This window comes from Adiantum capillus-veneris, chromosome 12 (assembly GCF_014529385.1).
Source record: "Adiantum capillus-veneris isolate H3 chromosome 12, ASM1452938v2, whole genome shotgun sequence".
In the NCBI taxonomy this organism is placed as follows: Eukaryota; Viridiplantae; Streptophyta; class Polypodiopsida; order Polypodiales; family Pteridaceae; genus Adiantum; species Adiantum capillus-veneris.
In genome coordinates, this window is record NC_140942.1 from 40,635,119 (window position 1) to 40,707,207 (window position 72,089).

At 41.8% G+C, this 72,089-nt stretch overlaps 1 protein-coding gene across 4 annotated transcripts; it reads right to left on the reverse strand.

The window, feature by feature from the left end:
* Positions 1 to 9,299: 9,299 nt before the first annotated feature.
* On the reverse strand, positions 9,300 to 19,330 carry LOC147445627 (protein STICHEL-like 4). Of its 4 annotated transcripts, XM_086525083.1 has the most exons (8): positions 18,463 to 19,330; positions 18,127 to 18,337; positions 14,893 to 17,872; positions 12,358 to 12,577; positions 11,157 to 11,771; positions 10,319 to 11,072; positions 10,173 to 10,236; positions 9,300 to 9,941 (listed from the first exon to the last, which is right to left on the reverse strand). In XM_086525083.1, the coding sequence occupies exons 3-8, from the start codon at positions 16,942 to 16,944 to the stop codon at positions 9,861 to 9,863; spliced, it is 3,786 nt and encodes a 1,261-aa protein (XP_086381209.1). In that variant the 5' UTR covers positions 16,945 to 17,872; positions 18,127 to 18,337; positions 18,463 to 19,330; the 3' UTR covers positions 9,300 to 9,860. The 4 variants fall into 4 exon arrangements, with proteins under 4 accessions (XP_086381209.1, XP_086381208.1, XP_086381207.1 ...); XM_086525082.1 differs by lacking the exon at positions 18,127 to 18,337; XM_086525081.1 differs by having other exon boundaries at positions 18,142 to 19,330.
* Between the last annotated feature and the right edge of the window lie 52,759 nt (positions 19,331 to 72,089).

The following is a 72,089-nucleotide window of genomic DNA, read 5'->3' on the forward strand; positions in this document are numbered from 1 at the left end:
TTGAAGCAACAACCAAAAGTAATAACCAAAATCTCAATTTGACGATCGTGTTTTGAGTCATAAACCAAGCCCTAAAAGTCTTGAAATTGTATAGAGGTTGAAAAGAAGCCAGAGGGAGTATCGAACCCTGGGCCAAGTGTGGGCTCTATTTTTGAATACTTAGGGTAGATTGACAGAATTTCTAATTGGAAGGATCTATTATGATTCTAAGGAGATATTAGTATTCTAAGTATGTGAAAAGAGAGCAAGCTTGTGAAGAGGTCAGCCTTCATATTTAAAAACCATTTATACCCCCTACAGAATCTTCCCTCCCCTCCAAATAGTGCTTTGAATGATGCCATGGGGTTATCTTCCTCCTCATCTTCTAACTTAGAAGACTTTTCTGTCCATACTCAAGATAAAGGCAAACAAAAGATGGAGGATAATCTCTTTGAAACTCAGCTTCAAGAACAAGACTAACAAGTTAAAGCTCAGTTTACCATATGGACCCATACAAATCAATGGATATTCTCATGACACAAGCTAAAGAGGAGAGGCTTCTACTTCCACCCAATTTTTCAACCAAAAGAAAATAAGAAATTTCAAAGGATCCTACAAGGGTAAGAAGAGCAAAAAATGAAGTGCCCAAATATCATAGCTCTATCCTTTAATTGTAAAGGATTGACTGACCCTATCAGGGCCCAAGCCTCCATCAAGAGTTGGATGTTGGAATCTAATGTCAAGATTGATTTTATATGTTTACAAGAGATCAAAGTCTCTAGTTAGATCCTATCCTTTAATATGTAGAAAATACTAGCAGGATATAAATGGTTCACCACCTCTCATATCTCTGGCAGGGGAGGAGCAACATTGGGTATGACAAAGAAATATTCTAATAAAGTTCTTAAGGTTCATTCCTCTTCAAAAGGCCATTGGATAGCTATAACTCTTGACAAACCTTTGATTACACTATTGTTTCTCTTTATGCTTCTAATTCAGCAGGAGAAAGGGTTTCCATTTTGGAAGAATTCACTAGTATGCCTACTCCTTGTTTTTGTGTATGGGACTTTAATATGGTTGAATCAATTCAGAAAGGTGGAAACAGCTTGGAAAATCATCAGTGGTACAAACAATTCAAATGGGAAAATGCAGTTACCAAGTTGAAGCTAGTATATATCAGAAGAAACTAGAATGGCTTGGTCAAACAAACAGTATGGCAGTTGCTATGAAAGTCTGGACAGAGTTTACATGAGCAGAGATATGCTAAATGAATACTGGCAAGTAAGCTACAAAAAGGATAACTCGATTTTGATATCTGATCATTCTCCTATTATTGTTGATCTCTAGAAAGAAGCTTGTATGTATAAAGCTGGATGGCCTCATGGGATCAAACACTGTTGTCCCTAGGAATTATCAAAGAGAAAATCAAAAACATATTTTATGACTCCTTTTATGGTAATACCTCTGCCTTTAAAGCTTGGGATCAAGCTCTTAAGCAAACTCAAATGATGCTTATTGTGTATAAAGACAAGGCTAGAGACATTAGCAATAGCAAAAGAATGATGATAAGGAGTCAGATAGATTTTCTAGAAAATGGACTTTACCTTGGGAGCCCTCATAGCCCCCAATTAGTTGAGTTGAAAGCCAAGCTTAGAGATGAAGAGCTCTTAGCTGCTAAGGCCTCAATCCATTGGACAAGAGATTTTTGGGCTGGCAAAATTGACAGACCTAATAAACACATGTTTAATCTTCTCAAGAAAAAAAGGCAAAGGATTTTATTCCTTTTCTAAGAAATAAAGAGGATCAAGTTGTGAATCGTCATACTAAAAATATAAAGGTTGTTGAAGCTTTCTTTTCTAGAATCGTCTCATCTCCCCCCAAAAGAGGGGTTGACCACACATCTTCCAGAGCTACCATTGCAAGAATAAGAAAGAAATATGTGACATTGCAGGTAGCTCAAAAGATGGAGTAGACCCTAATAGAGGGGGAGATAAAAAGTGCTATAAATGCTCTTAAAGATGGTAAATCACGTGGTATTGATCGTCTTCCAAATGAATTTTTGAAGCTTTATAAAGACTTTCTAGTCCAACATCTCTTGTCCATATGGAATGAGGCGATTAGGATAGGATCTCTCTCCACCTCTATAATATTGGTGTTATTAGACTCGTTCATAAAAGGGGGGCTAAGGAGGACCTAGGGAATTGGAGGACTATCTCTTGTCTCACTTCTGTGTATAAAGTATTCTCATTGTCTCTTTCTAGAAGATTAAGTCCCATCATGCATCAGATAATCCTTCCTGAGCAAATGGGCTTTATAAAGGGGAGATTTATAATGGATGCCATAATTACTTGTGGGAAGCCATTGATTTTATTCAGAGTAGTGACCAGGACTTCAGTTTTTTCAAAATAGATTTTGATAATAAGGCTTATGATAGGATGGAATTGGACTTCATCTTTCAATCTCCTCATGATATTGGTTTTGGCAAATTTTTCATCAAATTCATTCAGAGATTATTTGGAAATGCGTATGCAAGCATATTTGTCAATGGTGATCTCTCATAGGCCTTTTCTCTAAAAAGATCAATCAAGCAGGGCTTCCCAATAGCCCCCCTCCTATATGTCATATGCTATGACTTTCTATTCTAGTTAGTGCAGGATGCTCTTTACAAAGGCCTAATGAAAGGCATCAAGATTCCTAGTGCATTTAAAGGATTGGTTTTATAGCAATTTGCAGATGATACAAATTCTCTAATGTCAAATGATAGAGATATTGTTGAGCACTTTTGGACTTGCTTGGACACTTTCTGCCTGGCCAGTGAATCTGTGATTAATCATTCCAAGACTAGCTTCAAAACCTCCAATTCCAAGTACTACAAGTCATCATAAATGTTGGCTGCATGGAAATCAGAGATGGGTAGGTCTTCAAACTTTTGGGCATCCCAATGGGGTTTAAAATCACCTTTGCTCAGAGATGGGAATAAGTTTCTCAGAGATGGGAATGGGTCCTTGATAAATTCAAACAGAAAATGAGAAAGTGGCAATGCCATCAGAATTTTCTATCATCAAGAGCTTTTGTACTTAACCACTATTTACTTCCCTCTCTTTTTTTTCATGTTGGTGTCCAGCCAAGTACCAACTGAATCAAGTTTTCTCCCTGGCAAGATCATTATGGGTAGGTGGCTTGGATCATCCAAAGAGATCTTAAGTCTCATGGGATATATATGTTGTCTTCCAAAGGAGAAAGGAGGGTTGGGCATTCTCAATCTAGAATATATCTCAATCAATATGGTAGCTAAATGGATATATAGAGTAGCAAACTCAGATGATTATTGGGCACTTCTTTTGAAAAAGAATGTGCATAAATTCAAGCTAAACAATTACAAAGCTTGGACCAACTTGCAATTTAGAGCTGTCCCCTGCCTCATGTATTCCCTATGGATCCAAACTGATGTGCAAAATGTGGAATGTGTGGATTACTGTCAAAGCAAGCTGGAAACCTTCCAAGGATTTCTTAATGAACCATATATCCTTTATGCTAGATTCTTTCTGGTTTGGTTCCTTTGCAGGTAAGGCTAAAGCCGGAGTCAACAGGAAGGCTCATAAATGTTTCAAGGCAGGTATCAAGGCATGGAAGGATGTAATAGAGAATGGGCAACTCAAATCTCCTCAATTTCTACAAAGGGACGTCCCCATTTCAGATGCAGATGCTCTATGGTGTCCCCAAAGAGCCAAACAGTGTATGGGCAAGATAAGGGTTCCAACCAAAGCAGTGAAAACCACTAGCAAAACCTCCTTCTTAGCATCTTAGATTTTCACTCAGTATAAACTCAGAGGATTGGTGGAAAACTCTCTCAAACAAAAGCTAAACAGAATTCGAAAACTAAGTTGGAGTTGTAAGCAATGGACATACCGCCTATGGGCTTACCTAGCTACTAATAAACATAGTACCCTACTAAGGCTCATTATGCATCAAGGTATTTGGACTACTAAAAGAGCACTCCTAAAAGAGCGCTCAAAGCTAGTATTGACAACGGTATGTGCAGCAGATGTAAACTTTGCTTAGAAGATTGTCCCCACTTATGGTTCAACTGCCTGAGGAACAAGGAGATCATCCTTCTCCTTCAAAAAGTTCTCTTCCATTCAGCCCTCAAAACCATGAATTACAGGGATTTGTGTTGGGTAACTGTAAGGGAATGGATATGCCTCTATGGAACATTTGGAGAGGGCATATATTGTGGTATATATGGATCCATAGAAATGCCTCAGTTTTTCAACACCCCTCTTCTCTTCCTCTAAGCCTACTCACCAGAGATTTGTTGCAGGCAGCCAATCCGTTGTGTAATAGGGCTAGAGATGTCTTTATGGAGAATGAATTTGTCTCTTATATCCAAAGAAAACTTAAGTGACAACAATGGCTCAAAGTGGTGCCTTGTTTTTTTTATGCCACTAGATTAAGAATGAAAGAGACAGAGTCTGTCTCTTTGACTTTTGTATTGGGGCTAACCCACCCTCTATCTGTGGGTTCCATGTATTGTTTTATTTTCCTGGTTGATCTAAATTCTACTCTTTCAAAAAAAAGAATCTTGAAAAAAATATTCCACAAATCCCGATTAGTGTGTAATTTATGGAGAGTATCACCCAATTCCACCCACCAATAAAGGCATCATGATCTTGTCACCAAGAGTCTTCATAATGAGGATCTTCTATTTCTTTCATCCAATAGAAAATTGGTGCAATTTTTTAAAAATAATCTTCCCTTTTTCATTAGCAAAAGGGAAGGCATCACTAAGGCCTTACCCTTCGCGATAGGCCAAAGAGAGTCAAACTTCTAAAATTTCCTTGTTGAAAAGCATTAAGAGGAAGTGTATATCATGTGTATGGATTAGGACTCCAAGCGTCAAGAGTCCAGATGCAAGTATGGAATCTAGACCATACACTGTTCAGGAAAATGTGTCTCAGTCTAATATTTTGTAGTTTTTTATTTTTAAAATGCCGGTGGAGGGCAAGTGCAAAAGGAGAAATTTCGCCTCAAAAAAGAGAGAAATAGTGTAAAAAATAGTTTAAAAACTATTTTTTTAAAATTTCCTCGTGGCAATGTCAAGGAAAGGAATTTTGTATGTTTGGGAAAATGGTTTTTCCCGAACACTGGGACCATGGTATAGAAATTTAGGAAAATTATTTTTTCCCGAATCCTAGAAAAGGTGGGCCGTGCAGCGTGTGGCTAGCTAGGCAGAGGACAAAAGCCCGTGAGGCGGGACCCGGCGGGTGGCTATCGCGGCTTGATAAAACAGGCAGTCGAGATTCTGGAACTGCAAGCGTCAAGGGCCCATCCTCCACGGTTTTAGTTTCTGGTTGGCGTTTATATGGCATTGATGCAGTAACGCGCGTCGCGCACGTCAATGAAGGCGGCACAAGCTTGCAGGCTGGCAGGGCCCGCCTGCTCTTTTTGAAAGCAAAGAAGAATGTTCAATATGCTGACAGATGTCCAATAGGCTCCCGCCGGCCGCCAGCCTAAGAGGGGATTCGCACGGGTGGGGGTTCACCCCAGCTCCTCCTGTATTAGTGATCACCGAGGAGGGATCAACGGGGTGAGCTTTATCGACGGGGCACGGGTGATTTGGACCATGGATCTCCTCGCAAAGGTACAATAGACGCGTGCAAGGTGGGTTGGAGAGGTTACTGCTCTATGGAGTGGGACGTCGGGGGTTCAACTGACATCCACGACGGTTACAACCATAAAAATTTTCTTTGATCAATCTCCATCAACTACGGATTAAACCTCCATCGTTGATCCCTTCACTTTTGGGCGTGCCACTTATGGTCGAGGACCCCAACCTGGTTGTAGTGATTTGGATTCGCACATGAGAGAGTACATTAGCGCATCCACACATCGAGCTAGAGGTGGTAAAGCGTGCGTCACCCCATTTGTACACTTCCGTCTGCAAAAAGGCTATCGCAATTTGAAGTGGTGTCATGTAGCTCCGAAATGAAGAATGCTTGGGTTAGGCAAAGTTAGACTTGCAAAGGCTTCATTGAGTAAATCCTTACAGATTAGATGATCGTAGAATTACCCCTCCCCAAGTCCACCACCTCTTGTGTTTTGTAATGAAGGCAAACAGATGGAAAGAGGTGTTGTAGACTCCCTCTCGGTTACGCACAGGCTCTGGGCGGTAGAAGAACTCCCACGTGGAAAGGGTAGTTGGCATGCGAACGCTCTTCGTCTTCTCAGTAGCATTATCAGCGAGGTTGGGCTGGGTTATCGAGGGTTGGGGTTGCACCCTCGTGTGGGGACATGCCCTGAAGCGAAAACGAATGGCAGTTTAGAATTCTCAATCCCCGTCATAAGGCCTCTGTCACACATGGCTGCATCATGACACTCTTTGACACCTCCTTTTTTTCAGGTCTATGAGCCAACATTGTCATTGATCGTGGACCATTCGATCGTTTTCTTTTTTGGCCTACATAAGGCCATAAGGGAAATTGAGGGTTTTCTGCGCAATTCTTGGACCATTGGATTGAATTGTTGGATGTTCTCCACCTAGCAATAAAGGGTCTTTGAACTTAAATGTGTGCAATTAGGACTCCCACTTATGGGGTGCACAGGTTATGGACCTACACGCCTCCTCCTCCCCTCGTTACTAATTGACACCTCCTTTTGGGAGGTGGGATCAATGGCTCACGATCACCAATTGATCGTGACCGGTGGATTGCCTATGGAATGCAAAAGATTCCCACTTTTTCAGATCCGAGGCTTGAACCCACTACCCTCTCCCCCACTAAATTGAATCTAACCACTAGGCTATCGCGCATTCATTGAAAGATGTGTGTGTGTGTGGTAAGTTTATAGATCACGACTTCGCAGAGAAGTTTACACCTAGTTCACACCGAGTTCACACCAAAATTGGTGTGGTGTGCAAACTTTCCTCAGTTCACATCAAGATCACACTTTGTTCATGTTGAGTTCACACCGAGTTGACACCAAATTCGGTGTGGTGCACATTCCTCCGGAGTTCACTCTTAGTTCACACGGCGATCGGACGTCCCAGATTGCACCCGCCTCGCGACGCCTACTGTGGGCCATTGAGCCCACCTCCCTAGAGAGGTGTCAATTAGTGACGAGGTCCTCCTCCTCCTCCTCTCTCTCTCCCTCCCTCCCTCCGTCATATGTAGGTTATGAGTCTTCACTCTTTTTTAAAAAAAGAAAACAAAAGAGGGAGGGAACGACCACTCGGCCTCAAGTATACACACATTGTTGTGGTAGCATTTTGAGTGGCGAAAGCCATTTTGGATGTTCCTCACAAAGGCTGTGAAAGTTGTGAGCGAACCAAGAGAGAGAAGGCAAAATACGAGGAGAGAGAGAGAGAGAGAGAGAGAGGCAAAGTTGAGCCAACTCTGCCACAATTAGAGGGAGTTGGAACTTTGATGGCTTTGTTTTTGCTAGGTGACAAAGGAGGCTAACGACAACTCAAGCCTGCCGTAGCCTTCATATGAATCCTTCCTTACAACTATGATAACACGAGCGATTTTTTATGTAGGGGAAATGGAAGCATGAAATTGAGTAGTTTCATCATGCATGCAATCCTAGTTCACTTCAGGTTTATTTTTTTCACACCATTAGAGGTCATATGCTAGTTCACTTGTGTCCCGTTTCATACCTACTTCACATTTGGCAGAGTGAGCATACACCGTCTTCTTACCTCGCCTTGCTTAACAAATGCGATTTTTATGTACACTGCAATTACCAACATAAGACAAAATTGATGACGGGTGGCGGGGGTTCTGGCGTGGGGTAGAACCCCCGCCACCCGTCTGGGGTTCTACACCAGACCCACGAATCTGCTCTCACCAGACCAAAAGTCTGTGAAACATGTTTGTTGACTTTAAGGCGGTTCACACCAAGCATTTTGAAGTCTCCACCTACAATGTGAGGAATCTCATTATTAGAGACATCCACACCCAAAAGCAAGCGGCAATGGAGCATTGGAGGAACACAAGCAATCCACTTTAATTGACATGGCAGCTGAAAACCTGGCCATGATCAGAGAAGCTACTCAACTTGTCATCATATCCATAAACCTTATGGAAGAGATTCAGGAATCCATTGACAATCAACCCTAGGTTCTCCCTGTATTTCCCCTCAATATCAACTTATGAGTTTGCCCTTTTGTAAACACACCACCCTACCTCAGCCCACTCCCCACTGCTCGGATTTAAAAGCCTTGTAATGTCCCTCTTTGTCGCATCGGTATCTGTTGTACATGTTTGGTTTCTCTGTTATTAGTTTCGATGGAAAGCCCATGACGGTGAGGATCACACCACCAACTTCCTCCCCATCAACGTGCACTGTCCATGCCACCAACTTCCTGAATCCTCATCATCTCATTGAACCCTTCAAATAGAGGCATGTGTCCACCAATTTTGAACCATCCAAAATCCTAGTTTTGTCATCTTATAGTGAGGGAGAAGTTAGAACCTATGAAGAGAGGGGATACGGCCTCCTCAAATTTTGCAGACAACGAAGCCATCCCACCTACTCTGGACCTTTTTAGCCTCGCCACAACAAGATCTTTGGAACTCACCATCCAACCAGCTCGAGGTCGAATTCGGTAGCTTCCTCTGTTCAAGGTGTCGCAAACAACAATCTTCGGAGATGTCTGCAAAATGAACAATGGGGTTTGGAAACATTTAAGGGCACCTTAGGGAATTTCAACAGATTTCAGGGGTATTTTGGTAGACATTCCCTCCTCAAAAAAATATGCTCTCTCTCTCTCTCTCTCTCTCTCTCTCTCTCTCTCTCACACACACACACACACACACAAGAGAGTACATCAATTCAAGTGGATAGCAAGCAGCAAAATCGTAAATTGCATCACCAAGTAATTAGTAGCGTCCACCCCTGGACATTATTAGGAGAGCAACCCATTGCAGCATTCTGAAAGGCCAATTTTTGAAGTATAAACTCCATTAAGACTATCTCAGCCCCTTCCCTCTCAGCAGTATGTGTCTGTGCGCACACAGAACAATCTATCCTTAATATGCTAACCACACACTCTAGAATACCTAAAACCTCAGCTCAATCAGCATGCCTTTTCAAGTCAACTCAGTAACAATCCCGTTAATTTGTTCTCCTGATGGACAAACAATCAAGTAAACAGCTATGTGCACCATGTTTTGTATAGGCTCTTGCAGTTGCAAAGAGCCCACAAGTGTAAGCTAGCAAGCCAAAGATATGTTACTTCATGTACAAACTTTAAGCAACAATCCCTCAAAGACTCTGAGAGTACACACTTCAAAATTCATACCCACAATCACCCAATAGCAAGACACAAACTGTTAACCTTCAATTCTGTGGTTGCAAATTGTTTCTTCTCCATCAAAAGCACTATGGCCCCTTAGTAATGTGGTTAGAATTCCGCAAATCCAAATAGTCGTTCCCTCTCTCTCACTGCTAAACTACACATACATGTACAAGATGAGGGCTCATGACAAGGGAAATTTCCCAAGCAATGCATTCCTCAGCTACCTCTTGCTGGCACCAGGTTATAAATGGGTCAAGCCCTTGAAACACACATCCATTTTTTAAGTACATGAATAAATGATTATTTTTGCTAGCCCCCATTAGATTTTAATGGTTTGTGGGAAGCATTTCAATTTTTGGGCTGTGTGTTGCAAAAGAATTTATATGCTGGCTAGTATGTAACTCTCTATATAGAAGCATCTACATTACCCCTCTAGGGCTAACAAAAATCGTCTCAAGGATTTCTTTTAAGTACGGCTTGCATCGTTCCCTTGCGTCTTCAACGAGTTTGCAAGCAAGAAAGTCCCTCAGCAAAAGAATATGAAACGGAAGGGTCTTCAACATTTGTGCTTCAGGAGATTCTGTTATGACTGCTCTGATTTGCCACAGGGGCATAGATTCATAAGAAAACCTGATTTTTTAGCACTCTCTTCAGATTGCTTACCCTGCATGAAACAGGTAGAGGCATGAGCAAGCATGAAAAGCTTAAGAAGAGATGAACACCGCCCATCAGCAAACATCGACACCAATCATCAGCCCCTACGCTACACTCACAACATTATGCATTCATGACCCACCCCCAAACACAGAACATACATATTCACATGCACATGTGCACATATAGCAGAAGTAAAGAACCATAACAGGGAAAACAACAGACACACAATGGTGACTACCTTCTCGAGGGCTTTGTCATTCAGCTTCCAGCACAAAAGCCCTCCTGATCTGGACTCTAGTCTTCTGCACATCCAGAAAAATACTTCGAATTAATGATACAATTGCAGAATTAAATTATTCATCATCCAGGGTCAATGTGACTTACAGGTTTTCTTCTTCTAGCCTGGCAGCCAATTCGCTTTCACGACCTTCATAGCCAACACTGTGCCTGAGGTGATGACTTGAGCCCTCGTTCATCCGATCAAACTCCACATCTCGGCTATACTCATCCACACTGCCCTCAGCCTGCTGGATCACAAAGCCAAGACTTACACGGTTTTTGCCCACACTATCCTGTCTAAACCCAGCACCCTCCTGATGATTCCTGCCGGCTTTTGAAGAGCTTCTTGTAAAGAAAACTCCATCTCGTGCACCTTGAACCCATGCATTTTCAAGTTTGTCTTCCAAGGGGTGACTTTCCAATGCTGCAGCTGGCAAGGCACGATTTTTCCCACCCTTGGCTGCATTGATTTCAAGAGCATGCTCTATATTCGAAGCATTCTGAGACTTCGAGAAATCTGGTGGTCCCCTAAACACTTCAAGAGATTGGCTTTTCTTACTATGCAGACTTCGAGATCTCATGTCAAGCTGCCCACTCTTCCCTAATGACATGCTGCTAGAGTAAGCTTTGCCATCACCAGAGCTCCAGGCAGGTTGCCACAAGCCACTTGACCCACTTGGCTGATCTCCAGATAGAGTTACTCTTCTTGGTTGCTCCGCTTCATGCAACGCACGCTGCACTTTCACATCTATTGGACACCCAAGTGTTGCTTGGAAAGCATGTGCTATACTTGTCCGTGACCGCTCAGCTCGCGAGCTGTTTTCAGGCTGGCTAAACTCTAGTATTGCAACTGCAAAACCTGGAAAGTTAAAAATAAAAAACCTCTCAAGTCAAAGCTGAAGAATATATGATTAACCCCCCAAGATAAAGAAAGGTCACATGCCTTTGCAAAGTGAAACAGAAAGAAGTTTCCCTTGTGTCTGTAAAAACTTCCTTAGGCTGCTCGAATGCACTGCATCAAGAACTCTTTGCCACAATTCCTCAAGCTCATATTCATTGGTCAGAGTGGTCTGCCAAGATGTCTTCTTGTCCACCTCACCAGACTTTGATGAGGACAATGTCTTGATAAGACCATTTTCAGTCACTAACTGTGACCCCCTTACCCTTAGCTTATGGTTTCTTGTTTTCTTCTGAGAAATGACCGAGAGTCGTTGCAAATCAGAGCTAGTGGCCTTAGGTGAACTCGACATGCCATTGGACAAGCCTTCAGTTGCCGAGCCAGATGCTGTCTGAGAAAGTCGCTGATGTTGGAGTTCTACCTGTCTTGAATACAAAGGATTGAGCTCCACTGTGACCTTTGCATTGTTAACTCCTGCTGGACTCTGGGTAAAACTTGTCTCCGCTGAGGAGCTTGGAAGTAGGTAAGATTGATCCGGAGCGAACTGAAGTAGTGCAGCTGTCAACCACGTTGTTCTATCTGAGGAAACCCTGAGCTGCTTCTCTGCTTCAGAAAGAGTTTTCAATGCTTGCCGCAGCCTCTCCATATCTTCCTTAGCTACTGCAGTAAGGTGAAACATTACTTTTAAATCAGAACAAGCTTGGTTGTTTGTAGTGAAAGCAGAATCTGAATATCTAAAACTTGTTACAATAATATATCTAGAAAAATTGAAGAAACTTCAATTATGAGGAATTGTGCCCATTATACATTCATAGTAGTCATCTGCAAGAGAGTACAACCATAGGTTTTCCATACGTCGGACTCAGCCGGGTACAGAGGAGCACAAAAGAATGCAGTGAAACACCATAGAAATTTTAGAATCTAGATCAATCATCATAGTACACGCCAATGACCATCATGAAGACATCTCATCGTAGACAGTAGATACTAGAGAAATGTAACTAGCACGTAGGCAAAGAGGAAAAAGGAGAGGCCAAAAAATGGAGCCTCAAGGAAATAACGTAGACTCTAACCAAGGGTAGAAGAAAGCCAAAAACCTGGGGGAAGTCCGAAAAATGCAACCATGGGAGTAAAATTCCCCAATCGGACACGTTCAGAAAAACCTATGAGTATAACGAAGAGCTCCAATGACTAGTTACGATTACTATACCCATGCACCCATCCCTGTTGCTATTAAAATACTCACAGTGTTTTCTTCTGAAAAATTTTCTCCTGTACCTCCCTTTTGGGATCTGATAACCGCCCGCAAGTAAACTTGTGATCAGACAAGCTAGTTGAGACATCAGATTTAGCGGCTCAACTCCGCCAACCATCAAATCCTTCAAGCTCCGGACAGTGTTCACGGTGTCTGCAGACAAAGCGAAATCTAGCAAGTCCACCAACTGTTCGTCAGAAACCAGTCCCATCTGCAAATAACAACACAGGACTGAGTCAGCCAAACAATAATTATCTTATAAGCCTGCTCTCTGTTGAGAGAGCTATACAAAAATGGCAAGATATCAAAATTCAAATTCTCATCGATGGTACATCCTAGTCTATAAGCACTTCTGTCCGTCAAAAATTTCCATCATTTTATCAGTACAAATTACCATTGCCACTTCTTGTTCATCTCAGCGGGTAGCCAATTAGTTTCCATATTTAGAACTCTTGACAAGAGCTTCAAGAAGTTTGCTTCTTTACTCTATCGACAATCAACAAGTCTGATATATTACATTTGGACGCCTTCACTTCGCATCGTCAAATAGCAATGGTCAAAATGCATACAAGGCATACAGAGAAAATATGCATGTCAATGAGACATTGACTCAAATGCTGAAATGTGAAGAATGATCATAGATTTTGAGGACATCTGCAGAAGATAAAGATCTCCGACTGGGCCACTTTGTTCCTCCAGTTCCTACGGCTTCCACAGTCATGAGGCCCTGTAGACCAGCCCTCCAGTTCCAGCATCCATGATAGTGCCCCAATTCACCTTTACCTCTTGGCCCCTGAAAGAGGATAGTTCCTTAAGTTTCCAAGTTCCTATAAACGGCCGTCATTGTAAAGCTTCTCTCTGTAAAAACTCACGCCACTATGCAGGAGAAAGAAACGTAAAGTTTACCATTATTAATTTTCCGTACCTCTTACCATGGAGAATGTGGAGTGAAACATCGACAAGCATAATCACTGAAAATTCATCACCAACTCTTACCATTTCAACACATTGAGTATGCACAAAAGGTCCAGCAATCAATCAGCCTTTCTACCACTGTTAGGATTGACAGTTTACATCTTTCTAAAATCCAGTTCGCCGTTTCGAACAAAACCCACAATCTCAAACATCTAGTGAAAGGACATCACATCAAGGGCACGATCGTGTGAACCTACGAGCTCCTTTGTTAATAGGAGATGAGCTTTCAACCAAGATCGTATTCTTGCCTTTGTGGGCAATAAGCTTTTATCACATATGAATTTTGATTTTGATTTAAGCATGAAGCATATGAATTTTGATTTTGACTTAAGGATGAAATGTCATACTACAACAGTCCCAAAGGGCTGAAGGGTCTACCCATCCCAAACAATCATCAAATATGAAACGTATTTGCCATTTGACACCCAGTGCACTTCCTTCTTTATTGCTACAAAGAGTATCTTGCTTTCCTCTTGAAGTGGCAATTCATTCCCACTTTAGGGCCTTGACAAACACCTGTATTGTCTTTTGAGCCATTTCTATCCAAGTTTTTCCATTTCCGGTCTTCAGCAACTACATAAGGCATTCTATTGTCTTAGAGGAAACTAAGTATCTGGAAGAACTTCGTAGAAATGAAAAGTTTCCGAAAACTGGTGCAGACTGATTACAAAACAAGCAAGGATAAGAAAGTCATCACAAATATAAACATTAAAAATGCTAGTAGCTAAGGAAAGATAGGAATGTAGTACTCCTCCCTAATTAACCCAATTCAGCCATTATGCCTCAAAGGCTCAATCATCAAAATATACAGTAGAGTGCAATCATGGTGACTATTACCCATGCGATCTATGCAAAACACATTAGAACTTGGCAAGTCTTTAAGGTAGACATTATTCTGCTATTAAACATCTCTTGACAAGGGTTCAATACTCCTTCTAAAGCGAGTACCTATTTTATCTGACAATGTAAGCGTCGTATCACTACCTTATACGATGTACAGAAGCCATACAAGTGAAAATCCATCATCTTTTTGAATAGGAACCCCATATAATTCTCCATTCCCATAACTTATACTCTCAATGCTCTAGACAGGCCATCGTACAATCATACATAATAACCTAAAATGTAGACTCTGCTAAATGCAATGCTCTCCATTTCTGCATTCTCTGGATGGAATTGCATCATCACAAACTGTGTTGAACTTATACAAATCATAAATACATGCTCTTTGAAGCACATTATGCTTAAGACCCAAAAATTACACCAGACAATTCATGTTGTATGCCTTACTCCTTGGACAACGGTGTTTTATTAAAAGCAAAGCAAATAGCCTTGTTGTCTGAGGCTAATAAATATAAATTCTCACCCAGTTATAGTTTTTTCACCCCATCGTTAAAAACATTGTCAAACGCATGAAAACTTTGTCATCAAAAGTATTGTCACTGCAAAAGCCAAGTACAGAAACTTCATATGTGTGACAAAACCTAAACAAATCCAGACCTCCTATGCTAAGATCAGTCAATTCACTTGGAATCTGTTTAGCGAGCATACCAGTTCTTGAACCATGGAAAGCGATATTTTCTGACCAAGAAGGCTGAGCTGGTCGAGCATCATTTCAGCATCTCGCAACGAACCATCGCATGCTGAAGCAACTAGCTTCAAAGCCTCAGCATCCACTTCCAAACCCTCTTGACGAGCAATTATCTGCAGCCTATTCACAACATCATTCTCCTTGATCTTCGAAAAAATGAATTTCTGACATCTCGAGATAACTGCATGAGGCAACTGCTCCAAGCTGCTAGTGCACAACACAAAGACAACATTTTTGGGAGCTTCTTCCACAGCTTTCATGAACGCATTCCAAGAATGAGTTGAAAGAATATGACATTCATCCACAATAAACACTCTATAACGGAAGGAGACAGCTCTTGTCACTTCATGAATCATCTTTTTCATGCCTTTTGTACTCTGAAGCCCACCTGCTGTGAATTCTTTCAAAATAGAGGTTTTCCCAAACTTATGTGCTAAGCATTCTGAGCACGACCCACATGGCTTCAGTTTGTCAGCTGATGTACAGTTCAATGCTATTGCAAAAATCCTGGCACAAGAGGTTTTCCCTGTACCTTGAGGGCCATGAAAGATGTATAGAGATGCAATCCTTCCCTTCAAAAGGGCATTGGAGAGGGCTTGTGTAATCAGGCCCTGGCCAACAACTTCTTGGAACGATTTTGGTGCAAATTTCTCACTTAGACTGTGATGGCTGTTGTCATTGCTCAATAAGGACGGTCCTAAATGCCTCCTTTCTTTACTTCTAGGAAAAAGCAAAATAGACTCTGTTTGATCTCGTCCAGTGTGGTCACCTTGGCCGACTTCACTTGGACTGCCAATATCAGATTGGACACCATGCTCAAGCAGAGGAAAACTTTCTGAATCTGTATTCAATGAAGTGTCTGAAAACTCTGATGTCATGGGCATCGATTCCTCAGAGGAGCTGAGATGCCCTTTTGACAATACTTTTGCTAGCCTCCTTGTAAGATGATCAGATGGCCCACCCATTGCACTTCTTCCTGCAATATCAAGGAGATTCTTGCCCCGGGTATGGATTCTAGACCAGTTCCAAGGCATACCACATCCATTTTGGGATATTTCAGATATCTCAAGCTCATCAGCTTCTCCAGACATATTTGCACCAGCTCTGTCTATTAAGGTCAGAGTTCTCCAGTTCAGTCCTGCTTGGGAGGACATTGCACAGCCAGTCGCAGGAGTTAAACGCTCATGAACTCTACCTGTAAGAGCAGTATTCCTTCTCATGCTTCTGGTATCAAACTTAGAGTTACCTGTGGAGTCAGAATCAAAGGTTGACCTTTCTTTGTCACTGTCAACGCTGTCATCATCCTTGCTTAAAGAGTCATCTTTGGAACTTCCTTGATTATCACCAGCACTTTGCAACAGCAAGCTGGTAGATGCATTTTGATTTCCAGAATTGCGTTCCTTGATTGCATTTAAGAGTTCTGTAACTCCACTATTGGTATTCCAATTGTGCAAAATTGAGCCTTCATTCCTAAGCTCAGCCATGAACTGCAAATGGTCACCATCGTTTGATACGTGTGAGTCTTGATGTGGATAGGCATGTGTTGCCTGCAAATGTTTACCATCTCCGGGACTGATTTCAACCCAACCTTCTTGTTCACTGGACTCATCACCTTCATCAGGTACATCAGTGACACTATCGAGAGCCGCACTGGCCCCCAACTTGCTTGAAACTGATCCAACTCTCTCCAAAGTTTGAGAATGAGTGCTCTGAACTGAACGCTCATTTTTCCGACGGCCCCTTTCAAACTTTTGCACCAAAGACCCAGATTTCCATGAGGGACTAGTGGATGGATCTCTCAGGGAGCGAGACTTCTTGAGGGTAGATAGCTCTCTGATTAAAGAGACCTCAGAAGAGTTTCCTTGTTCAAGCTTCATTTTGGACTTCTGCATATGTGAGTGGTGTTTCAAGTGGATACAATTTGTCAAATGCAAGTGCTTTTTGAGGTGAATATGTGCCACCCTTTCACTTTTACTCCAAAGCTGAGAAGTCCTCCCAGTTCTTCTTATCATGACAACAGAGCAGCAGTATAGGCATGGGCAAGAGGCGGTCGCTCCAAATAGAGCGGGCAAAGCAACCAATACACACAACTGAGGAAAAGGGCATGCACATTACCACAGAGGGCACATCAGGTTTTCAATGTAGCTGAATGTTGTCCCCTAGTGTAAGGGTTCGCTTTGAGAAAAGCACAGCTGGTTTCATTTTTCCATCAATTGACGCATACATGGCAATAACTGAACTGAAAAAAAACCTGTAGGATTAAGTGGTATGCACACCCAGTGTATGTGATGAGCCATGCAGTGGCCTTGTTTGCATGCAAGCTTTGGGACAGGAATGCTTCCATTCTCATCGTGTTGAAGACTATCAGCAAGCTTCAGCATCCATGTGGTGGAGTTTCACTGTCCAAGAACGAGCCGCTGGAGGGAGAGAGTCCCAGCTCTGGACTCCGTTACAATTGGGAATTGCAGAAGAGCATCAGCTGAAGAGGGGACCTCAAACAGGTTCAAGGAGTACGAGAAGGATTGTTACAAGGGGCCAAGTGCATTGTTGAGGCTGCAAAAGCAAAAATGCTAGCTTATGTAGGGAATCTCTTGCTTTGGATACCGCCCAACAAGCAACAGTGTAAGGACAGTCGGCCACATATACAACATTTTGTTGCTCTGCCAAAGTCTTCCTCTCCTCCAGAAAAAGAAAAGAGGAGACCAAACGGCAGTTAAAGGAGCTTAGTTGATGATGAAGATAGGGAGGGAATAAGTAAAGTACGCACGCAAGCAGTACAATGATGGCGATCATACACAGTTTGCCGAAGAAGGACCTCCCTCCCTTCTTCCTTCTTGTAGGACCCCAAAAGCTAGCGCACTCTGCTTTGCCTTTCCTGTTGATGTCTTTGTGTGTACTCGGCTCAAAAGACGGCAATCCCCTCCCCGATTGAAATTCTGACTGATGCCCACAAGAAAACTCGTTATTGGGTCTCTCTCTCTCTCTCTCTCTCTCTCTCTCTCTCTCAATTACGAGATGACTAGCAATGTAACCTCCACAGGATCTCTCTGCTCTCTCTCTCTCTCTCTCTCTCTCTCTCTCTCTCTCTCTCTCTCTCAATTACGAGATGACTAGCAATGTAACCTCCAAGGATCTCTTTGCTCTCTCTCTCTCTCTCTCTCTCTCTGCCAGCTGCTGCCCACAAGAGTACTCACAAGAGCAATGGGTACCTAGAGCATATTATGGTGGAGGAAAAGCTGATGGACAATTCGGATTCCTCTCAACTCCAGTGAACATTTGGTGGGTGCTTGAATGAGATTCAGAATTGCAAGCGCACATACAACAGTGATTCGCCCAAAGTATTCAGCACTATGTGGGCGCAAATTTGTTGCGCATATTAAATATTACCCGATAAGGAAAGCAGGCCTGCATGCAGGTAATGCGAAGGAATAATGGAGTGCTCGATCATTGAAAGCAGAGAAAGCGAAGCTGAAGGAAAGCAAGACTCCGGATCACCCTATGTAAGCTAGAGGAAGAGATAGAGTACTTACACGCAGAGAGAGCGATGGCGATACTCAGCTTCAGGCACAGCAAGGTGAAGAGGGGAGACAAGAGCTCATTCTTCCAAAAACGAATAAATGCACAAGGACAAGAGGATCCTCTACGGAGAGTGGATTAGAGCACGCAAAGGGAAACAGTAGCAAATCATCACAGTGGCCTGCATGAAAACAAGGAGCCGCAAGCGAGGAGAGAGGAAGACCAAAAAGACCCTAGGCGATACACACACAGAAGAGGGAAGAGGGTAGGTTCCCTAGGGAGGATCCACAAAGGGAGTCACAAATTACAGATTACGAAGAAGAACCCACTACAGGCGAGAAGCCTTTTCTACAGAAAAACAAGGCAATTTGTGTGCTGCCGCTCTGCTGCGTTTGTGGGCGTTTTGTGCTTTTTGCAAAACCCCAAAACCCTTTAGGCTGGGCCATGTGTATGTGTGTGTATTTTGTGTGTGTGTTGTAGAGTAGGAAGGACACAGACAGAGCGTGTGTGTAGGCGTGTGTGTGTGTATATACATCTTGCACAATGCATGAGTGTGTGTGAGCTGTGTGTTCGTTTACCATGTGTGTGTGTGTGTACATGTGTGCATTTGATACGTGTGTGTGTGTGTGTGTGTGTGTTTCCTTGCACGTCGGAACTCGTGCAGCTACAGTAGTGAAGAGCACTTGAAACCCACAACCCTGCACGCTTCAAAGTTTAATTAAAAGCGAGAGCCAAAACAGTTAAAAAGGCGTCGAAGCTCCGACTCTTTCTCCGCGAGGCACACGGCGGCGCTTCCTTATCTTGGGTGGCGTCTTCTTGGCTCAGCCGGCAGTTCTGCCTGCGTGACTCTCATGCCCAACGTGCCCCGTTCATTCCTAGGAAAACGTTCTCACAGGGAGGACACGGTTCCACAACATACAAAGCAAAACTTTTTAATGAGGTTTCCATTTTCTACTTAGGCTGGTGTCACACTGGGACGGAGGAGGGATGGTCGTGCTGATTTGGCGCGCTCTCATTGGTGCTCCAAAAAGTGAAAGATGGCCGTTGGGGTTTGTCAGAGGGGCGGCCTTCCCACCTCGGCCAACTTTCAACATGGGAGGGGGAGGCCATCTGCCAAAAGCTATGGCACGAGCGCACGGGATTGGGTTTGAACTCTGGTAGGCAGCGAGAAAACCAGTGGTCGTACCACTTGACCAAGGCGGATTCGCTACTGCCTCTACGCAGGTTTTTGGAGAAGGTCCAGTGTGACAGCAGCGATGGGCGACACCCTGCAAAAAGTGAGGGACGCCCGTCCCAGTGTGACACGGGCCTTAGGGTCTTTATTGACTCCCTATTTAAATAAACTAGCGTGCGTCGGTAGCCTCATTTGTATTGGATTGAAGTGAATCTGAGGGTAAGAGAAAACAAGAACCTAGAAAAGGGGCAAAGCAAAGCAACAGTTCTTGGGAGAAAAACTGTGAACGGGAGCGATGGTGGCTGGCGAGGAATAGGAGTATAGGGTTAATCTCTGCGCAGCGATGGTCTAGCCAGCCAACTCCCCCTCTGTACCTGCCCTTGAAGGGCAGGATGTTCTCCTCTTCATTCCCTCTGTGCCCCCCTTTCCCATCTCATGCAACAGCTTCCTCTAATGCCTGGGATGCCGCTAATCCTCTGCCTCACCGCCCGTCCCTTTTACTCTCCAACGTCCCCTCGGCCCACCTGGCCCCCATCGCCCCCCCCCCTCACGTTTTGTCGAGCATTGACCCTCTTATTACTAAGGTATTACCAGCAGAGCTCGCTGAGAAATTGGTGCAGGCCCTTTCTGCGCATCATCAACTTCTTCAAAGTAAAGCCCCTCCCACGGATGGCTCGGATCCCCACATACTCCCAGTAGGAGGACATCAAGAAGTTCCTGGAACTTCTCCCAGAGGAAGCGTATATATGCCCCCTCCGGATGTTCAACGTGGAGAAACCCAAGGAGATCCTCAATCAGGAGAAAGACAAACTCTTGAAGGTAAGCCTTCGATCCTTTTACCATCTTCTCAAGTCAGAAAGGTTGAAAGGGAGTTGGAAAGCAAGGCATTGGTAGGGCTCCTGGCTGGCCCGCGACCCCCTGTTGACCTACTCAAAGCCTGGGTCAAACAGCAATGGACATCTAGAGGATTGGAAGTCGAATCTATCCAATGTTTGCCAACGAACCATTTTCTCTTCGTGTTTAGGGAACCAAAAATGGCCTTCCAAGCCTTAAGTTATGGCTAGTGGGTCATCCGCAACTCCCCTTTGTGTTTGTTCAAGTGGAACAAGTCCTTTAACCCGGAGGTTTCTGGAGCTCGAAATTACCCGGTATGGGTGGAGTTCACTAATCTCCCCTTGCATCTGTATAGCCACCTTGGTCCCATCGCAAGCCAGCTAGGGAAAGTGATGGGAGGTCGCCCAAGGAATGATTTCTACAATCCTGCTTGGCATCCCCAGGTTCTGGTGGAGATGGATATCTCCAATCCCGATAAGCTCCCTCTTTCCATTGAAATCCGAATTGACGATGGGGAAGTGTTTGACCAACCCATCGAATACAAGTACCTTCCTGACACATGCTTCATGTGTGGCAAGAGGGGTCATTTTGTGAGGGCATGCCCCCTCAAATCCCCCCCTGCTGCCCCCCCGACCAGTCCTCAAGCACCGTCTAACCTAGCTCCCCAAAACCCTGAGCCTGCGCAGCCAGTCAACATTCAGAACCCAACCAAATCTCGAGCAAATCATGCTTCCAACAAGGCCAGCACATCCAAGAGGCAAGATCCCAAAGGCAAGGCTCCCAATCGATTTGCCATCTTGGCTAGACTCCATGAGTTCGTGTACTCTGACTCAAATGACTCAGGTGAGTTCATTCCCCTTACTCAAGCACAGGATCCTCCAACAACAACTCGACTTGAAGAAGAAGTCCATGCACTTGATAACCAGGCTCTTCTTGACCTCAACAAGGAGAATGTGCCAGCTGGAGAGACCGCCCTAGTTATTGTCTCAAATGAGCCAACCCCCATGAAAGTACTCAAGGATAATAAGCGTAGCCATGCCAGTGTGGCCCAGACCCCACCAAGGCATGCCAATAACAACAAAAACAAGAGGGTTACTAAATGAAGGTTTTATCTTGGAACGTAAAGGGCCTCTCAGACCCTAACAAAGTGAAAAGGATAGCTTCATGGGTTAGAAGTAATCCCTCAGACTTCCTGGTTCTTCAGAGGTCAAGACTACTGGTCAAAATCTGGCTTCAGCGTTGGAGGCCATTTCAAGTAAGCACTACTGGCTCCAGGACGTTCACTCTCATGGTTCAGGAGGCTATGTCCTAGAAGTCCCTGAAGAATACAGAACTTTCAACCTGGTGTTACCATATACATGTGGTAGTGATGTGTGTGAACACACTAGGACCGTCGGGGCATTTTTTCCTCTTTAGGAGGTTTTTTCCCCCGTGCATTGTATATACGCCCATCACTCTAGGGCTATCTATCTTCCCATTGCACACTAAGTAACACACTCTCTATTGTGTGCCTTGAGCTTCCTTCGTCTTCTCCAAGCTATGTGTGTTTCTCTGCAACCCTAATTCCAACAATTGGTATCAGAGCAGGTCACGTCCTCCCGGGCTTAGTCGCCAGCTGCTCCAGCACACGCTTGCTCACTTTCTCCAATTTCAGTGAACTTTGGCGAGCGTTCGCAGGTCGACAAAAATTGGGGCTCATTTCGGCCTCCCTTTCCACTACAGGCAGTACTGCACAGGCTATTTCGTCATTTTGTGCAGAATTTCTGTCAGTGTCGTTTTCTGCATAACAGGTGCCTTATAGTCTTCTACGGTTTGTGCTATATAGAACAGGTTGTTCCCGCTCCTTTTCTCCTATTTTCAGACAGTTTTCACATCAGGTGCAGCATTTACCATGGCTGACAACAACAACACAGATGTGTTCAAGATGTTTGCTGTTGAGGACAGGTTGGATGGGGACAACTACCCTATGTGGGCTTATATGATGCAACATGTTCTTGTGTCAAAGGGTGTCTGGAACATTGTGCAGGGCATTGATGTACGTCCTGGTTCTGAGGATGTAGGCGATGTTCAGGATGTTGCAGGTCTTGCTGCAAGGATTGCAGCTGTTAGAGTTGTTTTGCCTATGGCAGAACAAGCTCGTTGGGATGTTAAGGATGCGCAGGCTCATGCATTGATTGCGTTGTCTGTGAAGCGCACCATTGTTCCTCACATCCGTTCAGCAAAATCTGCAAAACAGGCTTGGGATATTCTAGCAGGTCTTTATGCAAGCCGCAGCTAAAATTGCTTTGATGCGTAAAGAGCTGGAGTCGAAGATTATGCATGAGGAAGATGATATGGACACTTTCCTTGCTAGTGTCAAGGATATCAATGAGCAACTTATTTCTGCAGGAGGTGAAGTTATTTCAGACAGCTCCCTTGTGCAAACTGTTCTTGATGCCTTACCAAATTCCTACCAGACTTTTGCTAGTACTTGGAGACTGATGACCCAAGGACATCCTGAAGTTGTCAAGTTTGATGCATTATGCACATTGCTGTTGCAAGAGTCACTTTCTAGAAAAAACAGGACTAGGCAGCGTGCAGTTGAACAGGCTTTTATTGCTTCTCAAAGAAAGGGTGGTAACAGTAATGCAGCCACTTCTTATGGTTCTGCTACGAGTGGCAAAAATTCTGTTCCTAATGCTTCTGCTGGCAGTACTTCGTTTGGAAATTCTGGTGATAAGGGCAAAAAGAAGATGCGTTGCCATTATTGTAAAGCTAATGATCACTTGATCAAGTCGTGTCCTAAGTTGAAGGCCAAAGAGGCTAAGAAGAAAGAGGGTGGTTCCACTGCAAATGCTGGTTCCACTACAAATGCAGCCATTGTTGAGTCTTCTGTGAAAAGAGACTGTGTTGCTGACGTTGATGCAGAATGGGCTTTTAGCGTAGAGTGCACTTACAATCCTGCTGTCCATGATGCATGCTTGTCAATTGCTGCAAATTCACATGTGTGGTATTTCGGCAGTGGTGCTACAAAGCACATTACCTCACATCGTGAATTGTTTACCTCTCTCGAGTCTGTCCCTCATGGGAATTCAGTCACTTGTGCCAACAACGCCTCTTATCCAGTTTAGGGAGTTGGAAAGATTGTGCTCACTGCTGCTAATGGCAGTTCCTTCACACTTGTTGATGCACTTTATGTACCTGGGATCAAGAAGAATCTCTTGTCTATATCCGCACTTGCTAGACTTGGACTTGTAGTCAAATTTGTGGATGACAGATGTACAGTTCATGATGTCAGTTTTGGTGATGAAATTGTTGCATCTGGCCTTTTGTGCCGTGGGCTGTATAAGCTCACTTTGTATGACAAGTGTGGACAAAACTTTGCAAATGCTGTTGCAGATTCAAGGGCTATTTCAGATGCAAAACTTTGACATGCACGTTTTGGTCATCTAAATTTTGCCAGTTTGCTGCGTTTGCAGAAATCTAATATGGTTGCTTCTTTGCCGCCTCTTGAAGCACCTGTCAAACATGTTTGTGAAGGCTGTATTTTGGGTAAGATGCAGCGTTCTAAATTTCCAAAGGATGGTTCAGTTCGGGCCACATGCAAGTTGCAGCTTGTGCATAGTGATGTTTGTGGGCCCATGCAAATTCCGTCCTTGGGCAATTACCTGTACTTCGTGACTTTCATTGATGACCACTCCAGGCATGCATGGGTATTTCCGCTTACAGCGAAGTCCGAAGTTTTTATGTGCTTCAAACAATTTCTGGCTATGGCTGAAAATGTCTCGAAATGTACTATGGGCACCCTCCGTTCCGATCGAGATGGGGAGTATATGTCTCATGAATTTAATGCATTTCTGGCTAGTCGTGGGATAAAACACCTACAATGCCTTATACACCTCAACAAAATGGTGTTGCTGAGAGGAAAAACAGGTCACTGACGGAAATGGCACGATGTATGGTCAAAAGTCAAGCTTTTCCGCATTCTTTTTGGCTTGAGGCCATCATGTGTGCCACTTATGTACTTAACAGGTGTCCTACGAAAGCTTTGCAGTCTATTACTCCATATGAAGCATGGCATGATAGAAAGCCTTCTATTGAGCACATGCGTGTTTTTGGCTGTTTGGCATATGCTTTGGTGCCACAATTGCAGCGCAGAAAATTGGATGATAAGGCTGTCAAATGTATTTTTGTTGGTTATAGTGCTAAAAGCAAAGGTTACAGGTTGTATCATCCACAAACAAAACGTATTCTGGTTTCTCAGGATGTAGTGTTTGTGGAAGATTCTGTTCAGCCCTTGCTGTCATGTACTAGAGATAGTAATGTAAGCTCACAGGACATTTATGACACTTTGTTGCCTCTTTTTCAGTGGTGGAAATACGAATGTAAGTTCCAATGAGGCAAATGTATAGCCTATGGGGGTTTTTGAAAATGTTTTAGATCAGCCTATTACTGATGCAGATGTACATGATGTACTTGATGAGGAAAGGGCTGAAAATGAGCAGGCTAGAGGTATGCCAAAATGGCTCGTGCACACTTTTCGTGACAGTAAATTGGATGCACCTTTGACTAGTCGTACTCGTTCAGGCTCTCGCCCTACATCTTATGCATCAGATTGTTATGCTTTGGCTGTGTCTAGCTTACATGATGTTGAGGAGCCTCTGTCTTTTGATGAAGCACAAAATTCAAAAAATTGGATGGCTGCCATGCAATCAGAATATGATGCACTTATAGAGAATGACACATGGACTTTATGTGATTTGCCTCCTGGCAAAAAGGCCATTGGTACGAAGTGGGTTTACAAGTTGAAACGCAAACTGGATGGTGAGATCGATCACCATAAGGCTCGACTTGTTGCAAAGGGTTATGCACAGCAAAAAGGGAATAGATTATGAAGAGACTTTTGCTCCCACTTGTCGTATGACTACTGTACGTTTTCTATGTGCATTGGCAGCTCATTTTGGTTGGGATGTACATCAATCAGACATTGTTACTGCTTTCTTGAATGGTGACATATTTGAGAAAGTTTATGTAACGCAACCTCGCGGTTTTGTCATAAAAGGACAAGAGGACAAAGTGTGCAGATGTAAGAAGGCTTTGTATGGGTTGAAGCAATCTCCTCGTGCTTGGTATGAGAAAGCTGACACTCATTTGGTTAAACGAGGCTTTCGTAACAGTCCAACAGAAAGCACATTGTATGTAAAGCGTGAGGGTGATGTACTTCTCATTGTGGTTCTTTATGTTGATGATTTGTTGATCAGTGGACCAAATGAGAGACATATTGTTGACTTTAAGGCTGATTTGAATGCTACTTTCAAGATGAAAGATTTGGGGCTGTTGCATCATTACTTGGGTATACAGTTTAAGCAGTGTGATGGTGGTATTGCCTTGTGTCAGAAAAGTTACATAGAGACATTGCTATGTAAGTTTGGACTTGAGGATTGCAAACCTATTGCCACTCCCATGGAAATAGGTTTGAAGTTGAGTCTACATGATGCTAGCGATCCTGCTGATGTCACTCTTTACCAAATTGCTGTTGGCTGCCTCATTTATGTATGCAACACGAGGCTGGATATTCAGTTTGCAGTCTCACAGGTCAGCAGATTTATGCATAGCCCAGGGTCTAAGCATTGGCAGGCTGTAAAGAGGATTTTTCGCTACCTTAGTGGCACTTTACATCTTGGCTTGTTTTATCCCAAGGGGGGACCATTGCCGCCAGACTTACATGCTTTTTCGAACTCAAATTGGGCTGGTGGTTTTGACACGCGAGTGTCCACAAGTGGTTTTTGTTTCATGCTTGGCAGTTCATGTATATCATGGTTGAGCAAGAAGCAACCTACTGTGGACATTTCGAGTTGTGAGGCTGAGTACAGGGCAGTCTTCACAGCTACGGTTGAGTGTGTATGGCTCAGACGCCTTATGGCTGATTTGGGTGTTGGACAAGACACTGCCAACACTATCTACACTGACAGTCAGAGTGCATTGGCAGTTGCGAGGAACCCAATTTTTCATGCTTGCACAAAGCACATTGAGGTGCATTACCACTATGTCAAGGAGAGGCTCTCAGCAGGAGAGATCAGCTTGGCTTATGTGCCAACACAGGACAACCTTGCAGATCTTTTCACAAAGGCATTGTCTCGTGAGAAGCTTGAAGCTTTCCGCAACGCTTTGGGCTTACTCCCCTTTGTGGACTGATCCTGTCCTTAGGGCATGGCACTTCCCTTTACTCATGTGCCAGCTCTTGTTCACCGCATCACTCCAGGGGGGATTTGTTACCACATACATGTGGTAGTGATGTGTGTGAACACACTAGGACCGCCGGGGCATTTTTTCCCTCTTTAGGAGGTTTTTTCCCCCGTGCATTGTATATACGCCCATCACTCTAGGGCTATCTATCTTTCCATTGCACACTAAGTAACACACTCTCTATTGTGTGCCTTGAGCTTCCTTCGTCTTCTCCAAGCTGTGTGTGTTTCTCTGCAACCCTAATTCCAACACCTGGATCTTCTTGCTAGACATAATTGGTGTTCTACCTTCATTCCTCATCCGTCAATGCTAGACTGGTAGGGGTCTATGTTGGAGGTTCTGTGGCAGACAGCACTACCATCTGGAAGGCCCTTGCTGCTCTTCAGGAACCCCTGATCCTGGTTGAGGATTTTAACATAATTGAGTCCTTGGAGGATAGATTTCTTGCCAAGGGCATAACGGTTCGAGGTTTAGGACAGGATGTTTGGGAGTCCCTTAAACTTGAGCATCACTTGTGGGATGCTTGTAAAACAGGGGAATTCACCTGGCAAAATTATGGTAAGGGCGATCTAGCAAGAAAAGCCCGCCTGGACAGGTGCTATTTGGATGTCTCAGTCGCCAACTCTTTCTCAAGAGTTAAGGCCAAGCCCAGATACACCACGTGCATTTCAGATCAATACCCCCTTGTCCTTACCTTAGATGACAAAGACTCCAAGATTCGGAACAACTGGTTTCACACTGATCCTTCTTTATTCAACCTACCAGTTGTCCAGGAGGCCATCAACAACATCTGGTCCCAGGCCTTTCTTCTCACCGTTCACCGGCCAGAGCTTGGAGTAAGGCCGTCCATGATACCCAATCTAAGCTTATTCACTTCAGAAAGGAGGTTACCTTAACTCGAAAGAAGCGTAGGGATAAACTATACGAGGACGTGGCCAGCCTTGAAGCCTCCCCCCCCTCCTCTGAAACTCATGACCATATCTCAGCCCTTCGTAGTCAACTCAGACAACAAGAAGAGGTTATCCTCCAACACTCCATTGTCTTCTTCAAGCAATGGTGGGAAGGGAAGGTGGACAGGCCTTCCAAGGAAATGTTCAAATCTCTCCGCAAGAAGCAGGCAAGAGACCGTATTCCTCTTTTTCAAGCCCCAACTCCTGTAGAGTCTGATGAACAAAGCCTTCAGTTTGTTCGAAGTCACTTTGCCTCATTGTTTAGTCCTCCTGAGGCCTTAACTCTAGAAGCAACAGAAGCCCGCATTGAGACCCTATGTTGCAGAACCAAAGTCATCCCTCCTCATTGTTGGGGTATAGGCGCTAGTGCCTTGCCCGGCCGCCCAGAGTCTGGGCGCCCACTGACTTGTATACCTTATAAATAGCATAACTGTATAGGGGTTGCTCACTGATTGAGTCTCCCCACCCATATCCGTGTGTCGTGTGTCTCCTCCCCGATCCCCTTCAATTGGTATCAGAGCGACAGGTTTGAGAGCGTAGATGGACGGCTTCGCGATGAACTCGTCGGCTATGGCGGAGAGGTCACAGATCTGAGCAAAGAAATAGAGGAGGCTTATGGATATCCATTCAGAGGCTTGTAGGAGAGCTCTCAGGAGCTTCCTAGTGCTCACAGATTAGTCCACAGTTCCTCTACAGATCAGCCCACTGTGTACAGCATCTTCCCTCTCCTCGACAAGCTTTGCAATGGCTATATCGACGACAGATTGGAGCTTGGAGCTTCCATAGACATGGAAGCATTGTGAGATTGATACATTCAGCTCACGCATCGAGGTGGGAAGTGAGTTTGAGCCTTTCTATGAGCTCAAAGAAGCACAGAAGAAAGTCCTTCAGTTTTTGGTAGTTTGACAATAGTCTACTGTTTTGCTCATAACTTGAGCTACAAAGCTCTGATTCCAAAACTTTTTGGTTCAAAACGGAGCTGGCTTCAAGCTCTACGACTTTGTAGAAGGAATTGTTTTCTGATTTGGAGTGCAGGTGGTTCTGAAATTAAAAACACAAAGACTATTTTTTGGGACAGTTTTCGACCTTGTTGTTTTCTTTGCTATAAACAGCTTACCCGTGCACACTGCAGGTAGCAGGCACATATGAGGTGGATTGGTTTGATTTGCTCGATTGTGAGCATTTGCAGATGTTAGAAGATCGGGTTTGACTCCCAGGTACAGGTTGAGTCTAGTACTCCCACAGGTGTTGCTAGTTGCAATTGAGTGGTTCTTCCGCAGTGTTGTGGCTTGCATACATGGTCTTTGAGCGGGTAATGTTCTATGTGTGCTTATGTGGTGAGCAATAGATCTTGTGAGCAAGTGTAGAGGTTGGTTGTGGATGACATGTATGGTCACCTGTGGTACTCTTTGTGAGCATTTGTTGGACACAGGTTTGCAGAGCTTATGCATGTATGTTGAGTGTAGTTTGATGCGCATTGATTGCTCATTGTATTGAGCTTACAGGACAATGGTTATTTTGTGTTGATAGCCATTGTGCGTTGAAACTCTGGTGAAAATTTCCCAAGAGTTTTATGCGCATCATTTATGCGATCTAGGTAGAGATTGTGGGTTGCACTCAGCATTTGCATGCGGTGTTCTCTGCAGGTGGGAGATTTGTGTGTGTGTATGCATCGATACCGCACAATGTGGGCTTGGTGATTAGCTCACGGTTTGACAGGCATACATTTATCTTGGTACACTCACAGGAGTGAATATTGTGATGTATGCTTGTGTGGCTACGAGCTAGGTAGATGGATTCGAGCACTAATGGCTTGAGGTTTTTCAGCAGGTTTTAACTACAGGTTTACAAGTTATAGGCAGGTTTGATGACTTATTTGGGCGTTGAATTTTCAACCATTGTTTCCTCTTTGTAGGTGTCCATGTATGGCTCAGTTGTAGGCTGATCTAGGACACGTTTGTGACTTGTTTATGCAGCTGTTTAAGAGCTGAATTTTGGGGCTGATTTACAACCATACATGAGCTTGGTTTACTCTACAGGAGCCTCGAAGCACTTGGCATTTGGGATTTGCATCATTGCCATTTATGGAGCACAGCGTGGTTACACTACTGCGAGAGATTTTATGCGTGGATTCGCATGAGCATTGTAGGTGTTGGTGAGCTCTTTTTTTATAGAGCATTTTCTCATTGCAGGTTGCTTCTTTTGGATCAGTTGAGTGCATTTCATTGCTACCGTACCTAGAGTAGAGTTACAGCTCTTGGTTATTTTTGACATTCACTTATAGTAGTCAATATGTGTGAGACTTTCGAGTCTAGGACAATGACTCATGAGAGACGGCATTCTCGTTCGTGTCGACACTTGAGATGTTGGCATTGTGGTCACACAGTGCACATTAGACGGCGATGCTTTCGTCGTATGAGACAGCACAGAAGACAGGCTAGTCTCAAGGATGCAATAGATGCTATAGGCTCCGTTGACTTGACAATTGCAGGATCAGATACAGAGTATGAGTACCCTAGTGACAGTGAGGTCACATTTGCTTCCTGTATTACTCCTGATTTTTTGACGTCTGAGGATAGTGCACTGCTTTTGCAGTGGGTGCTAGACAGAGACGCTACTTTTCATGTCACTCCGTATCGTGACTGGTTCAGTAGCTATTCTAGCAAAGTGCATGGTAGTGTGCGATTTGCAGATAGGTCACTGCATGAGATTGCTGGTTCAGGAGATGTGAGACTGTCATTACCAGGCGGTGCATCGTACGTGCTCAGAGATGTGCGTCATGTGCCAGATTTGACGATGAGTTTGATCTCCGTTGGTCAGCTGAGGGATAGTGGATGTCAAGTATCGCTGCTTGAGAATTCTTTTGCGTTGCATTTGGGTTCTCTAGTGATTGCGAGAGGTGCTAGAGTTGGCACATGGTACCCATTGCACGTAGTACTGGTGCGAGATGGTCGAGTCTCAATCTTGTTACAGCCATGAAGAGAGTGAGAGACCCGGACAGTCTCTTTTGCTCATGGGTTGTAGGGTGCTTTGCATGGAGTGCAGAGTAGTGAGCTCGTTGTGCACATAGTTGGGGCACGACTTGAGCAGTCACACAGAGAGGTGACAAAGTCAGACATGCATGCTTTGCTAGTGACTGAGCAAAGCAAAGAGTCAGTTGTGCGAGATACTTCTATGCAGGATAGACAGGTAGAGCGGTCTTGCTCTAGTGAGTCACGACAAGAGGAAGTTGTGCAAGAGTCTATGCATAAGGAGTTAGAGCATGAGAGCTCTAGTGAGTCACAACAGATTGAGTGGTCATGTTTGCAGTGGATGATTGCAGGGGAGGCTGAGACGTCAGCGATTATGCAATCATTCCTTTCTATGCTCGACGGTGAGCATTGAGATATAGTTGTGCAGGATATGTCTTGCTGCTCTAGGTTGCACGACAGGTTGATGCATCTTTTGCAGACAGTCACAAGATGAATGTGGCTGACACGCCTTGTCAGTCAGAGATGCCTATTGCCAGGGATATATATGTTGATGCATGCTCCGTAGAGCTAGCAGGGCCCGCTAGCGTTGCATCGGCATTCGGTGGTCTCATGTATGAGATGCTGATCTTGAGACCGGATATCACAGTTGTAGTGGGAGCATTTGTAGTTGGTGTTGTCAGTCGTTTGTTGACTGATGATGGCATAGTGCACGAGGGAGATATGCAGGTATTGCATACATACTTGCAGTACGTGTGCGGTACGTCTAGTGGTGTATGGACTTACACGGGAGCAGGACAACCGGATGCACACGATCACAGCCAGCCAGTGGGCATCGATTGAGAGCGATTTTCTCTCGCCTTTTGTAGTCTTTAGACTAGGTTCCCTTGCTTAAAGGCATAGTCTCCTTTAAGTGGGAGGTTGTTGGGGTATAGGTGCATGTGCCTTGTTCGACCGCCCAGAGTCTGGGCGCCCACTGACTTGTATACCTTATACATAGCATAAGTGTATAGGGGGCTGCTCACTGATTGAGTCTCCCCACCCATATCTGTGTGTCGTGTGTCTCCTTCTCTCTCTCACTCTCTGTTTGTGGTGCTCCCCGATCCCCTTCACTCAGGAGGCTGCTGTTGCTGAATCACCCCTCTCTATAGATAACCTCAAGCCCAATAAAACCCCAGGGATGGATGGTCTTCCATCTGAACTTTTCCAGCAGTTTAAAGACCTTTTGGCACCATTCTTGTTGGTCGTCTAGGAGGAATCCCTAGCACACAAAGCTCTTCCCCGAGCCATCAACACGGGAGTGATAAAATTTCTTCATAAGAGAGGAGTCAAGGACGACTTGTCTAACTGGTGTCCTTTGACAATGCTTAATACAGCTTACAAGATAATGTCTAAGGCGGTGGCTAATCGGATATGCATTTTACTCATGAAATGGATCTCTAAGGAGCAGAAAGGTTTCATAAAAGAAAGGAAGCTTGTTGAGCCTGTGATCTCTTTGTGGGAAGGCTTCGAGCACGCAACGGAATCTGGTCAAGAATTTGTATTTGTCAAAATTGACTTCGATAAAGCATATGATAGGTTGGAATGGTCATTCATTCTTAGATGTATGGAAGCCATGGGATTTGGTGATCGGATGGTTCTCTTTTTTCAAACATTAATGGGTAATGCACATGCAAGAGTATCTCTGAATGGTAGCTTGTCAGATGTATTTGAGCTTGGAAGTTAAATCAGGCAAGGTTGCCCGCTGGCTCCTCTCTTATTTGCAATAGAAGCCAACTCCCTCAACTATCTAGTTAAAGATAGGATGGCACGGGGACTCATCAAAGGTATTAGCCTTCCGGGCTCTGAGGTCTAGCAGTGCCTCTCACAGTTTTCAAATGACACGAATGCATTATTATCCAATCACGAATCTACACTCACTGAATTTTGGCTGTGATGCAAACTTTTTGCCTGGCTTTAGGGTTGCGGGTTAACCAGAACAAAACAGGAGTCTTCTCTCATTTCTCCCTTCCTAACTGAATTTCTCGGGCTGGGTGTAACCTTATCAAGGAAGGGGAAATCTTTAGGTTGCTGGGGATTCCGATGGGCTTTGGTGTTACTCTCAAATCTTGGTGGGATTGGGTATGCAATAAATTCCAATCTAAACTCAATCGGTGGATTGGTTTCCAACACTCTTTGGCTTGCAGAGTGCTAGTTATCAATCACTTTCTCAACGCTTATGTGCTTTTCTTTTTTGGCTACTGGAGACCAGCAGATTACCATTTGCTTAGGATCACTAAGATTTGCAGGAATTTTATATGGGCTAGTGACCCCTTTGTTAAGAAGACTGCTAAGGTGGCATGGGATATTTGCACCCTCCCGAGAGAAAAAGGAGGCTTAGGAATTCAAAATCTCAACCTCATCGCGGATAAGATGGGAGTCAAAACTACTGGTTGCAGCCCTCGAGCAGCCGGACGAGGAATGGGCAAGACTCTCGTTCAGAAAACTTGGTAGGTTTTGGTTCATGGAGTTTAAAGGCTAGTCCCACCTCCCACTTGTTGTAATATTCTTCGGAAAGAAACCCATTTCTCCAGTCGGCTCTGACCTCCTGAGATCAGTAATTCAAGCTTGGAATAGGCACAGAGAAAGTATTCAGTTGAACACCCTCACCAAACACAAGTTCACAGTCCCTCCCAATGAATCCATTTGGTGGCCTTGCTTGGAAATCTCCCCCATCTCCACTACCTCGCTTAGAAAGGCTCTGGTTCTTCACAAAAAAGCTCTCAAAGTATGGTCTCAACTTTGGGATCCCGGTACCCGAGATTGGCTGGATGATTTTCAACTCTCTCTTAGGTTCAGGGTTAAACCTTGGGACATACAACTCATTCGATCAAGGATCAGGTCCTTTCCCTCTGAGCTTGTCTGGAATCTTCAAGACCCCCCCTCCTTAGACCTCCGGGCCTTCACTTGGACAAGACGGTTCAAACTCCAAAACCCGGTCTGGAAACATAGCAGTGTGGCCTCTTTTATCCCCGCCACTCTCAACAAGAGATGGAGAGTCGACTACAATCGTAAGCAATGGGAATTCAAGTTCCATAATATCTGGGCCTCCTCTATTGATCCTAAGAAGTCAGTTCTCCTCTGGTTGATCCTTCACAAAGCGTTATGGGCAGGGAAAAAAGCCCTCCAATCTAACATCAGCTCTGGAATCTGTTGTAGATACAATAGAGGCATAGAAGATATAGGCCATCTTTTTTTGGCCTGCCCTAACAAAAAACAGCTCCTTGCTCCTCTGACCCGCACCTTAGGATTCTCTCCCTCATGGAAACAAATTCTTCTGGGGGATTATGCAGGAGCTCTCTGTTTTTTGGGATAAGTCGAGAGCCGAGTTCTTATGGCTGATCTGGCGGTAGAGAAATTGTAAAATATTCGAAGTTGCTTACCAGACTCTAAGTCTGAAAATCCTTCTCTCGTCTCTTAATGTGCAGGACATGCAGATTACTAAGGATCAGATCACGTTGTATCATTCAAAAAGAGATATTCTCAAGGACGCCAAGTACTTCTATGATCAAGAGCTGGAGGTATTGGCTCGGAACGGGTGGGAGAATGAGCTATGCGTCGAGTTAGCTCAGTTGGAAGACATGATCAACGAAGGTTACTACTTCCTGGACAAGCTCCAAGTTGAAATTGATAATTGTAATGCATTGTAATGTCGGTCATGTCTTTAGAGCTCCGTGTTGTGGAGTATGTGTATTCAGAACATATGGTCTGCTGGTTGTTGCGCAGTCTTAGTTACTGCTCTCCTGTAATCTTTTTGCTCTTCTAATATAGTTTCTCGTGCTTATGGTTATTTTTTTAAAAGAGCCTAGAAAAGAAAAATTTGGAGAGAGAGAGAGAGAGAGAGAGAGAGAGAGAGAGAGAGAGAGAGAGCGCTTGTGTTTTGTTTTCCACAAATGCTATTGCCTTAAATTGACATGGTTATGTGTTTACAAGGCCATGATCTTCATGTCCCAATTTTGATATGTATAAGAAGTATGTCATTAGCTTTTAGATTTTTCTACTTTTCTTTGATTCAATCTTGCTTTATTCACTACAAGAGATCAATTCATTATCAATGCCAAATTATCGACGTCGTTTGCGGATGTCGATATATACATTGCTAAGACTGGAAGGGAGATCCAATTGTTTTTTAAATCAAAATTTTAAATGTCGATGCTTATTTCAACGAGCATATCGACGTTGATTCCAACGTCACGTGCAAAACCAAACTCGTGGGTTCATTTCTTCTTTTTCATCCCATTTTTGCTCTTCTCCTCCGCTCCTTTGTTGTTAATCTTCGTCATAACTGCAGATCTGCAACTTTGGGGCTTACTTGGCTTAAGATTTGCACTCACACACTCTCCTGCCAACAAGAAGGTAAGCTTTTTTGTTTAGATTTATGTTAAATTATTGTGTATTTGTGTGTGTGTATGACCTGACGTTTGTGTGTGTGTGTGTGTGTGTGTGTGTGTGTGTGTGTGTGTGTGTGTGTCTTTTCTTGTAGGTTTTGCGGCAATCTCTCAAGCTCTTTGTGCTCACATAGGTCGAATGTGAGTGTTCTATCTTTTTCTTTTCCTGCATATACTCACACACACACATAATCACACACACGTGCACATAAACATATAAATAAATACATATCTACACATAATTAAACACACTACGTGCACACACATGTTTTTAAATAAAATATTAAAATTAAAAAATTATATTGAGTTTGCTAATTTTAAATTTTGATTAAATATTATCATTCAATAAAAATTTATTGAGTTGTTTTGGTTTAAATTTATTTATAATTGATTTTATGCAATTTTATTTAAAATTTATGCGATACTTTTAAGTGGTTGCCTGTCGTAAGTCAAATTGTTAATTATGTTAGCGACCTATAGTTATAGACCAAATGCAAAGTGGTTGTAAAGGTTAGTGTTAAAATGCGATATGTAAGAGATGGATATAGTTTTATGTTTTAGTGTTAGGGTTTAATTTGACTATCTTCAATCATTTAGAACTTGTCATTTATGTTAGATTATTAGGGTTTGACCGTCTTAATTTGTTTACAACTTGCAGTTTATATTAGATTATTAGGTTTTGACCATCTTAATCCCTTTGGCCATCCTATAGTACTAGTTTGGCTACTAGGAGTTGGTCGTGTAAAGCTCGCTAAAGTTGGTTGTCACTGTAAATTGGCTTTTAATTGGCCTCATTAGTTTGATTGTTTCAATCCTTTTAGGACTAGCGGTTTAGGGTTAGCGGCTTTTGGTTTGGCCGCTAATAGTTGATGATCCGTGTTAGATCGCTTAGGGTAAAGCGACTTTTAGTTTGGTCGTTAAGAGTTGGCGATGCATGTTAGATCGCTTAGGGTAAAGCGGCTTTTGGTTTGGCTGCTAGGAGTTGGTCTTGTAAAAGCGCTTAGGTTATGAAATTTTGTCTTCTCAACTCAGAAGTCATGCAATAGTGGATTGAGAAATATGAAGTGGAAAAGCAACAAGTTTTGGCTGATGAGATGCGATTCAAGTGCAATCGTACCACTAGAAATCTTCCGTTTCCAGATCATCTTCAAAAACTACTAACTTTCCTACTGGATGTTGGCTAGATGCAACAATTTTGAAGGCAAAGAGAAATGGAGGATTGATCACTGAAGAAGAAGAGGAGATGTTGAGATGATGCAATCAGCATGTATGTATTGTACCTAAGCTTTATTTTTATGAAGTAGTTCATACAACTGTGCACAAAGATAGGAGGGGACTGATTCAAGTGAACTCTAGCAGATGTGGACGGATGATTGGGATACATTTATACTTTTGCAGCATTGTGAACAGGTTGTGTTTATCATGGATCCACTATGGAAAGAGAAAGATGAAGAAAATTTGACTAAATTGTGCTGACTCTTTGTCGTCTAAGTTACTTTAAGAAGTAAACAAGTCTGCGAAGGATTGGAGGTTGAGAACGAAGAGACACATGCGCAGTGTGCACGGATTGAGGATGATCGGGATGAGGATATCAAGCTTGAAGTTGATGATCTTAATAGTGAGCAGATGCCTGAACCTGAAAATGAGCAATCAAATATTGAGATAGATGCAGAGATGGATGGAGCCATGGAGTAAGATGGCAAAGATACAAAAGTTCAGATAGAGATAGTTGTCTTTGGTGCATTAGCTCTCAGAGAAGATGAGAAATTGACTAGTGATTTATATTGAGAACTCTCTTGTAATATCTACTTCTGATTAATGGATTTTAATTACTGTCCAGTCGTAACTAGATAGTGATTTGTGTTGCTTAAGTTGGTTATTTATGATTGAGTGAACTAACCTATTGTATATATGTTTTCAAATTAGTTTTTTGCAACCATGACAGATGACGAGGAGCCATACTCGCCGAGCTTCAATTTTTTAGTTACTCCATCAGGTATGTCACCTAAGCAGATGCGTACTTTTTTCTCGCAGTTTTTCCCAGAGCAGTGTGCATATATACCCACATCAATTTTGGAGAGCTGGTCCTTTCAGACCAGATACAACTCCTCCAACCCCTCAGACCATCATTCCAATCACACCGACTGGTAGTGCCACACCTTCGACAAGTGTCCCAATTACACCAACATGTCAAGCTATACTAGAGACTGTGCTCTCTCGCATTTCTTCAAGAAGATGCAAGTCTCATTATTCAAGTGGTGGTGGTGGTTGTTGTGGTAGTGGCGTCTACACCACCAAGAGAGCATCCACATCTCTCTTAAGTAGATAGTACACCGCTTAGCACACCATGTACACCTTGGGAATCACATGAGTTTGATCCTAGCAAGGTGTACAAAAATCAGGGATGGGACATCGATTATGGATAGGGACAAAAAGGACATATGACAAAGGATTTGCTAGCTTTGTATGGTGTAGCTTGGGCACTTTGGGATGGAGCATTGGGATGCTTAGGATCAAGAGAGAAAGAATTACATCATTGATGCCATTCACAGAGAGTACATGCAAGCAAATGGACACAATCCAGTCTCCAATGAAGACTGGATCTTGGGTATGGCTATTGCAACAATATCACATCGTGTGATCAAGGACATGAGACAGATACAAATTTAATGACCCAAAGCCGACATGGTTGGACACAAAGGAGTGGATAGGGATCACACGAGAGGTGTAGGAGCATACATGTAACATTTAATGGTCTAAATAGCTTGTAAATAGTAGAAAATAACTTAACATAGTGAGCATTTCATTAAGAGCAAGTTCCTAATGAGCATAGAAGAGTGCTTGGTTGGAGTAGCAACATTAGCATAACACCTAATTAGTTTGGCATAAGAATACTTTAAAGAAGGAGAGAAATAGAACAATTGACAACTATTGAGGACCGGATTTACATGGACCGGTCCCCCCTCCATTAGGCATTTGTATTATAGCCTCTCCCATTAAGAGAGACTTTGTACAATACAATTCTTTGTGTTCCTTGGTAAAAACTCATTGGTGCTATGAAGATAGAAGCTTCATGCACCAAACTTGCACATGATAACACATAACATCAATTCCCTCCCGTCTCAGACCCAAGACCTCACACACCTTCGAAGATGGTGAGAGCTAGCAGGGTATGAGACTAGATGTAGAGGAAGAAGAAGTATTCTTACGAGAAAGAAGTATTTTCTCACTTAATTACTCTTGTAGCTTAGCTTAGCTTAGTAATTAGATAATAGAGGAGAGAAGCATGACATTGAAGCTTGGCTCTTGGTTGGATTTGCCTTCCATATCCAAGAGTTGTTGGTGTAGGCCTCCATTCTCAAAACTTGGAGAAGAAGATGAGCTTTCCGTTAAATCTTGGAGAAGGAGATGACTTCCTTGCTCTACACATGAGTTGTGTGAGTGTGTGTGTGTGTGTGTTTGTGTTAGGCAAAAGTGAAGCTTCTCTCTCTCTCTTCTTGGGCGACCCCTTCTCCAAGTTACTCTTGTTGGCATCCTATTGGCCCTTGAAAGCTTAGCCAATAGCATTTGAGAAAGCTTTTTACTCATGTTGGCTCCCTATTGGCCCTTGAAAAGCTTAGACAATAGCATTTGAGATGCCAAGTCAAGAGCCTTGTGACAAATGTCCACCCTTTTTCCCTTTTTGTAAAAGCTTAGATAATCAATACAATTATCTAAATTCTTATTGGACCTTTTAGTCTTCTGGCCAATAGAACTTAAGTAAATTTGTGGGCTGCTTATTTCCTCATTGGACCTTTTGATTGTCCAATAGTCTTTTTGGGAGATTAATTCTCATTGGTTCTTTTATCAAGCATTTCTAAAATAAGAAATGGAATTTACACTAGCTCAATCCTCATTGGTCCACCTCTTTGTCCATCCAATAGGATTCATGCAAAATTGGGGGTTTTGTTACATGCCTGACATGTGTCCTATTTTCTTTTAGGTGTAAAGATAAGCTTGTGTGTATGTGTATGTGTATGTGTGTGTGTGTGTGTGTGTGTGTGTGTGTGTGTGTGTGTGTGTGTGTGTGTGTGTGTGTGTTTTGTCTCATCCCATCTCGCCCACTCTCTTGTCTTCTTGTTGTAGCCACTTTGTTGACTTTAGCATTCAACACTTTAGTCACTAAGAGCAGTTCCCATGGCCTAGGACTTTTAGAGTAAAAATTTGGAACTTTGCCCTATGGAAGTCTTAATGGAGTTAAACCTAGAGGTCTTTTAAACCCATTGATGTACTTTGCTCTTTAGCATACCATCCCCACCTGGATCCCCAATTCCCGTCTTTTGGATCCCCTGTTGAGACCGGTCTGGCAGCCTTTCCAATATCCAAACTTTGCTCCCCCCGGGTATTTTCCTATATTTAATGATCAATTTAATATGAGAAAATCATTTGAAAAAGTAGGTATTAGGTTGTTATGACAATCCAGATAGGTTTAAGCAACAGCGAGATGCAGCAAAGCACGCCTGGAATCTGTAAAATCTTCTCATTCTCGGAGTGGAGGCTACGAGACTCTTCGACATGAGTTTATAAGTGTCATACACTATTTAATCAACATATGTACATATGTTTTTCTAATGTTTATCTTATGGTTAAGTGTCTATATTGCAAGAGCTTGCCATGAAGCATCCTCCAACACGTAGAGAAGAAAAATATGGATTTAAGCATGGATTATCAGCTCTTCTCTGTCACCTTCAAGGTGTGGGAGAGGCCGTTGACTGGGAGGCATTACCTTGACAAGTATGGTTTATGTATATGTTTTCATCGAGTATGGTTAATATATAGCTAGTTATATTTATGTTTTTGGTTCATGTATATTTTGATGTCAGCTATGGTTCTAGATATAGTCATGTATGCTCAAATTTAATTTCGGTTATGATTATGAACATTGTTATGCTTAAGGTTTTTGAATTTGGTTATGATTATGGTTTTGAAATCATGTTATGGTTATGATTATGGTTTGAGAATTTGGTTATGGTTATGGTTTTGGAATTCATTAAAGGTTATGGTTTGTGAATTTGGTTATGGTTGTGGTTTTGGAATCATCTTAAGGTTATAGTTATGGTTTGAAAATTTGATTATCGTTATGGTTTTTGCTTATGGTTTTGGAATTCGCTTAAGGTTATGGATATGGTTTGAGAATTCGGTTATGATTATGGTTTTGGAGTCATGTTATGGTCGTAGTTATGAAATTGCTCTTACGTTGGTTCATTACTCTTGATATACCTCATCTTCTCAGGGAATAAAATCATTTTTTTCTTGTCAAAAGAGAAATCAAACGCAAATTATAACAAAAAAATCAATAAAACAATCCCCCTTTTCTCATATGATCAATAGAATCGCATTCAGAATGCCCCTTCCCTCCCAATTAGAGTTCTCCTGAATGAGAGTGAGCCGTCATAATTGTGTTGTGAATGGGCATCAAAGCGTTACCTTATGCTAGGCCTTGTAATGTGGCCATATGTATGCATCCTCAATCAATGCATGAAAAAATCAATGATGTGCAAGAGGTGGGTCTTAATCAAAGCTTAAGGGCATACAAAGATGAGGATGACCTATTTCAATGTTAATGAGTGGGTAACATGTAACAAGCACTGTAAGTTGGTAGCTTGCTTTTGAATTGACAAAGGTTGAAACTGCTTCTTGGCTTGAAGTTGTGCTAGATGTTTAGGATGCCATACTAGTATAGCGGGATCTGGTTTCGGCAAGTGTTGTGGTGTCGTTGAAGAACTTTTGTTTATGGTTGTTTCCATGGAATGAATTGAATTTTTTTGTTTTGGAATCCTCAATATGTGTGTTGATTTCTAAGTGATAACAAGTTTCTTAGGTACCCATACTTGTTTGTATTTGACTCCTAGTGATTTTTGGACCTTTGTAGTATGGTTGACTGGTGGTGGATCAGGGTTTCCTATCCATCTTTCCTTTGTAGCTGTGGGTGAATATCATGGTTGACTTCAACTTTGTTTAGATAAACTTTGCAGTTGGGCCAAATGAAGCTTGCATCAGTTCTTGGGGTATCCTTAGGTATCCAAATCTGTCATTTAGAAAGCGCTTGGGGTTGTTTGGGTTTGACCGTGGTCTGTGTCCTTTTTGGTTTCCATTGATTGACACAAAATTTGTAACAGGTAGCTTTGTATCAAAGACTTGTACTGAAGGGAGCAGAGCAACCACAGATGCACAATTATTGTTGTCAATAGATCTCATGATTGCCATTTTTGGCAAGACAGTTGCAATATTTTGTTTTTTTTTCTGCTTTGTTGAAGTCATTGGTTGACTCTTTGGTTCTTTTGTCACCATCTTCTAAGAGATATCTGGTATCTTCCATGGAAGCAAATGTGATTTGTCGCACTCAATGTTCAACTATAAAATACACCTAGTTATCTGCTCCAATGTATATACCCCCTGTATTTGCAATTCCATGGTGTACACAATATTAGCTGATTATTAGGGGAGTATGGAGGTAGTACGGTAAATTTATGGGGGCATGATAATCCTTTGATGTGTAGCATGATCTCCACGTAACCTGGGGCAATACTAACAGTCCCATTGAATCATATGAATGTCCTTTTCAATGGTCATAGGAATAACTCTTGCATTTTCTAATACAGATCCCAACTAACTGTATTCAACTGTGCACCAAAATCTACTAGTGCATGAGTAAATAACATGTTGTATCCTAGCTTTGTAAAAATGTAAGAATCTAATATTTCTGCATCCTCCTCTTTGCTCATTAGTTGGTAAATCCAAATAGCTTTTTACTTCTTGAAGTCCTCCAACATTTGTTTTCTCTGTGTAGGTTGTTCTTTGGCTTCTTGGTGTGCTTGTTGAACACCTTTTTCATGCTTGTCCTTCCTATTTTTAGCTGCATGTGACCTTTTCAACATTGCTTGAAAGAATGGCAAGTGATTTTTTTAAAAATCTACAGCCACTAATCCAATTGGGCATTTCTTGTCCATCCAATGTAGCAAGTTTTATGGCCCCACTTGGCGACATAAAATTAATCACAAATGGTCCCATACCTCGCCTTTTCAATTTCTTTGTCTTTTGTTTAAGAGTATAAACAAGCACATAATCTCCTAGCAGAAAGCTCTTAGATTTCACATGCTTGTAATGGAACTCTTTCATGTATCACTTTTGAACAGAGATATTATCATGGGATATACAAACATTTCACACTAGTCTCTAGTTCTCGTGTTCATCATCCGTTTTTTCTTTGTGATCATCTTGTTCTTGTATTCCTTTATTATGCATGGGTGTGTGAACTATGCACTATGCAAGTAATTTCTAGCAAGAGTGTACTTGCTTATAGCTACCCGGCAAAGGATTACAATGAAACAGAGATCTACTATACATGGTGCCAATGTAGTAGAATGCAAGGGGTGTATGTTAGGCTTATGAAGGGTCACAAGTTTTCAATGTTGGCAAAGGATCCTGAGGTAAGTGCTAGTTCCTGCAAAGCATGTGTGGTTAGTGTATTTTTTCCATGAATGACTTATTGGAGCTCCTTTTTCTTTAAAATTAGAAGGATTCTTTTTTAATCATCTCTTGTTTTAGCAGATTCTCCTATATTCAAAAACATGGAAAACTGGTATCAGTGCCTCCAAAAGATTTATTTGAAAGCTGTTAGTAAATGGTTGGAAAACTTGACTCCAATGCATTTCAGTAATGTAGGCAACAATATGGATTGGTCTAAATTCAACAGTGTTCAAATACTTGCTCTTGGAAGAGGTAAAGTTTTGAATGTTTATATTGCAATCGAATTTACCTATGGATTTAAGAAAATCACACTGTATTTAGCTTTTGATATTGTAGATCTATGTGTTCATGTTTTATCTACAGAAGGTGTATTGCAAAAGTTAATAACGTGGAATTTCACTCCTGCAATATTTGAATAGTCAAGCCCTAGGGAGACATAATCGGTCACTTTGTGGCTCAATTACAGACCAAGAACCAACCAAGCCAAGATGGACATTCAAGTGTTGAACCAAATCTCAACAACCAAGAATTAATTGAAAGGGCCTGTTAAACTTACAACTGCAAAGAAAGGTGCTGCAAATGGAAGGCAAGACGAAGGGGCCAAAAGGCGAAGCAAATTAGTGGTAGTGTGAGAGAGAGCCTAGCTTTGTTCTCATGTATGGAAAACTTAAGTACAAAACTCATATGCTAAGCCAGTGCGCTCATGTAATTGATTAATGCAATACAACCTTTACCATCTTATTGTGTTATCAGGCTTTACTTGCAGTGAGCTTTGTCATTGTTTTGAAGTTACTTTATGTTGTCATTCAGGTTAATTGTGTGCACATGTCTTGAAATACTATCGTTTCCCTCATTTTCTAGGCCCCACAAAAATTTTTGTTCAGAACCAGGTTAGCCAAGAATGTTTTTAGTTGACACGTTCTTGTACTTAATTGGATATCAATAGTGGCTGGTGAAAGGATGGTCACAAGGCACCATAAAACAAAAGAAAGTTCATTATTCGTATTTCTAAATAAAGGACATCTAAATTTGAAATGTGAACATGAAATATATAATTGCTAATAGTACAATTAGCCTTTATAGGAATTAGGAAGAGAATGGGATATAGGAGGCCCTCTTATTTGGAAGTTTAAGTAAGTACTTAAGACTTATTTAATCTTTGACCAAATACTAGAATGGTGGAGTAAGTGGTGGACTTTAGGACATATGCACAAAAGCTCCTTGGATCAAGCTAGTGGCTTAGACCACACATGTCATGGTAGATCTTGAAAATCTAACCATAACTTTTGTATACAATATGAAATATTCATGGAAGTATAGTTTTAATATGTTAAAAACATGATAAGACTTTTATTTGATTTCAAAGGACCCAAACAATGGATTAAAAAAAAAAAAAAGTTTATGCAATAAGTTGTAATTTATTATTGAGCTTAAATGAGTATTGAATTCCATCAATCTTTATTGAGATAAAGTAGAAGCTTCACAGCTATACTACATACCTAAAATGGAATTTTCAAAAAAGTTTTTGCCAACTAACCAAAAATAATGATAGTGAAATTTCTTGCAATTTGACAAATTATTCTATTAAAGATGGACATGGAAATGCGTTAAGTATGGAGCTTGATTTAGCCTTGTAATTATTATTTTAGAAAAACACATTTTTAAGTCCACATAATGAGCAGAATCCATCGTACATGAGAAAAATCACTCGTTGAAAAACTAAAATTACTCATTTGAGAATCCAAAAATCAATCCCCGATCTCGACTTTACTTGAGATCGCGGTTCGTGGGAATACTCTCTTTTGTCAAAATATATTGGCCGGATTGTGGCCGAAGAATTAGAGTTTTCCATTTGAGGCCATGTTCTAGGGGCAGATTATGGCCAAATCATGCATCTTTTGTACCAAAGAACCGTGCCGAGGGGTGTTTCGAAACCCGAGGGGTCCGGACCAAGCTCCATGTGCCATGACGCGCAGAAGCCTAGGTCAAACAAGGATTTTATGTACCGTGGTGCACACAAAGCTTGGTCCACATCCCTCGGGTCCCGAAAACCCCCTCGGCGCGGTTCTTTGGTGCAAAAGATGCTTAATTTGGCCATAATCTGTCCCGATAACATGGCCTCTCATGGAAAACTCCAATTTTCTACTCCAAAAATGAGGCATGAAACTTGATCATGGCGCAAAAAAAACCCTATACTTTGATGGACCCAAGAAGTCCCAAACACAAAACATTCTTTTCAATCTTTTTCCAAGTGACCCCATTTTCTCAGATAAGTAGACTTCTTACAAAGAGGGTACGCAAGACCAGACCCTTAGTGACCATGCCAAAGAAAGGAAGAAGAATAAGCTTGTACAATGATACATCATGGAAATGAGATGTCCCTACAAGTAAAACCCTTCTCTTTTCTAGACCTTACAATTTTGCTATCCACACAAAAATAATACTATTCAAGGATTGAGGTACTTGCAAAGATTGCTAATGTGCCAGTCATCATTGAAACAACTATTGGGAACAATATTAGTGGGGGGGAATATTTGAAGGTCCACAATCTCTTGAAAAACAATATTGGAGTCGAGCACCTCCCATACTCCCATTGTTTGCTTCCATCTTTTGTATGGAAATTTCATTGACAAGCCTTGCTTTGCAATATGGTATCTGCATACCAATTTTCACCAATAATAGAGCATTTGATGTGGCATAAGCATGGCCATAGAGGAATCTCTCTTGTGAGGGAAGCTCTCAAGATAAACACTTTGCTTATAAAAACTTGCCAAGGTCCACATAAATAGCTTCAAAGCCGCCTGTAAAAGATTCCATTGACTCCCACTATGCAAAGTTAGATAGAAAAATATATGAAAGGAAAGCACACCAAATTATTCATATATTGAAGCAACCTAAGAGGTAAAATCATAAATGGTACAATCCAAAACATTTAAATAGAAGCAGAACATGTACAATTTGCAAGAAACCTAGGTTGAGGCAAAGACATGTCAAGTACCAATAGAGAAGCTATATACACATGTTGTACCTTTGTTAGACGCTTTCCATCTTGAGTTTTCTTGAAACCCCTGATCTTCCCATTCCAATTATGTGTCTGAGAAGCCATATGTTTGCTTGATACCTTGTGTAAACTGCATGAACTTAGCTGCATGTCACCCGCATAAATAATTTGTAGTCATTGGTGCAACTTATCGTCTTGCACATTGGTGCAACTTATTGAGTCAATAAAACTCCCACGTTGACGAGCACCTAAGAAGCCATGAAAGCAACAGAACACTGCTTTGACAAAAATGAAGATTAGTTCATATACACAATTTTTATTAGTGTGGCATAACGAGAAATGCTAAGATGTATACAAAGACAAACAATGGCAATGCTACAAATCTCTACATGCAAGATGGAAACAAAAACCAGGATGGTGAGTGAGCAAAGATAAGAGAACATTGGAAATAGGAATGAAGTTCACTGTTCTTACCAACACATAAGCTGAAGAAGCCTAATAATCTTACCCAACAATGCTCCTATGCCAAACCTCCAAAATGATGTTGGTGAGTGAGGGGAGATCATTTTAGATCTAGATGAGGAAGAAGGACCGAGGAAGGTGTTGATGAAGATACTCAAGAAGTAGCTACTTCTTCCAATCTATATCTTCATGTAAGTGATTAACCTCACCTTCACACCTAGATGAGGAAGACGGACCAAAGAAGGTGTTGATGAAGATACTACAGAAGCAATGTGTTGCAGATATGCAACTTTCCTTAGGTGTGAAGGTGAGACTAAGTGATAAATGGAGAAGGGAGGTGTTGATAAAGATACCATAGAAGTATCCAATGTTGTAGATCTACAACTTTTTGTAGAGGTGTGAAGGTAAGGCTGAGTGATCAATGAAGAAGGGAGGTTTCAAACCTCTATTGCAAGAGGTATTTGGAGGGAAAAGTGGGCTTGAAGAAGGAGATGTATGTCTCATAGCTAAAGGGGAGAGAGAGTAGATGTAGCATTCTTAGAGAGGAGAGAGAGAATGTCAGCACGTTTTTTGAAAGACCCCTTTTTAAGAAGGGAGGGGGGGAGTCAATAGCCTCTAGAAAGAGAAAGAGTAGGTTTTTACCCCAGCTTTACGGAAAAAGGTTCAAATTTTCTTATTTTTTCATTTTATTAATAAGGAAAAGACCCCTCCACCTCTAGGCCTATAAGTTTGACCACTCAGTTTTAAAGCCTGCCACACCCACCATCTCAGTCCACAAGGCACTCCCCCATTTTCTCATTCCTTAACCTCATTTTTAATCCCATGGAAAATAAAGAGGCCCTTCTATACCCCATTCCCTTCCTAATGCCACAAATGCCGCAACACGCCAACAAGGCTACCTGTTCCCCAAGGGATTCACTCTATATACAAAACGGAATGCCACCTGCGAGTGGAAAATTTTGATAAAATTCCTATATACGACTCATATTAGGGAATATGACCCCCCTTTCTACTCTTATACGACAATCAATGAAAAAAACTATCATACCCATATCTTACATATAAAATTTAGGTCTCACATGATCTAACTGAGTAAAACTAGTCAAAGAGTGTGTAGCATAGTGACTAGCAATGTACTAAGGAACCACTTCTGTTGATAACTAGATGTACCCTCAATGTGTCTTAGTTTGACTTTCAAACTATGTGCCCGATTAGCCTGCACTCTGGCTACTCGTCCAATTCCGACCCATCCAAAGCTGGTGTAAGTCAACCCTTGGCCTACTCCAAATCAGCCCTTATCTATGATTGGCTTGATGCAAAATTTGACGTTTGACCTGCTGATAAAAAACTTCCCCAAAATTGATCAAAGTTCTAGTGCACACCGGTGACCAATTTTTACAAGCAATCAACCCCGATCAGGTCCCCCCCCCCCAAATACAATATCCCCCTCCCTTATTTTTAAGCTTGGGAGATAAAATATTGGGGCCTGCCCCTAACTTTTATGCTTATGTAAATTGTTAAGAAAACCTCCTCCCATGCACATACGTGGTGCGGTAAGTTTTCCATGGCGCCCGCGAAGCGTCCACACACTCACACCATGGCCAACGAGCTCCAAAGGAGCTCCTTGGGATGCTTTTAGACCCTCCATGGTGGGCTATATAAACCTCCACCACCAAGTTCACCCCATCGCTTATGGGATTTTGGATGTGCCATGTCGCAGCCGCCCATCAACTCTGGCCCGATAAAACTTACTCAAAAATCTTCAAGTGAACCTATTTTTTCACCCATCTTCCAATGCCTTCCATTTGGTGCTCTATGATCTAGTGACCAAGCCACAAAATAAATAAAAAAACTCCCCTTACTAGATTCAATCCACTCAAACCCTATCGCATCCTAGGACTTTGAAGCCCACCAACCGTCAAGATCAAAAAAATTGGCACTGCTCCTCCGCCAACTGCATCAACCTTTGACAAGCCCTATCCAGCTGACTGGGCATCAAATTGACGAGCTATCACTTCCTGTCAACTCCATACATCACACACTACCTTTGCAAACTTTGAAAATCTTCAAAAAACATCAGATGGCACACTTTCCAATGTGACCAATCTGGCTTAGAATTGCCCCGGCTAAAAATTCAAAGCCCTGTATCTTGGCAATCGGGACTCTGATTGTTGATCTGAAAAGATCAACATGCTCCACTCTTCAAAAAATTTAGCCACACGCTTCATGATATCCCTTGCCAAACCTGAACTTCATACCTACTTCGATGCTGATGCCTGCACCTACTTCCCCATTCATACCTGTCACACTTTGGCTGCACCATCATCGCCCAACCCTCTTTTTGAGCATTAATGTTCAACCAGAAGAAGCCTTTATTCATTTAAAAACTGTAAAAACTGGTAAAAACTTTGAGAAAACTAAAAACCACATATACACAATCTTATTTGCTTCCTATTGCCAAACCTCAAGTGGGTTGTGTCACCCCCTGTTGCATCACAACATGGTCTCCACCTGGATCAAATGGCCAACCATTTGCTGCACCCATTCATATAGCCAACCATGCATATAAGCTGCCCCTATCACACCTTCATTACTCCAAGCATCCCTTGGTAAACAATCCACTTCATACAAAGTATCATCAAACACACCATCAATCGCATGACACATACACATACCTGACCCTCCCTCCCAAACATGTATTGCAACCTTCTCCATGCTAGAGATATCTTCCAAAAGCACTGTGATTGAGACAAAAAATCCTCCAATGTACCTTTGCTGGCATACCCATAGCAGCAGACTATGCTCATCTAGCAGAATCTCCCCTTTTGGAGGGGCTAATCCCTACATCACCTGTATCCTGGACAAAGCTCTATTAACAAGCACTTTCAACTCTTCATCCATATCAACCATTGGGTCATTATGCTCTCAATGCATACGTAATCCAAAGAACCTATACCCACTGCATCACTAGTGCAATCCATGCACAACGGCAGTTGCTCCCTTTGTTCAACATTTAGCACATCATTAGCACAAAAAAAGTGCCCAACTTCTTGAGTCCTCTTCATCACCATACCCTGGTCAACTTTGCAAACCAGCCCGGCTATCCATAAATGAAACCTTGTCCTCCTCTATAAAGCTACGAACCACTTGCACTGGTGTTGCACTTTCCACCATAACTCCCATCAGATGGCCATCAACATAGTATTGCATGCCCTCTTCCATATCTTACCTACCTCCAAAAGATTTTTCACTTCAACTTTCTCTTCTTTCACATTGCCGATCACCATGTTCTCAAACACACAATAAGGCATCTTTACCCTTACCAACACCGCATTATCAAAATTTGTCTTCTTGCCATAGGATGTGGACTCATCCGCTTTATCCTCCTCGCTTGTCTTCCAAACATTTGAGCTTGTATCTTCAACATCGTCAACACCATTGAAGATTTTGTATCTGCATCTTCATTCTCTTACTGCTCCATAGAAGCTTGACCATCCTCTTGACTTTGCACATCTTCTTCATCCACTTCCAGGCTCTTGACATCTACAACTTGGCTAGAATCTGCTATCTGTTCATGCATAACCTTTATGAGAATAGGCTCTTTTACCCCTTCATTCCGCTCTTGAGATTTGACATCGGCTAGCTCTTCAGCATGCAGGTTCTCTTTCATGGAATGCTCATCCTTGACAAGCTCATCATCCGTCGGCATAAGCACATCATAAGTTGGAAACGTTAAAGGAGAAAAATCAATCACAAGCCTTACCACAACTGGCCAAAAAATTGGAACCATGTTTGATTGATGTATAAGACACACCGCCTTCATAGCTGACATATAATCAGCATGCTTCAACAAGCCTCACTCCAATTTTTGCTTCACTTTTCTGCTCTTTACCTTGGCTAAATAGATCATGTCTTCGTAGCTATCGGCACCAAACACGACCTTCTCTCACATCCTTGGATGCAAGCAATCTAGAAACTTTGACATCTTGAAGCAATGATGACCATGGAATCCCATAGCCACTTTCAATTGTTGCCAACAAGCTTCAAATTGCTCAACAAAAATAGAAAATTCTTTACTCACATCTTGTCGCAATGCTTTCAATTTTGCACCTGCTTCCTCAAGAGAAATTGTCTTCCAAAATCACTTCAAAAAGTGAGCCCGCAATTCCTTCCAGGAGCTTCAATCACGATCACTTAGACCATCAAACCATATCTTTGCACGTCCACACATCAAGAGCAGCACACAATTCAATGCACACACTTGCTGCAACACCACAAACAAATACACTCATTCCGCACTGTTCAATTCACAACCTTCAATACACACATCACCTCTCTCTCTCTCTCTCTCTCTCTCTCTCTCTCTCTCTCTCTCTCTCTCTCTCTCTCTCTCTCTCTCTCTCTCTCTCTCTCTCTCTCTTTGCACAACAAACCCTGGGGGGGGGGTACACCTGCCAACACACGCCTGGAAACACACGTGAAACAACAAAAAAAAGAAGGGGGAAGCAGGAATCGACACAAAAACACGGCAATGATGGCTCCACTTTCATCCAAACAACCAGCTACAACCATCTTCGTCTGCACACACATCGAAGAGCACAAAACCACAAATTGCATTCCTCCTTGGCTTTGCATCATAGACACCATGGCTCAAGACCTCATTGACAAAAAACAAAATGGCCAAAAGCCCAATGGCTAAAATCACAAGTTCCAAAAAACTCCTCTTATAGGAGGTGAAAAACTCCAAAAAAAGAAAAAAAAACTGTTCATCCTTGCTCGTGCATCTCACCTTGAGCTCTTTTTGGCCTTTTTGATTGCTCCATCCACTTGGCACACCACTTTGAGTTCAACAAGTTCTCCCTCTCTCACAGTCCTACATGGGAAACACCCTTATAGGGATGTCATGGTGTCATGACATCAACTTTGTGGAGACCTCCCCCGCATAAAATGCTAGCTCACGCTTGCGCAACGCCCATGCGCTCATAGCATGGCCAATGAGCTCCCAAGGAGCTCCTTGTGATGCTTTTAGATCCTCCACGGTGCACTATATAAACCCCCTCTGTCTCCTGACTGCCAAGCTTGCCCCATTGCTTATGGGATTTTAGATGTGCCACGTGGTAGCCGCCCATCAACTGGCCCTTTAAAACTTACTCAAAACTTTGACAACTGCATACATCACACATGTGACACTACCTCTGCAAACCCTAGCGAGCTTCAAAAAACATGAAATGGCACACTTTCCAATGTGACCAAACTGGCTCAAAATCGGCATGTGCTGAAACTTCGAAGCCTCGTATCTTGGCACTAGGGACTCTGATTGTCGATTTGACATTCTCCACTCTTCAAGCACTTCAGCCATACACTTCAAGATCTCCCTTGCCAAGCTTGCACTTCATACCTGCTTCAATGTCCATGTTTGCACCTATTTCCCCATTCATACCTGCTTATGCCCTTTGCTATGGTCGACACACTTTGGCTACACCAATGTTTTGAAATGCACCCTCGGTAGCTCAATGCCTTGTAGCACCTTTTTGATATGCTAGTTAAAAAGAGACCACCTTTTGTAGTGGTGTTTTGAGAAGCATGAAAAAAATTGCTAACAAACTCACCCTATAATGAGCGCTTGCCTCGTCCAAGCTGATTGTAATGGTTGCAGACAACATTTCAATATGTCGCCTAAGAACTGCTTCCCCCTTTGAGCCCTTTGAGATGCTTCCTTGCAAGCTTGTTTCCAATAGTAGACCTCCTAAATACAACATTTTAAAAACTTGTAGACTGAGTGCTTCACGTGCGCCTGCTACTATGACTATGCCACCAATTTGTATAGCATCTTGAGATGCTCACTGTCACCAATCCCACTCAAGTGGCTTCCTCAACTTTGCCTAGATGTGCAGTGTTTTGATATGCCATTGTAGGACTGATTGGGGCCTTAATACCACTTGATAGGCTTCATGATTATGGAGGGTGTCAACGACAAGGACAAGCCATGGTTGGAGATGGTGTGCAATATAAAGAATAACTATATGGGAAGGGAGAAAATAAACCACGCTATGTATATGATTTGAAGATTTTACATATAAAGACAATTTAACTAATTTTAGCCACTCTCTCCCATGCACAACTGAGTGTATCATCTGCGTGGCATATGGCTTTTTCCCATGGGTTCAAACTTAATTGGACTAGGGCTTGGAAACCACACATTTTCCAAAGCTATTTCAAATTTTTGGAAAGACTTACACGAATCCAATTAGCTTTTACCATCACTTATCATCCTCAATCGATGTGGATAAACGGAGAGAATAAGTCAAATTATTGAAGATATGTTAAGAGATTATTGTATGCATGAACAAAGTAAGTGGACAAAGTATTTATATTTGGTTCAATTCAAATGTCTCCTTTGAACTGAGCCGTATGGACCTTCCATAGATCTTTTTGTTCAACTCAGTAGTGTAGGACCATTTGAAAAACCCTACCGTAGCTAGCCCCTCCTACGTGGACACAATGGAGACGGTCCCATAGACCTCCCCTTTATTGTTGTCCAATGTTGATTGCTAGGTAATTATCAATGATGTAGCTTATGAATATAAACATGAGTCCTCTTTCTAGAATCTCATATGCATCAAAAACATTAAAATGGGTCCTCTTTATGTAATCACATATGAATCAAACATTTCCTTCAAGACAATCAATCATGTTGGGTCTTCACCCTTAGCATGAACCATAAGCCAATGTATGGCTCTCACAACTCATGCCATCACACCTTGGCTACAACAAAAAGACAAAACCATCAGCCATAATCCAAATCATAGACTATAAATCCATCAAGAACATCACAAGTGTGAGCATTCCACCCCCTCTTTGGGTGATGCGAACCATCCCCACCGAACCACTTTATACCACATATGGCTACAAAAAATTAGAAACTTAACCATATTCAAAAATATAATATGGGAGCCATATCTGACCACCACAACATAATCATAACAATAAGGAAACGTCAACCCTTAACCATAACCCAAAATCATCTCTGAATGCAACTTCCAAATTCTAAGTTTAGTTGCATATGGCTACAAAAAATTAGAAACTTAACCATATTCAAAAATATAATATGGGAGCCATATCTGACCACCACAACATAATCATAACAATAAGGAAACGTCAACCCTTAACCATAACCCAAAATCATCTCTGAATGCAACTTCCAAATTCTAAGTTTAGTTGCACCCACCATTAGCAGCCTCACAATACACACATGACTCTTGGGACATAATCTTTATGCATAAAAAACTTCTCACTAGTGAGTAGACACCCTCTTAAAACACCAATTTTAGTGTCCTTAATCACATGCAAGTGACATACCATAACCATACTCGTCCTCCTTTCTTGTTATCCTACTCCATCAGAAAATAACCCCACCATAACTGGTTATCGAGGTTGAGAACCTGATTGAAACATGAAGGGACTAAACTTAGGCGCAACATGCTTTGCTTCATAGTAAGCAAACTGCAACTAGAAAAGATATCCTTTCCAATTGGATTGCTTGGTGCTAACATACGCACTTAGCATATCCTTTTCCAAAGATTAACACTTGTATTATGTCTATTCTCTTTGGATGACTGACAATACAAAGATGTGTGTCCCCACCATTTACAGGCAGTCCTCCAAAATGACTGGTAAACAAGGATCACAATTCCTTGCAACATTGTTGAGTAATCAACAATGTTAGGAATAACCATCTTGGTTAACTTTAGTGAACTAATCTACAAGCACCTAAACCGAGCCATGACCTCTATTGGTGATTCATAGATCCACACTTAATCTCATACAAATATTGCATATCTAGTGAGAAATGTTTTGGAAGCTATTAATGTCATGAAGGTGCATGCCTCTCCAAACCAACCGTTGCTAAACACTAGGGCCCATAGCACCTAGTGTGTATTCATTTAGAACAACTAGATGCAAACGTGCATATCCATGATCATACTTGCCAATGCTTATGGATAACATTATTATCATAGCTTACAGGGAAAGAACTAAATACTTTCCACATTAAAGCCATGCTAACATCTTTGGACCATAATAGAATGTGGACATCAATCACATCTAGGTACCAAATGAAACATGTTCATTAATAAAATAGAGCTTTGCTACATGTGTAAATAACCGTTTGTTAAAGTTGTTTAACCACGCTTATAACCTTAACAAGTCTTACTAGGTATCCGAAAAAAATGGTCACTAAAATTGTCCCCGATACAACGTGCTCAAAATGGTCTAATAAATGGATTTGACCAGCACCTAGGGACTCTGTCACGACACATAATTGAAATAATGGGTGCTAGTGTCAATTCTAGAGACTCATATTCTCCCCGTATGGAATGCTTCTCATATAAAAATGTCCGGAAAAATGAGATCTTTCAAGTACAAAATGTACTTGTGTGTGGAGGTGATTGTAAACACTCAGCGGATGAGTGAGAGAGACCCTCATAAACCACGATCCATACTAACTCCATGAGTTCCTAGACCATGTTATATCCCTTGTGACAACATGCTCCAAACAAATCCCTACCAAATAGTTCCATAATTGCAGGATGCAAAAGTGTATCCGTACGCTTATGTCCCAAACTTCTTTGCTCCTCCATGACCTTGTCATGTGGTTAAAGAGAAAAACAAATGAAAGCAATTTAGCTTATACATCCTACTATTAAAAAATAAAATAAAACCAAATTATATGCACGTTCACTTACTTGTAGTCAAGTACACATGGCTAAAAGTCCTGCGTGAAAAGGCCTAATATGTTATTGACCTATGAAACACTAAATTAGAGATGAGTGAAAAAAGAAGAAATATTGAACCTGTAACCCTGGGTATTGCCTTGGCAATCCAAACCCCTTGGATATATTCTACAATGTCCAACCGCTTGTTTAGATTCTGCATGAAAACTTTGTAAAGTAGCAGTTAATGGTGACCATCATAGTCGATCGTGGTCAAAAGAGTTTGGAATCCACTTGGAAAGTCGAGTTTGTCCACTATCCCTTTGTATATTGTAGACTTCTTCCTTGAAAGTACAACCATGATGAGATCAAACTATGACTCTCAACACCTATGGAGTGAGGTGTATTAGTTGGGTCATACCCCTAAAAATACCACTTCTAGAGACACAATTAGTGATGTAACTAAGCAACAAATCTTCTCAAGTTGGAATCTTATTCACTGCTAAATGTGAAATAATTTTATCTCTCTGTGAACAAAAGAGAAAGATGTCTAACACCCCCAAAGAACGTAGTCATACTAAATTTTCTTGGGTGTTCAAACAAGAGATCCTTTGCTTTCAGGCTCTCTTAGTCTATTCATGTCATCCCATGAATTAGGTGCTTGATAGCTAGGCCATGCCTACTTGCTACCCACAAAAACACATCATTCATATTGGTTTCACCTTGTGCATAGAGCCAATGATGTAAAGTGCCCGCCCATGTATACATATACAATGATCACAAGCCAATCTACCAGCCTCAATTCTTCTTGAGCAAAGTAGTTGATATTATAGTAGAAGTGTAAACAATGATTCAATGGAAAGAACCCCATCGTAATTAGATGCCATGCATGCATATCAAAAAATAGAGTGATAAGTCATTGGCTTTAATGAAAATCTCAACAATTTTGAGCCAATAGCATGGATACATCACACTTCATCGTTGTCAACCATAACTATGAGCTTAATCCTATTATTTTCAATTTCCTAAACCTATATGCCTTTATCCTTGATCCCATGCATGCATATCAAAAAATAGAGTGATAAGTCATTGGCTTTAATGACAATATCAACAATTTTGAGCCAATAGCATGGATACATCACACTTCATCGTTGTCAACCATAACTATGAGCTTAATCCTATTATTTCCAATTTCCTAAACCTATATGCCTTTATCCTTGATCCCAAGTAATGGATAGTATTTTTCACGGAATAGAAGCCTTCCTTTGAGCTAAGTCTATCAAAAGAACTTTTCTTTGCACATCAAAGAGATCATTTTCAAATGAAAAGTTAAAGACAGAAAAGCAAGTAGAACTTGAAATTGGCTAACATTATCGCCCCTCTAAGATTCGTTGCCTCGCTTGAATTTGGCTCATAGCCATGAATGCTGATAATTTAAGAGCTATCGGATGTATCTTGCATGCCCTTGTGGCTTGGTTCATACCGGCCTCTAAGAAAACATCAGGTAGATATATAAACACAAAAACCAATTATCCTTCTCAAGCTTTCAGAAAGAATTGGCCTTGTCAAAGCGTTCATCTTATTGAGAATCCTTCGATTTCCCAATCTTGAAATAGATAGCTCATGAAGCTTAGCTATCAAATTTGATCTTACTACCAAACTCTACTTGACCGAAACAACATTTGCTTGTCAAGTTGGCATGGTAAAGACTTCTACAAGATTAGTTCAAACTTGTAGACTATAACTTGCTTACCGACTTGCTTGAATTGACATATTTGGTGCCAAAATTTGGAGCACCCCTTGGTGTTGTTCGCTTGTAGATAGTTGCCAATTGTCAACCATGTGGAGTAGGATACCATATTGGAAGCATAAAAATACCTATAGTAATTGCACAGACAAGCATACATGAGTTGCCTGATGTTGCTTTGCCAATACTTGTTGCCAATTATCCTTAAAACCTGTTGGATTTGGCTTGCCAACAATGGGTTGATCAAGACTATTTCTAAATTCATTGAGTTCAGATACCTTGCCTAGGAGCCATGCCCTAGCAAACCCAAAACATTGAACTAGAGGAAAAGATGCCTACTGATAGGGCAGTGGTAATGCGTGTGCTAGTCTCCACCCAGCCGTGCTATCTTATAGCCTCCCCCTAGCGTACACACTGTTCAGCCGTGCCGGTGGCCTTGCCCATAGGAACCATGTCCTTACATTACCCCCCTCCCCCCCCTTGGAGAATCATTTTCGTCCTCGAAAACGAACGTAGGAAAACGTTTCTTAAGTGCGGAGACATTCTCCCATGTAGAACCTTCTTCAGGTCTATCTAGCCATTTTACCAACACTTGTCCTAAAAAACGAACGTAGAAAAATGTTTCTTAAGTGCAAAGCTCATGAGAATCCAAAATCTTTTCGAGCTCATGAGAAATGCTTGGTGGTTCGATAAGGTCAACTAACACACCTGCGTCAATGACATTATCGTTTTTTCCTAGATGTTTTCGTAAGCGGCTAACATGAAAAATAGGATGAACTCGTGAGTGCTCTGGGAGAGCTAACTTATAGGCCACTTGACCAATACATTTGAGAATGGTAAACGGTCCACAATAGCGTGGTGAAAGTTTAGCTACTTTTCCCGTCCTCAGACTTTTTGAATGCTCCGGAACTTTGAGGATAACCTTGTCTCCTTCTTCAAAAGTAGCAAGACGACGATGCTCATCTGCGTACTTCTTATATTGATCTTGAGCCTGCTTAACATTTTGTCGATTAACTCAAAGCATCTCAAAATGGTCTTGGAGAAAATCCTTTACTTGTTGTATCTTCTCCTTAGCCAACCGCACCGTAATGGGTGATCTAGGTTGAAATTCATATAAAAGCATAAATGCACTAAACTTTGTAGTCACATGCTTTGAACTATCATAAGCAAATTCCAATATAGGTAAGTAGTCTTCCCAATTGGTTTGCTTCTTGCTAACGTATGCTCGTAGCATATCCTCTAGCACTTGATTAACTCTTTCTGTTTGACCATCCATTTCTGGATGATCAGCCGTACTTAGATTAAGTTAAGTTTCCAAATTTTGGAACACAGCTCTCCAGAAGTGATTATCGAACTTTCAATCTCTGTCACTAATGATACTAGCTAGAAGACCGTAGAGTTTATATATATATGCTCTACAAATAGACGTGCTAATTCCGTGTCTTACCGTAGTCTTAGTGGGAATGAATCGACCCATCTTTGTGAGACGGTCTACAATTACCCAAATGGCATCATGGCCACGATTTGTAGTAGGTAGTCTACTACAAAATCCATAGAGATACTCTCCCATTTACCTTGTGGAATCTCTAAAGGATGTAAAAGGCCACCTACCTTGAGGCACTCTGCCTTATTGAATTGGCACTGTTGGCAATTTAGTACATAGTCTTGAACATCATGATGTAAGCCCGACCAATAAAATTGCCGTGGAACTAAGGCATGAGTCTTACGAATACCTGGATGACCAGCACTTGGACTATCGTGACACTCAAATAAGATTTGGTGTCCAGCCAGTGTCTGAGTCCTTTGGCACACATACTCTACCTTTGTGGAGTAAGTAGCCATCATCAATGGAAAATTTCTTCCATTGCTTAAGATCTTCGTGAGTAGGGGTGGAGCTCTGTGTGTTGGAGTTCTTATCTGCGCGTGCAGAGACATGTTGATATGGTTGTTCAGAGACACGTGAGTGTGAGGGATCCCTTTTTAAAACTGCATTACACACTTTAGCATATGATTGACCTTGTGCACACTTGCCACGTAATGGCTGGAAAAATCCACTCTTTATTTCTATGAAAGCAAGTGAATTAATCTGAGGCATCCAACTTAGTGCATCCACTAGTACATTATATCGTCCCTTGCAATATCGTAGCTTACAATCATAATCTTGAAGGATTTCAGCCCATCTAGCTTTACAGCCCTTCAAGTCCGTTTGAGTAGTAAACCATTTGTTGATACTCTCATGGTCAAAAATTACTTCAAACTCGGCACCATATAAATAGTGTTGCCACTTTTATAAAGCGTGAATTATGACATAGAGCTCTCTCTCATAGACATAATAAGATCTATCTAGCTTTTTACTTTCAAAGACTATAGGTATTCCCTCCTGGAGAAGTACCGCACCAATTGCTTTATCACTAGCATCAGTCTCTACCACAAACGGCTTAAGTGGCTCGACGATTGCTAGGATGGGAGCAGTGGCTATAGCTACCTTGAGCTGTTCGAAACTGCGTTTTTGGGCTTCTTCCCAAGAAAAGGTCTTACCTTTTGCTTTAACTTGATCCGGCATAATCACGGATATACTGTTGATAAAATCCAGCCATGCCTAAAAATATTTGAAGCTCCTCAACCGTGTTGGGATGTGGCCATCGAAGAATGGCAGCGACCTTGTCAGTGTCAATTTTGATGCTAGAATAAGAGATCACATGACCGAGGTAATGTATCTCTGTTTTAAATAAATTGCACTTGCTTTGCTTAGCATACAACACGTTAGCTCGTAGCTGTTTGATCACTAATCGTAAGTGTTCTATGTGTTCATCTTCAATCTTACTATAAATGCGAATGTCATCAAGGAAAACCACAATAAATTTTCCAAGATAGGGACGTAAGGCACTATCCCATTAGTGTCATAAATGTAGCTGGAGCATTGGTTAGGCCAAAAGGCATAACCAAAAATTCAAAATGCCCGAACTGTGTTCTAAAGGCAGTTTTGGAGATATCTTGCAGTAGGATACGCACCTGGTGGTATCCTAAACGAAGATCTATCTTTGTATAGTATCTTGCTCCATGGAGTTGATCAAAAAACTCATCCAATCGAGGTAGAGGATACTTGTTCTTGATGCTTATCACATTTAATCCGTGATAATCTACGCACATGCGCATAGTACCATCTTTCTTTTTTACCAATAGAATTGGTGATGCCCAAGGTGAAGTGCTAGGTTAATGAAACCACGAGCGAGGTAGTCGGCCAACTGACTCTCAACCTCCTTGGATTCTTTAGCACTCATACAATAAGGTGGTTTACTCACTGGTTTAGTGCTTGGCAAGACATCTATGCCATGTTGCACATCACATCTAGGGGGTAAACCCGGTGGTAAATCACTTGAGAACACATCACTATACTCCATGAGTAAGTGAGTTAGCTTTTTTTGTGCAAAAAGAGAAAGTAAACTAGAGTTATGCTGGGATGGAGAATCTTGTAATTCTTGTAATGTTTGTATTACAACAGTTGCACATTGCTGCATAGAATTAAAATTGAGAGCATTTTGCTCATTAGATTTTTTAACACTTTGTTTATCAGTAGAATTTATTGCACTTTGCATACCATTAGAATTCATTACACTTTGCATACCATTACTAGAATTCACCGCACTTTGCTCTTGAGAATTCACAAGACTTGGAGACAAGCAGTAACACAAAAAGACCTCATCTAGTAAATCTGCTTTCTGCAAAATAGAAAGCTCGGTTGTACATATAAGAGGTGCAATTGGTATATTTTTCTCACCAAGCAAAAGGATAAGGATTTGTGTTCATAACTAGTGTGCAATGTGTTTCCTAAACCATGCAGCCACTCCCGTCCTAAAACTACATCAGCACGGTCCATGTTCATAACCTGGAAGTCAAGGGTCATCGTATGATCCGTTAATAGTGCCATGTATGCGAATCAAATCATGGGGGCCAAAGGAGGGCTTCCACATTGAAGCTAGCACACAACACTTGTGATTTTCTTCCATATGAAGAACCTCTACAGCACAATATTTAGGAGATGAATCTAATGTGAGGCGTTGCACCGTGTGCATGGCCTTTTCTTTGCCTTGCAAAAGAGGACAATCTTTCTTGTTATGTTGGTCCAAAAGACATCTAAAACACAAATTGTGTTTCTTTACACGCTCAAAATCGGCAATGCTGAGAGACCCACGTGGAGTATCTTGTGATTGCTTAGGCTTCTTAGCCTGTTGTGGGCGTGGAGAGGTAGATTTTCTCTTATTCCTCTTGGAACGTGTGGGAGATCTACCTCGCCATTGGCTCTTAGCCACATTGCTCTTAGCAGAAGTATTCTTAGAGTAGGGAACATTTCCTTTCCTCTCTTGGTCATCATCATATCTTTGGGCATGACTGATGGCTTCTTCCAAAGTTTTTGGATGTTGGGTCTTGACATGAGGACGATAGTCTTTGTCAAGACCCCTATTAAAACCCCGTATCTTTTGGAATTCATCTAGACCTTCTAGTTTTAATATGATTTCCCGATACTTTTAAAGGTACTGTGTGAGAAAGAGGCCAGACATGCAGCATGCATCCCATGCTAACTAATTCTTATCTTCTTCATTGGAGTCCAGAAACTCTTTGGAAAATAAAGCTTGAAACGCAGCCCAAGATGGAGGACAGACATCTATTGGAAATGTCATCCACCACTTATAGGCCTAGTCTTTAAGAGATAGACTTGTTTCCATAGCCATCTTTATATTCGGGGTGTGTCTCAATCTATGAATATCACTTCATTTATGTAAGAACGTATTGATCGCATCCTTGTTGTGATCACGCTCTTCCCCGTAAAACTTAGGAATGGTGATATTCTTAAGTAATGTATTGCTACCTTCTGCATCTTCTGCAGCACTTGTCCCTTGGACTCCTTGAGGCGTGCGAGCTCGGTTCCCTTGAACCGTGCCACTTGTGGCTCCTTGAGTCGTCTGTGAATTCATAAATTTCACAAGTAACTTGGTAAGATTGGTAACATTTGCATTAAGGGCAAAGAGGTTGTGTTCAAGTACGCTTTGGCGATTTTCCAAAGTCTTGAAAGCAACCATATCTACAAGGCCATGACCTCCTAGATCATCGTAACATGCATATTAGTGTCAGCCGCACTCGTGGTGCCCTGATTTTGATCTATGTGCTCAAAATCAAACGTGTGTGTATGTGGGATATCCTCACTGGCCATGGTAAACACACATTAATGCAAAGAGAGAAAAAAAAACGTGAACTTGTACCTTGTGAAATTGAAGTCTTTGTGTTTTGTATGCTTCGTAATTTGCGTTGCATGTGAACCTTGCCTTGCGGGAATTGAAGCGCTTCACGTGTCGTTCGTCGTAAGAACACTTTTGTTGGTTCTTCACAAAAACTTGTCGTTTTTGTGAAGGCTTTTCTTCACTTTGAAGCTACCTCCTTGAGGAAAAAAGAATTTTTGGAAGAAAACTTGCCTTCCTCCAAGAAGTGAAAAGAAATGGTGAAGCTACTTCCTTGAAGTTTGAAGCTTTCTCTTTCCTTCTAGTTTTCCTTTCAACACAAGTATGCTATCTTTCCTTGTTATACACAACAAACGTGAATAGCTTGATAGTAAAGTGTTGGCCTCTTACCCTCATGGGGTGTGTTCAACCCTCATTCATGCAAGGGTTAAGTGGGCCTTCCTACGTGCAATGCTAATGGAAGCCTTCGGAGCCTCGGTGTCGTTGAGTTTCCGATCGAGTTTGCCTTGGTCACCCGTTGTGGAGGACGTAGGTGGGGCTATCGCTGTCTGTCCATGCTCGTTGTGTACATCTCTCTTTTTGCTGCACAGCGGGGACATCTCTGTCTGTGGAACGTGGACGAGAAGCAGCGCGTCGCATGCACATGCAACCCACTTTTTTCCTTCTCCAAAAATAGCTCTGATACCAGTGATAGGGCGATAGTAATGCGTGTGCTAGTCTCCACCCAACCATGCTATCTTATAGCCTCCCCCTAGCGTACACACATGCACAGAAAATTGTGCTCGTCTCTCTTTTTGTTGCAAAGCGGAGACGTCGATGTCTGCGGAACGTGGGATAGAAGCAGCGCATCGCATGCACATGCACATGCAACCCGCTTTTCCCCTTCTCCAAAAATAGCTCCAATACCAGTGATAGGGCGGTGGTAATGCGTGTGCTAGTCTCGACCCAACCGTGCTATCTTATAGCATCCCCCTAGCGTACACACATGCACAGAAAACTGTGCCCGTCTCTCTTTTTGCTACACAACAGAGACATCGCTGTCTGCGGAACGTGGGAAGAGGGGCAGCGCGTCGCATGCACATGCAACCCGCTTTTTCCCTTCTCAAAAAAATAGCTATGATACCAGTGATAGGGCGGTGGTAATGTGTGTGTGTGCTAGTCTCCACCCAATCGTGCTATCTTATAGCCTCCCCTAGCGTACACACTGTCCGGCCATGCCGGTGGCCTTGCCCATAGGACCCATGTTCTTACACCTACCGACTTCTTTAATTGGAACAACCGATTGGCCCTGCCGAATACCTTTACCCTACAAGACACAAGCCTTGCCTATACTTGCCAATTGTTCATGATGATTCTTGACCGCTTTGGAGAAAGAGCTTTTGATTGAACTTTTGAAATGTTATGGGAGACCTCCTACAATAGAATTTATACATAGAGCTAACAAATTCATGAAAATAGGAAACCTCAAATTTGATGATTGTACTAAGTCAAGGTGCTCTGACTGATGTGTTGCATGGGAAGAAGTCGTGCTTCTTATTGAGATTGTTCCTTACTCAAGCCTTGCTTGACTATGGTCTTCAAACCAATAATTTGTCTTTGCTAATAGTGTTTTTGGAAATAAATTTGATGCTTATGGTAATTTCTAGAAGCCTTGCTGGTGCCTTGGGTACTTAAATTACACAATTATGGAAAATATTCCATGGCAACACGCATTTCTATTGCATGCCATAGCTGTTGAGCACATTCTCAACAAAAGTAAAAAGCAATTGTGTACCTCATGAAGTACTCGTGCAGTCTTGAGCTTTATTGCTTTGAAAGTCTGGTGAGAAAGACCTTGTCTAATTCTGATGTTGGAAGATTGTTAGCTCATAGCTAAGAACAAAAGACTATTAGCACCTACTCATTGTCACGTTTTAGATACCGTTGATGCTCCTCATAGCAATAGTATTGAAAAATATGCTTTGAAACTCCCCAAAGATTCCAAAAATTCCAAAAACTTCAGAGAGTTTATACTTCAAAAATTGCAAAATATTTGTTTTCCACTCGCCTTAGGTTGCTCCTACCCATTTTCTCTTCGGCTTTGTAGCCAAAGATAGAAGCACCCTCCCTAAGACTTGTTTTTTTTTAAATTTTCCTAGCCAACTGGGTGCTCCTCTTGGGCAACCAAAGTGAGAAATGGGCGTGGTTTGCTTCTTGCGGCACTACCGAGAGCAAGGAGGGAGGAACATGCGCCCGTGGTGCTCGCCACACCACGCAAAACCCAGCACTCTTGTGTTGAAAATTGATCCCCTCTGCAGTGCAAACTCAGCAAACCAGAGAGAGCTTGATTTGGTGATGGTCAACGGGTCACCCTCCCTTGCTAAGAGGCTTTGCACACGGGCCCTTTTTCAAGAGTGTCTTTGTCTTTGTCTACTAAGACTTCATCCACAGGCCATGGTTTTCATGCAAGAGCTCCTTGCTAAAACAAGAGACCACGCCTTTCTTGTTCTTCCCTTTTATGGAACCGCCATAGCCTTGCATGAGAGAGAGAGAGAGAGAGAGAGAGAGAGAGAGAGAGAGAGAGAGAGAGAGAGAGAGAGATCACCACTTTTGTTTTCGAGAACAAAAACACTTCTCCAAGGGGGGATTAATGTTAGGCTTAGGGTAAGACCTTGCAAACCAAGGGCCAAGACAGACATGTGGTAAAGGGGTTCCTATACAGTGTTGATATTCTGAAAACCTATTCTCATATAATTTTATTTTTTATTGTTTTACTTTATACAACCATCCCATGCACATCACCCACACACATCAAGTGGTAAAAATGATAATAATCTTAGGGTTAGACATCACTAAAAGGCATGTTGTTTTGTGAGAAGTAACAAAAAGCATGAAAAGCACAAAAAGCAAAAAAGGCAAAAAAGGCAAAAAATACACAATTCACAAAATTGAACCATAGCTTCATGGGATCTAGTAATAGTAGAATTTGGCTTTTCTTTTTGCTAAAAAAACACCAAAAGGTAAGAAAAGAAAAAAGTTTCCAAAAGTGAGTCAAGTATCAACTAGACTCAATAGACAGTGAAAATGGCCTTGATTTCTACTTTGAGCACTAGAAAGATCATAAAGCATGAAATTCATATCAAAATGATGGGAGTCAAAAAATTACATGCACCTAGAAAATTGATCTTATTTTTCAAAGGGACTTAACATTCGGGGATCTTACATCCTCTCACACTTGAAAAATTTGAGGTGTCCTCAAGTCAATATAAAGGTAGGGTAATTGTGTCTCACAATAGAATCATGTTCCCAAGTACCTTCCTTAGGGCAAGTTAAAAATTTCACAAAATATTCAATTGTAGTCGTGTTACAAAGAGGTTTGGCTCTAATGTGAAGATTGGATTCAAAATTCACATGTTCCATTTAAAGAAGTAATCAAAAGAGAGTCATCAAGGATGTGATTTGGGTCAAATACTTATTTTGTAAGTAAGTTGACATGAAAAACATCATATATCTTTATGTGAAGTGGTAATAGTAATCACTAAGCTTAATCATTTATCCTCTCTGTGATAACAACAGAAGGTCCACATACCTTGCACTAATATTCTTGTACTTTCCCATTGATAATGAGATATGTTTGGGTTTACTCTCAAAAATACCATATTTCCTTCTTCAAAGGGTCAAGTAGACCATTCATGGTCAGCATAACTCTTTTGTCTATCTTTTGTAGTTTTTATAATATATAAGGTTGGTTAGTATGCAATCGTATCTCATTCAACATCTCTTTAGAAACTTGCACTTTTATAAGCGGATCCATCCACTTTTATGGAATGAGGGACTCTTGAAGATAAAGTTCCTGATGTTTAGGAGTTTTGATCTGGCATCTGATGTGATCATCGCAAAGGTGTGGCACCTAAACTTATATGCTTGGTGTGGATATCCTATGACTTGCAAGTACTAGAAATGGAGGGACGTGAAGCAATCTCATTCATAGTGTGACATGGATGGCGGTGTTCTGGCTCGCTCGTAGACAAGTGAGATTCTCTTTGTCCATGGTAGGAGCAGGTGGATGGGTGGACCGATCGATCCACACAAGCTTTGGTGCTCTTAGAAAGTCATTTTTTGTTTAAGGTTAGGATATACTTATTTTTTATAGCATTAATTCATGCCTCAAGTGTGTTTCATATTAGTTGGGCATTGAAAGTTCTCTTATATATTCTTCTATGTCCATTTGTGCACTCCATTTCATCCTCCACTAATCTCTCTCTTCTCTCCCACAAGAAGTGCAATACACATATCTTCACCCTGCACTTGGTTGCTTCTAGGTCCACTTTCATTCCCTTTTATATAGGACCCCTTATCATGGGTACATCCCATGAGATAGCTACTCGCTATCCTCCTAGGATAGGCCCAGGCTTAGCCTTTAGAGGCAACACTCCAAGACATGTACCATGTCACTTTGGTGGAATTTACAAAGCATGGTTGTGGCTTTCATGAAGTCTCATCACATGGAGTCTCTTCACTTGCTCTATGGATCCTGTCGGTTGCCTATGATGAGAGCCCAAAATTTAATACCCTTTCTATTTTGGCTTCAAGGTTAAGCATTTAGTTATGCTTGGATCTCAGTTGTATCTCTACGAATCTTGGTTTTGTCTAGGGTTCATGATCGAGAGGTGAAGGGGATCTTGGGATTCTTCGTCTTCAGCTCTATGCGTGCCTCATGGGTGGGCCCCCCGTAGGAGGCCGTTGCAAGGGAGAATGGCCTTGCCTAGATCTCTCTGACGTTGAGACGACGCGTGCACAAATGTGTAGAGTTGCCCTCACATCAGGGTGGTACTCCGGGTGGGGGTACTCTGGCTTGTGGCCCTGTTTTAGGTGCTCTCCCTCTTGAATCCCCCTCATTTTTGGAATAGTGGATGGGCGACGGCCTGTCCTTGTAGCTACAGGGGCTAATCCTTGCAATGACGGGTGTCGCTCATGGATTTTTGCATTGGGTGGTGGCGGAGTTGGCTGTGTTGGGTTGGCGGATCGGATTGTTTTTTTGGTGCGTGTTTTGCAAGTGCATACCTTCTCGAAGGGGCATGGCTCCCCTACAAAATCTTGGATGGAGTTGGTGGTACTGGGAGTGATGTCTCACCTGATTCATTTTACTCGTGGAGATGGCGGGTCCTTATCTTCTTGTGCTTTTCGGTGTGGTGGAAACCATGGGGTTGGATGGAGTTGGTGGTATTGGGAGTGATGTCTCACTTGATTCATTTTACTCGTGGAGATGGCGGGTCCTTATCTTGTTGTGCTTTTCGGTGTGGTGGAAACCATGGGGTTTCTCGATGCAACGTGTTTGGATCTTGTCCTCGGCAGTACCAATTATCTGGTCTGCGACTTTTTGTATCTCCGTGCTTGTCTTACCTTCTGCTTGGCTTGGGCATGGCATACCTTGTGGGGGATGGCTCGGTGTTCGGCTGGTTTTCCATGCTGTGCTAGAGGATAGTTTGGTCGCCTTCCTGTGGACACTCCGGTGGGCGGTGACACAGCCCTTTGGCGTGGTGGAATCCAAGGATTTTCCTCAGCATTATTGTTAGGATGCGTCTTCCTTTGTATGGGTTGGAGGGATCCTGTAAAACCCTCGATACAGTTCTAGTATTGTCTTTGTTCGGGTTTGGGGTTTGCTTAAGACGGTATTGGTGTTGTCTTGCATGATTTTCTTGTAATGCTAGTTATGGTGGCTGCCATGGCTCGATTGAGCATGGTCTGTGATGTATAAGTTTTTATGATATTTACACAACTAGTATGTGACTCGCGCGTTGCTGCGGCTACATGTGCGTCAATTGAAGCAACCATTGTTCTCTTCCCTTCACACGGAGGGAAAATGTGGGCAAATGCCTATGATTCTCATGTGAGTTTTTATAGCTCTTTAATACACTTGTGCATCAACCACCACTATAACTACTTTCTAAATGATAATGTATGACAACACACAAGGTCTAAGTGCTCTCCACATTCACATCAACCAAGCAAAAATCTATCTTTTGGATCAACACTATGTCTACCTTTTTGAGTGTAAGATCGAACAACTAATGAAGTGTAGTTACTCTCCACATTCTTGTGGATTGACCAAGGACAAATCTCCTTCTAGTTGGTCATGCCAAGCTCCAACATAGTCCTCCTAATCATGGAAAATTTGCCTCTCCCCCCCACCCCCTTCTCTCTATCTATGTGTGTGTGTGTGTTGAGTTCAAGAATTATCAGGTCAATTTCTGTCCTAATTTATGATGCTTCGAAGGAGTCAAGTCTATCTCTTGTCCACCTGATTTCATTTGACCTATGGGTTAAAGTACTAGCTCTCCTTGTAAAAAATAAATCTGATGGTATCAACTTTTTGATGGAATTTACTTCGAATCTGGCCGGAATTTCCAAAGCACATATTCAAGACTTAGCGTCTTTTTCTTCCAAAGGTTCTGAACTGTCCAATCTTCTTAGAAAATTTTGTGGGCTTAGTCCGATCTTTGTTACTGCTCCCTCTACGCCTATTGTCCCTCCACCGAATAGCCTCTTCTGTAGAGATGCAACCGCTTTAGAAGCAGTAAAGGAATTTCAAAAAGACCTTTGTTCACTCAGTGAATCTTCGCTTTTGGACATGGTACCGAAAGTCTCTAGGGCCTTTCCTTTTTTACCGTCACGACAAGTTGAGGTAGAATCCTTGGGAGTAGAGCACAAGCTGTGGATGTTTCCAAATAAAGGATTTCTTGCACCCATATCCATGGAAACCTGGGTCTTCCTGCCAACTTGACCCCTGCTACTATTGAGGAATGCAAACTTAAAGTTTTGAAAGGGATCCAGCTCTTGGACAAAGGGGATCTGATCAAATCTCCTTTCAATATGAGTTTCCTTGATGATAAAAAATGTAGTTCGAATACAGGGTTATATGCAAGAACTAAAGGAGTGATGACCTTTAGTAAAAGCAATGCTGATTACTACACCGAGACAGTGTGTAATGTGTTCATGCCTTACCTTAAGTGTGCTTGCAGATTCTTAGACCCCAAAGCTTCTTGCAAGTCAAGCATAATCTGGTTTGACCATGCTATTTGGTATGCCCTCAACAATCTGCCTAGTATCTTTCCTGATAAAGGAGAAGAATTTCACCTTTCCCTCTTTTGCTCTTGGCTTGGTGGACAAGCGAAGGATCTGGTCTTAGCTCAAATTTCCTTTATTCAGTATAGATCTATTATGCGTGACACACTTGAAGAGCTTGGATCTGATGGATGTGGGACTTTGCTAACCACTTATGGCGGCTTTAGAGGTATCAAAAGTATAGTTGGCCAAATTAAACCGAATATTGAAGAGGATGAATCTCAAGTTTCCAAACGTCCTAATACTCTTGTCTCTCCGGCGGCATCTTACACCTCTTTCTTAACTCCCTCCTCGAATGAATCTGTGTTTGGAAGAGGGAGAGGTAGAAGTTTGTGAGAGGTAGGGGAAGAAACCTACTAGTCAGAAACCTTTTGTATATGTAATATGTAGGATCGAAGGATTGCTTGCGGAAGACGTTACCTACCTCCACAGGAAGAAGTGTGTAACAGGATTTTCTCACATTGCTTGTTTACAAGCAAAATTTTGGATTTCTTTACTCCCCAAGCTGTCTTTGCAGAATGTTTTGGACATATTTTTGGGTCGAATTTATTACTAAAGGATGTGATGATTGGTTGGAAATACTCGCCGCCTATTAAGAATCTTTTTTATTCCAATGAGTTTCTCCATAATAATGAGGTACCTATCTGCTCTTGTCATCTATTTCAAAAATTCTGTAAAAACTTCACTAATTTTGGTTTACACGTTTGTACATCTAACTTAGAAATCATTTTGGATCCTCAAGTGAGGAGTATCTTGAGTAATGGCTTGAATCATATTCCTCCTTTTCCACTAAATCCTCAAAGTGCCTTATCAGCACTACTTGAATGCCTGGCCGACTTGGCCTTAAAACTCCAACTGGAGGAGGAAGTTCACTTCCAACTTACATTAACTCTCAAAAGAATTTTTTGGAAAAAGATCAGTCTTTTACCACAAGTATGGCTAAGCACTGATACTACCTGGCTTACGCCAAAGATAAAGACCTTTATCTATGATATTAAAAAGAAATGGCTCATTATTGGCCTAGATAAAGCCTCAAACACTGCATCCTTTATATGTAAAAAAATTGGCATTTGAGGCTGCCAGTTCAAGACTTAATAGTAATGATCTTTTTAAACTTGATTACTCTCCGCTTTGCATAGCTACAACATTAAACAATGAATTATCAGGACTCGGTTATAATCACGAATCTCTGAAAATTCCTGTACTCTTCCCAACATATAAGAATCATAAGCATAAATTTAGATGAATTTCTGATGCTTCAAAAAGCCTGTTCTCTTGTGTTACGAATGATATTACCCACTGCTTAAATTTTGTCCTACTAGAAATAAAAAATATATGTGCCATCAAACACAGAGATATAAAGAGATTCAGAAATGTAGATTATTACCCTTTTTGGGTCATAAAAAACGCAGCTGAGGTATTTATCAACCTCCCAGAAAGCATTTACTCTATCTTCACTGCTGACATAACTCAATGCTATGAAAATATCCCTTGAGATGGGCCGTTTGGGCTTATTTATACCTTATCATGTCTTATAAAGATTGCCTTTGCCCACAGAAAGGAACTTGGGTATCTATGCATCTCACAAAAAGGGAATAAAGGATGGGTAAAAAAATCAAATAAATCTGCACCTTTCATCTTTAAAGAGGAAGATCTATATAAGTATATCTTTTGGCTATTGAATAACAACTGTATCCAATTAGGTAATACTTGCTACAAACAAACTCTAGGGATCCCAATGGGTTTTGCATGCTCTCCGATTATGTGTAATCTTTATCTCTGTTACTTCGAATATCAATGGCTCCTAAAAATATTAAATAGCCCAGCAAGTAATTCGTTACTCACACACTTTGCACATTCATTCAGATTTATGGATGAACTATGTAGCATCAACAACCCCATATTTGAGATTACTCTTAAAGATATTTATCCACCTTGCTTAAATATTGAACCTACATTCTTTGAGAGAGTACTATGGCAGGATAAATGGATCATTTCTAGAACACACATCCTGAATATTGAGTTTACTTTAACTCCCCCATTTTTGGGAAACTTTTATACTCGTTTTTTTTGGAAAAGAGAAAAGCTTAAGCTTGTGTCCTCTGAATTTACGAAGAAAAAAAGCAATAGACCATACAAAATTCTCTACACACTTGTCTAGGAATGCTTTTTCTTATAATGTATGCCTCTTCTGACTGTTTTAGAGCATATGAAGAGATCGAAACTTTGATTACCAAGTTCATTAAGAACGGGTTTACAAAAAAAGACCTTGTTGCATGCATCTGCAACTCCTTAGAAAAACACAACTGGACATACCTTAAGTTTGACTTACAAAATCTGATAAGTCTACTTAAATCAGAATGAATCTAACCTCAGCATAGCTTGTTGCAAATTAATACAAACACTTCTTGAGGTAGTAGGCCCCTATTCTATGGGGTCTACTACCTCATAGGATAAGGTGCCCGGGAATGGGTGGGCACACACACACACACACACACACACAAATAACATGAGGTCTTTCAACTGACTCTTCTATTAAAATTGACAAAAAGAAGCCGGGCTGATAAGTATTTTGGGATCCGCTCATCTATATCTCTATTAAACCACCCATTACATGATCACACAAACAGCTGTCGCAGTAAAAGCAGGTGTTTGGACGCTCTGCTAAAGGCAAGATACGAGTCGCCAAGACTAACCCATAGTCCCGGGTGCGTGGAGTACTGTTAAAATATCCTCTTAATAGATGACCATAACTACGATACAAAAAAATCTTATGAGGTGGAAGGAATTGGGCTAGCAGGTATAACCGCGCAGAAAAACCTGGCTTCAATGAATGTTCTATGAAATAATACTGTGGCCCTAGGCCCAGAGCCTCAGTTACCATAGCCAATCTGATATTGTTCCTAAAATGCTCACGACCGCAAAGGGTTACACGCGTCACTCGGTACTGATATGTCCACCATTTAGTATGAGATACAGAGGTTCCTAATTGTGGAAATAAATGAAGTTCATAACGGAGTAAAGTCGCTCTCTGAGTAGATTCTCTTGACTGATAAAGATGAGCTGTTGCTATGGAAAAAACCAGTTCTTGACGGTCAACCATATTAGGATAGATACACCTGAAGAGCAAATAAGCTGGGTATAGTAACGCAGGAAAAGTTACTCCATACCAATACTATGGACTTTGTTGTGTAAAAATGTCATCTATCTTATAGAACCACCTTTTGACTTCAAAACAAAATTGGAAATAATAATTGATTACTTAAAATCACCGTCTTTGTGTAGAGTAACTCA

Excerpts from the sequence above, each read along its gene's own strand:
- LOC147445627 (XM_086525082.1), bottom strand. The coding sequence starts at position 16,944 with ATGATAAGAAGAACTGGGAGGACTTCTCAGCTTTGGAGTAAAAGTGAA. Across the intron at positions 12,578-14,892 it reads TTTCCATGGTTCAAGAACTG|ATGGGACTGGTTTCTGACGA; the intron begins GTATGCTCGCTA and ends TGTTATTTGCAG. Across the intron at positions 11,073-11,156 it reads TTCTGTTTCACTTTGCAAAG|GTTTTGCAGTTGCAATACTA; the intron begins GCATGTGACCTT and ends TTAACTTTCCAG.